Source organism: Chelonoidis abingdonii, chromosome 2 (assembly GCF_003597395.2).
Source record: "Chelonoidis abingdonii isolate Lonesome George chromosome 2, CheloAbing_2.0, whole genome shotgun sequence".
Classification (NCBI taxonomy): Eukaryota; Metazoa; Chordata; order Testudines; family Testudinidae; genus Chelonoidis; species Chelonoidis abingdonii.
In genome coordinates this window covers 229295308-229367396 of record NC_133770.1, presented here as the reverse complement: position 1 = coordinate 229367396, position 72089 = coordinate 229295308, and the positions used below count along the sequence as shown (strand labels likewise).

The window sequence follows — 72089 nt, the reverse complement described above, 5'->3', positions numbered from 1 at the left end:
CCGGTTGCTGCTGGCAGTTGTTCAGCAACTGAACATGGTTGAGCGCCGTTTCTGATCCTGGGAAACAAGCACTGACTGGTGGGATTGCACTGTTATGCAGCTATGGGATGATGAGCAGTGGCTACAGAACTTTCGAATGTGGAAGGCCACTTTCCAGGAACTTTTTGCAGAGCTTTCCCCAGCCCTGAAGTGCAGCAACACTAAAATGAGACCTGCAATGCCAGACCGCTACCATCAGTGGGCAATTTGGAATTGGTAAATCCACTGTGGGAACTGTTGTGATCCAAGTGTGAAAGGCCATTAATCGACTTTTGCTAAGAGGAAAAGCGACTTTGGGCAACGTGCAGGACATAGTGGATGTTTTTGCCGCAATGGGAGTCCCTAACTGCACTGGGAGATAGATGGAACACATATATCCCCATCTTAGCACCAGACCGCCTTCCCAAAGAAAACATAAACCAAAAGAGATAATTTTCAATGGTGTTGCAAGTACCGATGGATCACAGGCGGCATTTCACTGACATCAATTTGGGATGATCAGGAAAGGTACATGACGTGCACATCTTTAGGAACACAGGTCTGTTCAGAAAGCTGCAATCAGAGACTTTCTTTCCAGATTGCAGACTAACCACTGATGATCTTGAAATGCCAGTCGTGATCCTGGGACACCCAGTTTACCCCTTCTCCAATGGAGCATGAAGCCGTACACCATCCAAATGGACAGCAATAAGGAGTAGTTCAACAATAGGCTGAGCAAGTGCAGAATGGTAGAGGAATGTGCCTTTAGATGTTTAAATGGTCACTGGCACAGTTAGCATAGTAGGTTAGGCCACAGTGAAAGCAATATCCCCATTGTTATTGCTGCCTGCTGTGTGTTCCAAAATATTTGTGAAACAAAGGAAGAAAAGTTTCCAGGAGGGTCCTGGGTTGTGACAAATCACTTGGCAGCTAATTTTGAGGGCCGGACGCCAGGACAATAGGATCTCTGCATCTCTGGGAGGCTTTGAAAACCCGTTTCAGTAATGAGCCACAGCAACATGCTCCACTTATCTGCATTGTGCCTTCCCATATCATCCCTTCTGTTGCACCAGTTTCCCGGTACTTCCCCTTCACCCCTCCAAACCCACATGCTTGGAATAATAAAGAGTATTTCATTCTTAAAACATTGACTTTTATTGCACAAACATAAAGAGACTGAAAGAACAGGAAAATAATTTAACCTTGGGCAAATGGTGTGATAAAACTCAGAGTGGAGAAACCAAATCAGCTTGTCTGTGAAAGCACAGAAGTCTTGCCCATCAAAGGTCTTCAAATGGTTGCCTTTTGTTCTTAGTACCCTACCCTGGTGTTGAATGGAAGAGATGCTGCACCTTCCCAATCCCGCCTTGTGGAATGTTTGGGGAAGGGATATTGGGAACAGGTTGATGTTTTCAGGCCGTTGTGCAGGGGTTGCAGAAGGAGCCTAGCTTCAAGTTGTTTTTCTTGACGTGCAATTGCCTCAACATATCTGATTGGTCCTTCATAATCCATAGCATCTCATCCTGCATGGCATGCTCATGCTCCTGGGATGGTTTTCTGCTCTTCACGTCCTCCAGGCTCTGAGGTCCATATCAGTTGTCCCTGAGTCATTTGTTAGCTCGTTGAACATGTCATCATAAGTTCTCTCTTTCTGTCCTCTAATCTAATCTGCTGTAGCCTCTCCGCCGGTGTGGAGGATGTGCTGAAGGCCAAGCTTTCCACTGTAAGGCACTCAAAGCACAAGGCAACCATTGTCAGCACATACCCTGGGTCTGGTACAAGGTTGCTATTTAAAAAACACTCCGCTTATTACTCTCAGGTGAAAGCCAGAACAAAATCAGAATCCCTAGCTATTTAACAAACTGGTTTGCTGTTCCAGCCATTGTGAGTATGCCCTAGCAGCATGGGGTGACATGCCTTATGATGCAACTTGTGGGAAACCCACACTGGGAGCACAAGTGAACAATACCCCTCCCCCTAGCAACACGGATCTTGCCTAGAGACCAGGGACCAGGGTTTACCTACAAAATTGTGGTCTTTGTCTGAGGAAGTTCTGGGGGAAGGTGTGTGTGTGTGCGGCCAGAAGAGAACGTAAGAAGCCTCGCTGCCCTTCCCTTAGTGCTGCTCACAGTTGTCTTGGGCTTGTAGATTCTGAGGTCTGTGTTGATTCCTGCCATCCAAACATGTTAGTGAAACCATGGTTGAGGGACCCAGAAATCACCATGGGTAGGGGATCACATACTCTGTTGTTTGTGGTATGAGTCTAGTAATGAAAACTTCCTTCATCTCCTCTAGGTGACCCTATGTGATAGTCTCCTGAGGGTAACAGAGATGGCAAGGGAGCAGATTCTGCAAACATCTGGGTATAGACCTAGTCCTCAGGTTGCTATGCTGTGTATTGCAGTGATATCGTCAGAGTTATTACTGGAGTGGTGGAAGAAATAAGGCAAAACTTTTGAAAAGGATGAAAGTTTCCTGGAGATCTCCATGGTGGATTCTTGGGCCATCCCTGTTCACATAAACAGTCCGGGGGGCACACTCTGCATAGCATAAGAATTCTTGAAGAGAAAAATGAATTTTCTGTGCAATTTTTGCAATAAGAGATTAGATAAGAATGATCTCTTTCTAAAGCATACCTTTTCAGAGATTTTTGTGTATCCCACTAACTTAATAAGTATGTTTCATAGGCTTCAAATTTCACCCACAGTATCTCAGACATAGACCACAGAGTGGAACTTGAAATAACAAAGTCATTTCTAAAGTTCATCATAATGTAATCTAGATTCACCCACAAAATATGGTAGATATAAAAGTTATGTAAAAACAGACTATAAAGTCAGATGAATATCCCAGAATCTCAACTTTCACTCAAAATAAACAAACAAAACTGTATCTCTGTAATCCTCATGGTTGTGAAGAAAATCTTGAAGACTTTAACCAATTGTAATTGAGGTCTTCTTCTCAACCACGAGTTAAAAATATATATATTCACAAACTCAAAATTTCATTTAATTTTAGTTAAGGTTGCTCTACTCGATAAAATTAGTGACATAAAAAAATTAGAAAATAAAAAATTAGTGATTAAAAAGAATTAAAAGGTTGCAAAGTTGAGCACTAACAAGTTGGAAAATGTTAGAATGAATGTTACTCATGCAACCTAAATTCAGTCCTCTTGTGCATATACATTATGATACAGCCTTTAATTACATGCATAAGTGACTATCTGGGGAAAAAAAACTAATACTAATTTGTCGCTGAAATTTGCTTCAAATTCCCCATGGCATGTTTACAAAACAGGGTTAAAAAGATGAGACACTGAGGTACAGACCCAGTAAAACTGAAAATTCTGATGCAGCCTTAATTATGATCTTGCTATTCTAAAATGATAATGAAGCAGGAAATTGAAAGGTCTACAAAAATAAGGGTTACTGAAACAATTTAGGAGCTGCATACATTAGGCCATATGGAAAATTATTAAATATTTAATTTTGTTGTAGCACAAAAGCAGATCTTAAAAACTATATAAAGCTCATCTGATGCTACTATTTCCACATATTTTGGGCATATCAGGTATTATTTTTTGGTTTTTTATGTCTTTTATTTTTTTTCAAGACTCAATGACTGTTAATGTACAGTTGTGGAACAGGGCTAGGTATTTATGACCTTGTCACATGGAAATCAGGACCTAGGATGAAAACCTTGCCCTATTGAAATCAAGAGCGTTTTGCTATTGACTTCAATAGGGCCAGGATTTTACCTCTAAGCTTCCAGAACTGGAGCATGCTGATGCAGTGGTTAAATAAGGATTCTGGAAGAACAGATCCACTGAAATCAAAGGGAATATTTGTGTTGTTAAGGGCTACTTGCTTAAAAAAGGTTTGCAGAATGGGATCCATACCATGTCCACTGAGATGTCACCCTAGGAAAATGAATGGATCATTGTGTGTATATGAGCATATAGGAAGCTGAGAGTGGTGCAGAATCATATGGTTTTGCACAGCACCTGGTTTAGTGTCCTCTTATTATGGGGTAGCTAGTGAACTCCTTACTCCCATTGGTGAGTAATTATTTGTTCACGTCTGTCAAGGTTAAAACTGTTTCTATTGTTGTAAAAGAATATTTTAATGAAATTGTGGCCTTTTTATCCAAAAGGATTATTGTTTTATTTATTATTAGAAAAACCTCTAGAATGGTATGTTTTGTGTCCTGCTAATGTTAAGTAGATAATTTTGGCATTAATAACTGTATTTATTCTAGGAGTGCTTGTGGCACCTTAGAGGCTAACAAGGTGCCACAAGTACTCCTCATTCCTTTTGCTGATACAGACTAACATGACTACCACTCTGAAACCTGTATTTATTTTGAAGGTCTCAGTCCCTATTATATTATCTCTATACTTGAAACATTAGATTTGGTATTGTTTAAAAAAAAAAGAGAGAGAAGAAGCATTTCACTAACACTATAAGAAGAAATGTGATATTGCTTAGTTTAGTTTGGGCTCATTTCTTGTTTCAGAAAATGTTCTTTAATCCAGTGAGATATAATAAATAAAGTTTTAGAAATTATTCCAAAAAGTCAACAAATTTGTCATATTTTCTCATTGTTGCCTTTCTGTTTACTTGAAAAAATCTTAATAATGCAGTTTGCAAGTTCTTTAGTAACCTAACACATGAAACAATCAGCTGAAATGTTGCTAATGTCAGCATGAAATATGTTTTCATAGGAAATCATAAGGCACAAGTTCATTGCCCATCACATTGCTGGAAAACCTGCCCTCTTACAGGCCATGATTCCGCAAATTACTTAAGTTCATGCTTATCTTTAAGCATTCCAGTGAGACATAAATACTTGTTTAAGTGAGATCAGAAGAGGACCTAGGAGAGTTCTTAGGGACTAGCACAGAAAGCCAGAGGGAAGAGGCTGTGAAGTCTCTGAAAGAGACAATGAGGGTGCAGTCAGAAAGATAAGAAGATAACCAGGAGAGTAATAAATTTTGAAAGCCCAAGGCAAGAAGGCAGTGAAGGAGAAAGGACTAACTAACTTCTCAAAGGTCACAGAAAGGGAAGAAAAGTTAGAACAGTGAAGAGTTGAAATTAGTTAGGAGGTGGGCATTGGTGATGTTAATTAGAGTGGTTTTTATGTGATGAAGGGGAGCAAACATCAGATTGGAGGCTATAACAGGACTCAAGATGCTACCTTGTCCCTGGTGACAGATGGGTAACTTGAGCTCAGCTTCTGCCTTCCCTTGCACAGGTGTCAGGTAAGGGTGCTTGGGAAACAAAGTGGAAAGAGTGTTTTCAGGTTCCACAGCCAGGAGTCATAGACCAGAACTGAACCTTAAACTGAGCAGATTTTCTGCTTTCTGAGTATGTTCATTATTTTGCTTTCTTGTCATGAATAGGAAAAAACTTGGCTGACTGCAGTAGAGGAGTTTTCTCATGAGTCACCCTATCATGTTTCAGAGCTGAAGAGTAGGGCTGACCATAAAAGAAGAAAAATTTTGAGGTTTCAAAATTTGTTTTTATTCCACTTCAGAATAAAACTGAGACCTTTTGAATTTGTGTGTGTGTGTGTAAAAATCACACAAAAGAAAGACACCACTCCCCCAGAATAGCCAATAGACTAGTGTTAGGGTGCTCACCTGAGCTGTCGGAGACTGAGGTTTATCTCTCTGCTCTGCCTGGTTCAGAGCAGGGACCTGAACCTAGATTGCTCACATCCCAGCTGAATGTCCTAACTAATGGCCTTTGTTGGTGGGGAAGAGTTAAATGTTCTCTCTCCATTTTGACCAGAGATTCAGTCCTAGACCTGAAAAGCCTTCCCAGTGAATGTTGGGTTAAAAATTATATATTTCTGCAAAAAGTTCTGGTTTTGACAAATTGGCATTTCCTGACACCTCCCGCTCCCAAAAATATTAACAAATTCCAAAACAACTCTACTAAAGAGAGGAAATCTAAGAGTGAAAACAGAATCTATCAAAATAAGGAGTCTGGCTAATTGAGGTAATGGAACAGTAGAGAGACAACAGGCTTCTGAGATTTTTAGTTTGCTTGTTTGTTTAAGATAAGGGAGGTGGCATGGCCAAGTGGCTAGGGCACTGGAGTAGGGATCAAGAGACCTTACTTTTCTGTGTAACCTTGGGTAAATCATAAAATCTCTCTGTGCCTCTGTTTACCTTCCTACTTGTTGGCTGTATTTCCTATTTATACTGAAAGCTCTTCAGAGCAGGAAATGATGTGTGTTTGTTAGAGCTGGTTAGAAAAAGAATTTTCCTTCCTGTGAATTTTTTTTTGTTTTTGAGAAAAGTTTTGTTCTGAATCAGGAAGTCAAAAACTTATTATTTTTTGTGGGAATGAAAATCCAAAAAAAAAAAAAAATCTGTTTTGGCAGAACTTAGATGGAACTTTTCAGTTTGCTGGGCTGCCTGGTTTCTCAGTCAGCTCCACAGTTCCCCAGCTGCTTAGCTGGCTAAAAGGTCCATTAACAAGCCAGACAGCAGGCAATCAGGGACACAGGGTTTAAAGGTCTCTTGAAGTACATTTTGAAAAGACAATGTAAAAATGAGTGGTGGAGGTATGGTGTTAGTGGTACCAGTGACTTCTGTACTCTCCTTTCTCTCTCCTTCTTTTACAGAAATAATTCTAAGTTTGTGTTCCATTAATTGATTATCAACCCTCAAAACTCTAACACATTAAATAATCAAAATTTTGTTTTATGTTTAAAATAAAATCCTTATAAAGGTTTTGATGGAATCCTTGAAGTTGGCCATCTGGCACTTAGGGAATGCCTGTACTTCAAGCCACTGATTGAGACAGCACACTAAAATTAGAATGTAGCCACAGTGGTGGAGGAGCTAACTTGTGTGTGTGTGTGTGTAAAAATCACACAAGAGGAAGACACCACTCCCCCAAATAGCCAATAGGGAATGCCTGTACTTAGGGAATGCCTGTACTTCAAGCCACTGATTGAGACAGCACACTAAATATACATACACAAATATACATACACATACACAATATACATAGAGTTCCAGTCAGGGCTGTATTGTGGGCAGCTAACCCTTCCTGTTTGTCATGCTGCTGTAGCTACAATCTATTTTTATCATGCTAGTTCCCTCAGAGCTAGCACAGATATGTCTCCTCAAACTGGGAATAACATGCCCAGCTTGAAGTGTAGAAATATCCATATGATGCAATTATTACTTTTGTGCTTTACAGAAACACTGAACACAACACTATGATAATCTTATCTCACTCGGTTGATTTGTTTAAGTTATATTACTCTCCAACTGTCTAGAAAGGCTTAGGCTCATATTAGTTAAATCTGATCAAGTTAGATTTAATAAAAGGCCATATAGCGCAGCCAGTCTGAGGCTCTTAATGAATGCTCTTTGCTTGACCCTGTCAAAGGTTAGCCCTACTCTTATTTTTTTCTCTTGAAATAGATAAATTCCTTTGTCTGGGATGAGAACATCTAGTTATCCCAGACCCATAAGCTTTGGTAATGGATTTTTCACTGGTTCTTATAGCACTTCTAAAGCAGCCTTAGTGGCTCATAGAATGTCCCTCCTTTTAGCTGGGGCGGGGGGCCCTGTTACAGTTTTGTCCCCTGTTTCCTAAAGCTCTGAGTAAAGCTGTTGGTCTGTACAATTAGTCAGTATTGATAGTCAATAATCAAATGTAATCAAAGAATGTATGTTAGTCAAACTAAGAGAGTAAAAAAAAGCAGGGTCAGAATGTATGTGCACATTACTTTCTGATCTATGATCCCTTCTATCTTTTAGAGCTCTCCTAGAATGCTGTGGCTCCGATTTGGGTTTAAGGTTGACGTGACATTGCTGTGTGCTTGGTATTAGAATGGGTGCAGAGTGGGTTCCAAATAATGCACAGAAATGTCCCTGTCCATGATGAAAAGAACATTGTTGAGGAGGATACTTGGTCATGATACAGGAGAGGCATAGAGAGGGCATTGGTGTTTTAAATGCAGCCTGTCAGTGCAATAATGGGACAAGTCTCCTTCCAGCCAGTCAGTACGAATTTTCCCATTGACTTCAGTGAGAGCAGGATGGAGCCTGACATGCAAAGCAGCCATTTTTAGAGATTTCTGGTAACTCCTCTTGCCAGCCAGGCTTACTCAGCTATGCTTAGGAACTGCATTTTAAGGAAGAGAGGAAAAGCAAGGGCAGGCATGAGCATAGGCACTGCCTCTGTGGGTGCTCCAGGGCTGAAGCACCCATGGAAAAAAATAGTGGATGCTCAGCAGGGCGAGGCATTGGAGCAGAGGAGGGATGGAGGACCCCTAGGAAAAACTGAAAGTCAGTGCCTGTGGTCATGAGTCCCAGTTGTGATTAGAAATGCTTCTGAAGGTTCACTTGAAACATTATCTCACAGCCCAGTACTTCAAACACATATTCAGCACAGTGATCTTACAGCATGGCTCTCCCCTCAAATTACTTCACTGTATTAAATTGCAGGTAACAAATCACCATGCTTATTGCTGCTCTCTGAAACCTTCATCCACAACCCATAGCATAAAAGTACACAGCTAAGCCTGAAACACTCCCTCCAATGGAAATATCCCTGGGAAGTAATCTGTAGGGAGAAAATTCTGCAAAGATGCCCTTGAGCAGCAGTTATTGACCCTGTGGATTGTATAATCATCGGACTGGAAGGGACCTCGAGAGGTCATTTAGTCCAGTCCCCTGCACTCGTGGCAGGACTAAGTATTATCTAGACCATCCCTGACAGGTGTTTGTCCAACCTACTCTTAAAAATCTCCAAGGATGGAGATTCCACAACCTCCTTAGGCAATTTATTCCAGTGCTTAACCACCCTGACAGTTAGCAAGTTTTTCCTAATGTCCAACTTTAACCTCTCTTGCTGCAATTTAAGCCCATTGCTTCTTGTCCTGTCCTCAGAAGCTAAGACAAACAATTTTTCTTCCTCCTCCTTATAACAATCTTTTATGTACTTGAAAACTGTTGTCATGTTCAGTCTTCTCTTTTCCAGACTAAACAAACCTAATTTTTTCAATCTTCCCTCATAGGTCATGTTTTCTATATCTTTTTTGTTGCTCTTCTCTGGATTCTCTTTAAATTGTCCACATCCTTCCTGAAGTGTGGTGCCCAGAACTGGACACAATACCCCAGTTAAGGCCTAATCACCACAGAGTAGAGCAGAAGAATTACTTCTCGTGTCTTGCTTACAACGCTCCTGCTAATATATCCCAGAATGATGTTTACTTTTCTTGCAATAGCGTTACATTGTTGACTCATATTTAGCTTGCGATCCACTATGACTCCCATATCCCTTTCCACAGTATTCCCTTCTAGGTAGCCATTTCCCACTTTGTATGTATGCAACTGATTGTTCCTTCCTAAGTGCAATGCTTTGCATTTGTCCTTATTGAATTTCATTCTATTTACTTCAGACCATTTCTCCGCTTTGTCCAGATCATTTTGCACTTTAATCCTATCCTCCAAAGCATTTGCTACCCTCCCAACTTGGTATCATCCTCAAACTTTATAAGTTTACTCTCTATGCCATTATCTAAATCATCGATGAAGATATTGAACAGAACTGGACCCAGAACTGATCCCTGCGGGACTCCACGCATTATGTCCTTCCAGCATGACTGTGAATTACTGGCAACTACTCTCTGGGAATGGTTTTCCAACCAGTTTTGCACCCACCTTACAGTAGCTCCATATAGGTTGCATTTTCCCAGTTTGTTTATCAGAAGGTCATGCGAGTCAGTATCAAAAGCTTTACTAAAGTTAAGATCTACCACATCTACCGCTTCCCTCCATCCACAAGGCTTGTTACCCTGTCAAAGAAACCTATCAGGTTGGTTTGACATGATTTGTTTTTGACAAATCCATGCCATCACTTATCACCTTATTATCTTCTAGATCAGTGGTTCTCAAAGCTGGTCCACTGCTTGTTCAGGGAAAGTATCCAGTGAGCCAGGCCAGTTTGTTTACCTGCCATGTCACAGGTTCGGCTGATTGTGGCTCCCACTGGCTGCAGTTCGCTGCTCCAGGCCAATGGGGTCTGCGGGAAGGGCGGCCAGCACATCCCTCAGACTGCGCAGCTTCCCGAAACCCCCATGGACCTGGAGCGGCAAATCGCAGCCAGTGGGAGTTGCGATCAGCCAAACCTGTGGACTCAGCAGGTAACAAATAGGCCCGACCCACCAGGGGCTTTCCCTGAACAAGCGGCAGACTGGCTTTGAGAACCACTGGTCTAGATATTTTCAAATTGATTGCCTAATTATTTGCTCCATTATTTTTCTGGGTTCAGAAGTTAAGCTGCCTGGTCTGTAATTCCCTGGGTTGTCCTTATTTCTCTTTACATAAATTGGCACTATATTTGCCCTTTTCCGGTCTTCTGGGATCTCTCCAGTCTTCTATGATTTTTCTAAGATAATCGCTAATGATATCTCCTCAGTAAGTTCCTTGAATATTCTAGGATGCATTTCATCAGGCCCTGGTGACTTGAAGACATCTAATTTTCTACATCATTTTAAACTTGTTTTTTCCCTAAGTACTTCTGCCATTTCCACATTTTTTTTTATTATTCTCCCTTCCCCTCATCCCCCCACCGAGTAATGAGCCTACCCTGTCCTTGGTCTTCCTCTTGCTTCTCATGTATTTGTAGAATGTTTTCTTGTTACCCTTTATATGTCTAGCTAGTTTCATCTCATTTTGCAACTTGGCCTTTCTAATTTTGTCCCTACATAATTTTGTTAGTTTATACAGTATTCATCCTTTGTCATTTGACCTATTTTCTACTTTTTGTAGGATTCTTTTTTGATTTTTAGATCATTGAAGATCTCCTGGTTTAGCAAAGGTGGTCTCTTCCCATACTTCCTATCTTTCCTACGCAGTGGGATAGTTTGCTCTTGTGCCCTTAATAATGTCTCTTTGAAGAAGTGCCAGCTTTCTTCAGTTGTTTTTCCTCTTAGACTTTCTTCCCATGGGATCTTACTTACCAAATCCATGAGTTTGCTAAAGTCTGCCTTCTTGAAATCCATTGTCTTTATTTTGCTGTTCTTCCTCCTACCATTCCTTAGAATCAGAACTCTATCATTTCATGATCACTTTCACCCAAGATGCCTTCCACTTTCAAATTCTCAAACAGTTCCTCCCTATTTGCAAAATCAAATCTAGAACAGCCTCTCTCTTAGTAGCTTTCTTCACCTTCTGAAATAAAAAATTGTCTCCAATATATTCCAAGAACTTGTTGGATAATCTGTGCCTTGCTGTGTTATTTTCCCAACAGATGTCTGAGTAGTTGAAATCCCCCATCACCACCAAGTCCTGTGTTTTGGATGATTTTATTAGTTGTTTAAAAAAAGCCTCATCCACTACTTCTTCCTGGCTAGGTAGTCTGTAGTAGACCCAACCATGACGTCACCCTTGTTTTTTACCCTTTTATCCTTACCCAGAGACTTTCAACAAGTCTGTCTCCTGTTTCCATCTCAACCTCAGTCCAAGTGTATACATTTTTAATATATAAGGCATAACCTCTTTCCTTTTTCCCCTGCCTGAGCAAGCTGTACCCTTTTATATCAATATTCCAGTTATGCATATTATCCCACCAGGTCTCTGTAATGCCAACTGTCATAGTTGTGTTTATTTACTAGCATTTCATGTTCTTCCTGCTTATTCCCCATACTTCTCGTATTAGTATACAGACATCTAAGATACTGATTTGATCTTGGGGAACCAAGAGAAGGCTGGGACTATTCATGGGGAAGGCCTGGTGTGTCTATGCTGGGTTTGGGGTCTCTTTCACTCCAGGCCTGGTAGCTCCTTTGGAGACCTTAGCTGCCCACAGAACCCTCTTAAAAAGGAATTCCCAACCAGACTCCACCCAAATGCAGTACAGTCTGGCTTCATGTTATATTTTGTATTGATTCCCTCAGGCTTGAGGGGGGGTGACATACATTCTTTTCAGTTCCACTCTGCCCTTTATGCACCTGGCCAGTCTTTCTCCTTATGTGCAGGTCTATGTTTTCAATGTAGAGCTCTCCATGAGGTGCCAGAAAAAGGAAGACGTTGATGCAGAGATAGTTGCATGACCCATTATTCCATGTGGATGGTACTCTTCAAGTGTGGGTCCCAAGGGTTTTATTGGGCCCAAATTAGATATGCACTTGTTAATTCTTGTACATGGCAAATACCTATAGAGAAAGGAGATGAACAGGTGTGAATTGAGAAATGTACAACTCAGCATAAATTAACCTCCATTTCAGTTAAACTGAGAAAAAGCCTACAACAGAAAAGCTTATAACTCATTCACAGTGATCACTTCCTGATTTTCTCTTATAATTTTTCTTCTTTTCTTCCCTTAATAATACCTATGGAACTAACAAAAATGATAGTGTAACATTACAGTTGCAGGACCATTAAGTTAGGGAATTAAAAATGTTAAGGTTGCCTCAACAATAACTTGGGCACAACTCAGATGCCACAGTGAAGAGCATGATATGACAGATTGCACATATTCAGCATTTTCTCATGTTAAATGTACATCTTAAATATTGCTCTCTGTTATTAAAATATATGGGAGGTACAACATTGAAGCCTTAACTCTTGGAATTTCCCAGTGTTTGATCTTGCAACTGTAGTGTGTGTGTGTGTGTGTTTCTAAATTAAAAGGAAATATAAGGGATGAGAGATTTTTCTGTGAGGGGGTGGATCCATGGATAGATGGAAGGGATGGGTAAGGAAGGACTGAGCAATGGCAGGAAGGACTTAAAGGAGGAAATAGGGGCACCTGGAGTAGAGGCAGAGAGACCATTGCAGAGGATACCATGATAGAAGGCAGGAAGCAGAGGGTGTGAAAAGAGGGAAAATGGCCAGAAAGGTAACAAAACTATAAAGAATTAGTGATTTCATTATATTTAAGCTTTTGAAGATAGGTGTGTAGATGCATCCAATATCATAATACATGAAAAGGGGAAATTAACTGAAAGTGAAATACATTTTTTTTAATTGATAAGAAAAACCCACACTACTAAATAATCCATAATTTGCCTCTGAAACTCTTCACAATAAAATACACTTGGGGCCAAGAGATTCCAAATAGGATATGAAAATTTAATGGTTAATTATCCTCCCTGTTAAAAATTTGCATTGTATTTCTAGTCTATATTTTTCTAGCTTCATCTTCAATGATTGGGTCTTGTTATACTTTGTCTGCTAGACTGAAGAACGCTTTATTATCACATTTCTGTTCCTTTGTAGATACTTATAGATTGTGATCAAGTCACCTCATAACCTTCTTTTTGATAAACTAAATAGATTGAGCTCCTTGACTCTTTCACTATAAGGCATGTTTTCTAATCCTTTAAACATTCTTGTGTGTCTTCTGTAACACCTCTTCAATTTATTAAAATCCTTCTTGAATTGTGGACATCAGAACTTGATACAATATTCCAGTAGTGGTCAAACAGTGCCAAATGAAGTGGTACTATTACCTTTGTACTCCGACTTGTATTGTTTATACTTTCAAAGATAACTTCAGCCCTTTTGGCCACAGCCAGTTATGTTATTCTTCAAGTATGTGTCAGTGTGTAGCCCACTGCAGATGAGCATGTGCCTCGTGTGTGAGACTATAGTTTTTCTGGAGGGTTGTTAATAGCAGCATCTGTCATGACTATTCATAGGCCCTGTGACTCCTCATGTATCCATGATAAAAGCCATCATCAAGGAAGTGACTGAGAATGTTTCCCCCTTTCCACACATTCAAGGGGTCTAGCCACCAAATGACCACTCACCGACTGGACCAAAGCTCGCAACGAGCTGGAGCAGCGGGAGGTGGAGTGGAGGCGAGAGGAGAAAGTTAGGGCCGGAAAGATTCAATGCGTCATTCTCCCTTGTGCATGCCCGTCCCGTGGGCACTGTCCTGCTGGGCACAGACGGATCTGCACACATGCTGCCAGCGTGGCTCACACTGGCCCAGAGAGACAGTAAATTGTCTCTCATACCATCACTCACAGTAGAGTTAATAGGAGCTTTAGTCAGCTCCAGAGCAGCAAGTGGTTACCTGCCAACAGAAAGATTATGATCTCTTCAGTCTGTCAAACGATTCACAGATTAAATAGACTGTGACAGTCCCTATGTGTCTGGAGCTCTTAGGCTACATGTCGGTGTGCACCTTGCCAAACTTCACCTTTGGTCCTTACACCTTTGGCCTCCACAACCAGATGGTTCATGAACTCGGTCCTGCCTGAAGTCCAGTGAGTGGTCATTTGGTGGCTAGACCCCTTGAATGTGTGGAAAGGGGGAAAGATTCTCAGTCACTTCCCTGATGATGGCTTTTATTATGGATGCTTCTGGAACAGGCTGGGGCACCCACCTCAACCACCTGCAAATGTACTGAGTAACATAAAACTGATGATTTTAAGATAAAATTCCCATTGACTTCAAAAGGAGCAGGATTTCACCTTCTGGGTTTTTTTGTGTAGCCGGATTGACATGAAAGACATGCTAACAGATTCACTTTTTCTCAGTCAGGCACCTATCCTTTGAATCTTCACTTTATCTGCTTTCAGTTATATGGATAATTTGAGGTTAAACTTGGGTAGTTTGTGTATTTTAGTACCTAGAAACCTCATCACTAGAGCAACACTGGCAAGTAGGTCACCCACTTGCAATTGAGCATATGTTAACCAAGGATAAAGTGAAAATTCAAAAGAGTGTCTCACTGAGCCCAAATGATTTTGTCGGTATGACTTTAATGTCAGCCCAGCTAAACGCACACTTGTTACTGAGGGATGTCAGAGAAGAAAAAGAAAGTACCACTAATCAATGCAGTAACTAACCAATGGTTTATAGTTCAGAGAGCAAGTAAATCTCTCAAACAATTTATGGCTATTGTGGTCATGTTCTTTACGTATATCCTAAATAAGGGGCCATGTCAACTCTAAATCCTTCAGAATTAAGAATTACTCTCTTTGCTGTTTTCCAAGTACTTTCGCTATAAAAATCACACTGGGATTCTTTCCAAGAATACTGATGTAGGGGCTCTTCATGGCCACTGCTAGATAGCCCTGCTGCAGTCTTGGCCTGAGAATAGGTTTTCAACCTATTAAAATTCCCTGGGATTAGTAAAGCAGTCTTCTCCCCCTAGTTGCTGCCCATGTCTCCTTCTTTGAAATACTTTCTGAAGAGTGCACATTCCCAAACAACATAAGCAGAAGCAAGGCTTTGCGCAATAATAGAAAATAAATCTCTAAAAAAAGAAACATAGTCTCTGAGGTTCTTGCTTACTTTTTTTTAACAAAATAGGAAAAGCTACTTAAAAGTAGAGATTCAGGAATCATGTTGCCCTAATTAGTTTTTATCATTATTTTAGAGCTTGATCCAATTCCCGTTGCAGTCAACGAGAATATTTGCAGTGACTTTAATGGAAGCTAGATCAGCCCTACTATCTGTTATGCTTACTCTCTTACTCCCTTGATTTCTTGTTTACTCTCTTGAAAACAGAGGAGGAATACATTTAAAAAAATGTAAAAGATGGGATAGTGCATTGGGCTTTCACCTTTGGCAACCTGGGTTGTTGTTTTTATATTTATTTATTTAATTGAAAGTCTTTATTGTTTTTTTAGGTGGGAATACCAGTGTATAGTTAATCCAAAAATATTAGAGTGCAGGTCACTGGAAAGAGAGAAAGAACTGGTAGCAGGAATAAAAGAGAAAGGAAGAAGTTGGGTGCTCTACAAGGTATTCAGTGAAGGACAATCAAATAAAATGAAAGTGTAATACAGAGCTTTGCAGTATATAACTATAGATTATTGACCATACATGTCAAGGAATAAGTTATGGCTACGTACAACCAAATTTGCTGCTTTTATACTAATTCCTAGCCAACATCCGCTTCCCAGAACCACCACAGAATTTGGATGGCATGAATAGTAGGTTTTGCTCAAGGGATGCTCAGGCATCCAGATCATGATCCCCAAGATGTTACTAATCAAGATTCAGCTGCATTTGCAGAGCTGGCTAAGGAAGCTTGCAAAATACCTGCTCCTTACTATGGTTTTGAGACCTGAGATTGGGAAGATTACTTTAGCATCACAGTGATTGCCATACCGGGTCACTCCATGTAGCCCAGCATGCTGTCTGACAAGGACCAGTCCTCAATACTTCAAAGGATGATATAAACAACCCCGAGATGGCCAATTATGGGATAATCTGACCAAGGGAAAGTTTCTTCCTAGCTCCCCTATTAGTTAAAGTTTGGTTTGTATGTTGTCTAAGCATGAAGATTTATATCTCCTACAAAACTCTTGCGTAAAAAAACTCCTTACTCTTAGAACTTTGGTTACTCCATATAAATGTCCAATTCTTTTTAAAATCCTGTTAAACTTTGGCCTCAGGTGACTTGTGACAAAGGGCTTGATGGGTTAATTCTGTGCTGTTGTGAAGAAGTATTTCCTCATATCATTTTTAAATGTGCTGCTTTTCAATTTACTACAGCACCTTCTGTGCCTGACTGTTCTTCCAGTGCAGAGGTCCAATTTCCAATGATTTCAAAGCTTCCTTTCCATCTTTATGAATCTTTAAGGCAAATTTACAAACATTTTGGAATTAATGATTTTGCTAACGCAGTGGTAACTATTTTGCCATTTTATTTTTTGTCTCCCATGTTCTGAAATTATTTTTTAAAGAAAAGTACTAACTTGTAATGTGCTTTACTTTATTGGTTCATTAAAAACTTTCTCTCTCTACCTACCCTCAAACCATGACAAACCTGGGTGTGTGCAATTTATACACACTGTTCCTTTCTGATGGCTTCTTTTTTCCAATATGAGAGAAATTAATTTTACTTTCTCCCAATGTATTAATAGCTGTACAAGGGAATTCCACAACGTTCAAAAGTATTCTCCTCTCTCGTATGTGTAGGTTTATTAGCAAGCATTTCCTAATCTACAGAGAAATCTAATTTCACAAATAGATCCGAGCCACTTCAATTGATGGCTTTCAATTGCTATCCACCCGGGGACGAAAAGGGAGGAGGAAGTTTGTCAGAAACACTTTCGCTGAGGCGAAGAATGATTACCAAAGATGTCTTCATTGACTGCCACCCACCTACAGTCGATAGTACTCAAATGAATACGCCGATAGTGAACTATATAAGACAGGCGAATGGCTGCTAAAGGCGCATCCTACTGTTTTGGGTTTAGAACCGATCGCTCCCCATTCACTCTCTAACCAAAGAAGTAAGTCTTCACTGGGAGAAAGAGGAAGAAAAGTCTCTTAGCAACTTAGAAATACCAGAGCTGAGCAAAATTAGACTCTACTTCAAGGTAAGCGCTCCCTCTTGTCCTGTGTAGAGGGAGAGACATTTTGCCGGGCTGCTGCAATTCTCTTTGTAGTCAAGATATGGTGGCTGGGATTTAGAGATTTCTTTAATTATTCCAGGGGTTGTGTCACCACTTCGAATAATCAGGATCCGCTCGCTGCATCAATGAATGAAAGGCTAAATCCATTCCTAATTCATTCCTAGAGCTAGTCATATGCAATAGCTGCCGGCGGAGGGTTGGAAACCTCGAACTATTTTTGGGGCAGTTCGCTTGCTGCGAGATCTTTTTAGCTCTGTTGACAAAAGGGAGTTGCAAGTGATGCAAACATAATTCGGTTTGTAAATAACTGATTTATTCCCCTCTTTCGTAATCCTAATTGTTTGCTATATTTAGAATAGCTTACTTACATGTATTAAGTTCTCAGCTAGGAGTCTCAGCCCGTCATTTTTGTGTTTGCCTTTTAAACCGCCTTTCATATTTGTCTCCGCTCCAAAATAATGAAACACTCCAGCCTCCGTTTTCCTAAAATACTTATGGAAGTATCTTGGCTGTAGTATCTCCACGTGTGTAATGTGCTCGCGTGGATGTAGGAGGGCTTTGAGCTCTCACACTGATACAGTAAAACATACTAAAGGTTTGGACTTTTAAATTTTATTCCTGTCAGAACACGGGCTACATTGAAAAACAAAGCGCCTAAATTCTCTTACCAGTCACCTGGCAAAATCATTAACCCACCCGAAAGCCAGGAGTTCGATCAATGAATGTGCCCAGTAAATTCACAGAGATAAAAGTCAAGCACATAACAAGAACTGGGGGAAATTGTCATTCTAAGTGGAAAGACAGCGAGAGTGTATTTTATATAATGTATATCAGCATGCGAATCTAGGGCAATGCCAGAGTAGTGTGAGGATTTCTGGTTCTATGGCTTAAAAATCCTGGGAACAATTCTCCTTCCTTCCCCATTTAAAAAAAAAGTCTCTGTCTTGGTTATCTGTGTCCAGCTGAAAGTTAAAACTGGTTGTGATTCCGCTGAACGACTAAAGCTTCAGGAGTGATCACTCTGGGAGAAGAAAGCCAGGCAAAGCCCCAATAAAGCCCTGGATTGTAATATGTCCTGCTCGGTTAATACCGTTGTCCTAATCCGTGTCTATAAATGTGTTCTAAAGGGATCTGAGATGAAACTGCAGCGCTTGCCGCGGTGGGCGGGGAAGTGTGGCGGGGCCAGGCCATCCGGAGAGCCCTCCTCCCCCCCCCGCCGCCCCTCCACCCCAGCGCAGCGGGGCTGGCACTAGCAAGGTCCCCAGCCTGGCAGAGCACAGTGTAGGCGCGGGAGAGGAGAGGAGTGTGCTGAGCCCAGCGCCCTTGCGCCACCTGGCTCCCTGCGCGCCCAGCAGCGCTCTTCTCCCCAGCGCCCTGCAGCCGGCCTCAGTCAGCCCCCATTGGCTTCGCTCGCTTTCCCCACCCAGTGGGACAGAAGCCGGCCCCAGCATGAGGAGAGGGCTGGGTCCGGGCATGGCCAGGAGCTAACCGTGCTCTGGTCTCTCTTCTCCCAGGAGCCAGAGAGATGCGAGGGGCAAAGAGATGTCACGCTCTGCCTGCCATCTTCTTCCTGCTGCTCACTTCAGCCCCTGCGCCGCCGGGGGTCGAGGGCAGCAGCAGGGACCTGGAGGCGCCAGGAGGGGACAGGAGGACTCTGCTCGATCTTCTCTTGCAAGCTATCGGGGACAGCGAGAGCCACCAGCCTCACCACCCCCCGAGGGGGGACAGGGTGATCTCCAGGCGCTACAGCGGCAGCGCCCTTTACTCCGCAGCTGTGGACCAAGACCTCCGGGTGACTTCCTCCGCCTCCAGGGAGCGAGCAGCGGGGCAGGTGCCCCGGCTCTTCACCAGCTCCAGGCACGTAGGTAAGAGCAGCGTCCCTTCCCCCCTCCTTTTCCCCTCCGCGCCCCCGATCCCAGCAGGCGGGGGACCGCGCACCTCTCTCCCCATCCCTGGCCTGGCAGAGGAAACTTGTCCTCAGCAGCTGCAGTACTTGTCACACCCAGGCCTGGAGGAAGGGCGCGTCTCCCCAGCTCCCGCGAGGGCAAGCACGCGTGTTTTGTCGTGCTCCGTGGGGATCTGTGTTTCTACCCTGTCCCTCTATCTGCGGGAGAGGGACATGTTGATGCCTTTAGAGCCAGCAGGAGCCAAGCTGACCGTCCTCCTGGCTCGTCTGAGATCTGCTGCTTGCACGTGGATCCCAGCCGCGCATAGGAGCTGGCCTCAGCCTGGTAGAAACACAGAAGCAGAGAGCCAGCTTCTAGAAATCTGCTTCTCCGCTTCCTTCCCCCTCTGCCCTGGTGTCCTTGTCGCTGCTGTTCGGCTCCCGTGGCAGCCACCGCAGCGCGAAAGCTGCAAACTTTCGGTGCATGCAGGAGCGGGAGCAGCGCGCGGATGTTTTGACTGGAGCAGAGCGCGTGGCCCGATGCCCTGGATTGGCTGCTGCTGCCTGTGTGAGCTGCAGAACTTTCCCCATCTTGTCCTTTAAGTTTCTACCTAAGCGATTCCCATTCACTTTCAGGTCCTCGGGTGCCTAGTTAGCCTTTAAGTGCTGCAGGTCTCCCGAGGCTAAGAGCCTGAGTTTACCCGGTGAGCTGCTGTCCCTCTCCCTTACACACCCGCAGGCAGGGCGCAGGAGGTCGGATGATGGGCTGGAGCAGCGGAAAGCGCAGCGCTGGGTAGGGAGAGCCGCTGGGGGCGGGGGCGAGCTGCGGCAGCTCGGGGAGCCTCTTTCAGAACAGGGGCCCGGGGCTGCTCCAGGGGAGCTTTTCTTCTTTATCACTTCGCCGTCGTTTCCAGGCTCTGGGCAGCCCCTGAATTTGTTTCTGTCTTTGCGTCCCTCCCGGGGCAGACGGGAGACTCAGCGCATCGAGACCCAGTGGATCATAGACTAGAATATCAGGCTTAGAAGGGACCTCAGGAGGTCATCTAGTCCAGGGGTTGGCAACCTTTCAGAAGTGCTGTGCCAAGTCTTTCTTTATTAACTTTAAGGTTTCACGCGTGAGTGATATATGTTAACGTTTTTGGAAGGTCTCTTTCTATAAGTTTATAATATATAACTAAACTATTGTTGTATGCAAAGTAAATAAGATTTTTAAAATGTTTAAGAAGCTTCATTTACAATTAAATTAAGATGCAGAGCCCCTCCCACCTAACCAGTGACCAGGCCTTGGGCAGTGTGATTACCACTGAAAATCGGCTTGAGTGCTGCCTTCAGCGCCTGTGCCATAGGTTGCCTATCCCATCTAGTCCAACCTCCTGCTCAAAGCAGGACTAGTCCCCAGGCAGATTTTTTTTCCCCCAGGTCCCTAAATGGCCCCCTCAAGGATTGAACTCTCCTACCCCTTCCACCCACTGCACCCTGAAGGGGACTCCTCTCAGACCGCTGCTTTTTAAACAACTAGCAAGCAAATATAGGAAGCAATTTATTATCCTGCTGCTTCTGCTTTGGCTCCATTCCCCAAACTAAGAGTTCAGCTTGTGTTGGGCTTCTCATTGTGTGTGGGGGGGTGGAGGATAAAGTTACACCAAACCTAATAAATTATGCTGTCCTTATCTGGAGGTGTGAGAGGGGGAATCGAGTTTACTGGTGTCATGTGATTGTCACTTTGGCTGCAAAAGTCGAGCTTCATATTTTTTGGAAAAACAAAACTACTGAGTAGTGGTTTTAAATCAAGCCCCTCCCTTTTCATATTTACATTGGCTTGTTCTCTCCTTGAGTCAGCACAGAAACAATTCTCATGAAAATGAATTCCTGCCCACATTCTGCACTGGCAGTTCTGTTATTCCTAGAATTAAGCACAGAGAAAATAACTGATGTTACATTTAGCTCTGGATTTATTAATTCAAGATGTCTTGTTTTATTGATACTGACAGCACGATTTGGTCCATATGTTAAATAAATGCTAGCAACTTTCATGACTCTGCCTGGGGGAAATGTAGTTTACCTTTTCTTCTTTTTGTGTGAAGAAGGTCAGAGTAGGTCAGAAACATTTGTCCTATTAAACAATAAAGTATGGCAGGGAAATGAATTGTGGGTTTGGGCATAAAAGTCAATTGTGATCAATATAATTGTGCCTAGAACATATCAGGTACTAAGGTCTTATTGTGATAACATCTTGTATCCAGTAATGATGTCAAAACACTGAGTTACAGTGATTAGTTATTTGCAGAATTCTTTAATAGATAAGTGTATAGGTAAGACACACAGTCTTTTGTCTATGTGGTTAGGCTATGTACATTCTACATAACTGGTATTTTTGCATGAAAGTAGCATTATGAGATTTACAAAAAGGAGATTAAGGCGTGAATATATCCCGGCTGTAGCCCACTGGTGTTTTCCATCAGGTTCACTGCCATTTCCTCCTGATGATGCTGAGCAATGAGAAAAGACACATTGGAAAAGTTGAAATGGCAAAAACAAATAAAGTTTGGCCTTTCAGTATTATGCCTCTCCTATACACATTCCTTGACCTTTACATTTCAAAGGTGCAGGAAGATGTAATTAGTGAATACAGTCCCAGGAAGGAGAGTATCTTTAATGAACCTGCCAACATTTCCCCCAGTGTTTAGACCACTAGTTTACTGAAAAGAGAGGTGCCCATGATGCATGATATATCACTATCCTGGCTTGGACTACATGTGAGACAACTGCAGATATGTCTGATTTTTCACAGGTCCCCCTTTCAAGGCAACATGCAGGATGTTTGACCAAGTTCCACCATAAGTAATTTATTCTCATGACTGGATGGTAGAAGGACAGAATAATTGCACTCCCTGGTCTATGTATATAAATCCTCAGGTTGGGGAGTGCTATTTTTTTAAAAAGCATGAGAGATGCAAAAGAAGAACAAACCTCTTAGTGTTGAGAGCCGTCAGACTAACTCTGGGAGTTATAAAAAAAGTCTATTAGAAAACATATTCAGATAATATCGCCACAGATTCATGTGCTGACAAGAAGAGTGATAGCAGGGAACATAGGTATTGACATACCAGAAAAGACTAGTGGGGCATCAAATCCTATATCCTGTCACTAACAGTTGCTAATATTAGGTGATTTAAAGGAAGGCATAATTATAAAATACCTACCATAGAGGAAGTTGCTTATGCACTGAAATATAAAAGTTATAGGCATATAAAATATGTATATAATATCTAATGTAACAATGACACTTCATTACCCATATAAATGTCTATTTTTTAGAATCTTTTCTGATGGACAGAGAAATACTTTTGAGTGCAGTTCACACAGCATGATTTCTTTCTCTTTAAATACTTAGTTTTAGAGAATGTAGTGCTTGTGAAGAATGCAGGACTGATAACCTTGGAAACTGCAGACCTCCAGTTATCCATAGAACAGATACAACATGGTTAAGCACCGAGCAAGCTTCCTCCCTGACCTAGAGAGATCTTCTCTAGAGTTTAGAAATTTTCATGCTTATTCAGCTTCTGGATTTACTGACACAGCAGACAGTGAGGGTTCCAATTACACCTATTTTCATGGCTAAGGTTTTTGAGGTGGCCACCTATCTATTTGAAACTGGATTTAGTTATCAACTCTTTTAATTTATGTCAATGGCATGGTGACAACTTTTGTTTCAGATGGTCACAAAGTGTCTATTGAACTGGATTGATAAAGGGATCTCTCAGTCAGAAGGCTGGTTCACTCAGATCAGGATGCAGATACAGCTCCTTATTTGGCTCATCACTTATGTTCATTTTTTAAAATGATCATTTTGTGTCAAATGACAATTCAGTACCCCTTTCTATTTCTTCTTTCAAAAACAAAAGGTACATGGAGCTATAGTACAGTAGGAGAAACACCTATTTTATGTGTCCTTGCTTTTCCTCTTCTCCTAGGAGCCATTCAAGAGATTTGGAGAAAGAGGTCTTAGATTATACTAATCATCTCATATTGTGCATGGAGACCCTTATTTCCAGATCCAGTGAAGATGACAGCTTCTTCATCACTTTCTCTCTCTCCACTCAGAACCCAAGTCACAGGAACTTCCATCGCCCAGATCCTTCCAAGTTACATTTGTCATTTTGATTAACAAAAGTGAGCATCTATTCCCCAGAGAGGTATTCAGACAAAGTAATATCTAGCAATCAAAACACAGTCTTCTGCTAGGATATCTTCTAGAATGTGACTAGAAATACACAGTGTTCCTTTGAATAGTGTGTTATCCCTAATGGAGTTAAGTTTGCTACTGCAACATCCATACTTTGAGCCTCTATAAACCTGAGAACTAGTCATATTAAGAAGCATATTTTTTGCTTTGAAAAGTTGTTTTGGGTCCCTCCTTTCTGAACCATGACTGATATTTTCTCCCTATTCCCTATATGTAACTGTGGCTTCCTAATCATCATTACTCTGAATACACGAGTTTTCAATTCTGTCTTTTCATCTGGAAATTAAAGTAGTATTTTCCACAAAGATACAGTGGTCCTCATGTTATCTTCTAATTGAATGTTTGGGTAAACATGAATATTTCATTAATTTCATGAGATTTTCTTAGCTGCCTTTTATCCAAAAACTTTCTGCAAAACAGGAACAGCTTTGGTGTACCCTACATGCTAAAGTAGTCCTAAAAATTAAAAGATTGTATATATTCACTATTCTCTCTTTATGTAGAGGAAAGAGTCATCTAAATTCACAACAGCTAGGTGGCTCAAATTTTGTCTTTGTTATGGGAGGATATTATTTGAAAAGATATCAGTTGATTTTTTTCCAGGATTTTAGGCCACAAAGTCAGGTTCTGTTCTCAGTTACACCAGCGTAAATTCAACAGAGAACTTTTAAATTAAACAGGCAAGATTTTAAAGGATGTAATGGAGAATGGAATTGAGGCTGATGAAGAATAGAAACATACTTTTTAATTTCCTATTATTTTTATAATAATTAGCATGTTCTGTCATGATGCACATGGGATATTCCAGGCAGTGCCTATGCCTTCTCCAATCAATTAATTAATATTATTATTTATTTATTTTCAATATTCAGATAACTTTTTCCTACTTATAGTATGAAGGTAAAGATTTCTGGATATTGGGAGAAAAGGAAATAACAGTAATCAAAACTTTCCATTCTCCAGAATAACATGTCCACCAGACAGACAAGCCCCGAAAGATTAGCTAAAGTAACAGATGGAGCCACTTTATAAGTAATTCTATTTTATTAAGTTAAGAAGTCTAATGTTTTTATTTCACTTCCTTAGTTAATCTTGTGGTTCGAAATCTACAATTTATAAGTCAATCATTTTTATTGGAAGATTGGTGAGCAAGTCCTTCTGTGAGCTGCTTCCAGTCACTTAATCCATGATTAAGGATTAGTAGTTTTGCTGTTTTGAAGGAAATGAATTGATAGGTAAGCAAAATTATAATTGTATGTGTATAAACAATCTAGTAGCTAATAGACAGGAAATTAATTTTTATGGAGTAAACAAACCATAGCATGTTTAGTGCTTCTGATTGTCTTCTCGTTGAAATAATTATCAACGGATATTTCAGCAGAATTTCTGGACAGTGTTTGTATCATCAGGTTTCAGTCATTTTACAGTTCGTTATTATTTTGTAATGACTAATGTGTATTTTGTATAGTTATTCTGGAAGGAAGATTATATTTTGCACAGGGTTATACCATGTGCTTTGTAACTCAACTAGCTCTGTGTGTTTTCTTCTGTCTTGAGGGGAATCTAATAATGTTGTGTTTATTATGGTAGTACTTAAGAGCCAATCAAGAACGGAGCCACGTTGTGTTAGGCACTGTACAAACGCAGGATGGAGGATGGTTCTTGCCCCAAAGAGCTAACAAATGAAAAAGGCAAGACAGAGGAAGGGTAGGGGAAGGGGTAGAACATCCAAGCAGATGGCTTGGATGAACAATGTGATGGCAGACCAAATTCAACCAGTATTAGAGTGACCAGATCACAACACTAAAATATCGGGACACATTGGGGTGCCATCAGCCCCACCCACTGTCCATCCCTGCTCCTCCCAGGCTCTGCCCCCACTCTGTCCCAGGTCCTGCCCCCTTGCCCCCCCCTTCCTCATCCCCTGACCCCCTGCTGGCTTGCTGCATCCTTCCTCAGTCCCCCACCCACTGCTCGCCTCCCCACCCCCATCACCCATCCGCCACTTGCTTACCTCTTCACCCTCCCCGCCTGCCACTCACCTCTTTGCCCCCCTGCCTGCCACTCACCCCTATGGTGCTGACTTTCCATCTGCCATATGGGCATTTGCCCACCCCCGCTTCTTCCCACCCAACCATCCGCCCTTGCTCTGCCCCCATTCCATCCCCTTCCCTCAAGTCCCTGCTCCTGCCCTGCCTCTTCTCCTCCTTCTCCCCTGAGCACGAGGTGTCCCCGCTCTTCCCCCCTCCCTTCTGGAAAGCACTAAGTGCCGCCAAACAGCTGTTTGGTGGCTGGAAATGCTAGGAGGGGGGAGGAGCGGGGACACAGCACACTGGGCATGGAGGGAGAAGGAGGAGAGGAAGGGGGAGCTTGGCTGCAATTTTTCCTTATGGGTGCTCCAACCCTGGAGCACCCATGGAGTTGGTGCCTCCCTCCCACGTGCCTCCTTACCTGAATATCGGGACAAATGGGGTCCCGGTATTACATTGATCGGGACGCAGGACAGAGGGTTAAATATCAGGACAGTCCCAATTTTATCAGGACATCTGGTCACACTAACCAGGATCAGTGTTTTTAAAACAGAGCCTTTCAGTTACATTTTTGATTTGTTTGGTGCTATAATTCAGGCCTGATTTGCCCTCTGTTTTATGACAATCTGCATCGCATATTGATTCTTAAGGTTAATTTCCATTTTAAACTTTACAGGTGATGGCAGAGGGTCCAGTCCAGCAAATGAATAATAGGAAGTGTAACACTTACAACCTTGAGTATGCCTATTGAGTTCAATGGGGCTAACAGTCTTATGCATTATCTACACTGGTACAAAGTTTAGCACTGAGCCCTACGTAAACAATAAGAGATGTGAAATAGGTTTCTGTTAATGCTATAGGAGTACATTTTGGGTGGAGAGAAAGGATGACATTTTTATTATTTAATTGTACTATTATTTTGCCCTCAGAAAAAATATATATATATATATATATATATTTCCCTTATAAGCTCTCACAGAGAAGATCCTATTAGTCATCTTTTTTTTTTCTGATCAAGTGTTTAACATTTGTCCCCCTATTGAACATGCATTTTTGTTTTGTTTCATTTTATTCCTTTATCTGATATCCTGTTTCTCTGTCCCCACTCCCCTCCTTGAAATGCACCTCTGTGATCTCAGTCTGTTCCCTCCTCCTGTTCAGGAGCCATTTCAGACCCACCATTTCCTACCAGATGCAATGTTACTTTTGTATTACTGCTGCCATTGAATCATAGAAATGTAGGGCTAGAAGGGACCTTGAGAAGTCATCAAGTCCAGCCCCCCTGTGCTGAGGAAGGATCAAGTAAACCTAGACCATCCATGATAGGTTTTTGTCCAATCTATTCTTAAAATCCTCAACTGATGGAGATTCTACAACCTCCCTTGGAAGCCTATGCTAGAGTTTAACTACCTTTTATAGTTAGAAGGTTTTTCCTAATATGTAACCTAAATCTCCCTTGATGCAGATTAAGCCCATTATGTCTCATCCTACCTTCAATGGACTTCGAGAACAATTTATCCCTACAGTCCTCTTTATAACAATCCTAACATATTTGAAGACTGTTATCAGGTCCCCCTCAAACAAGCCCAGTTTTTTCAACTTTTCATCATAGTTCAGATTTTCTAAACCTTTCATCAATTTTGTTGCTCTCCTCTGGATTCTTTTCAATTTGTCCACATCTTTCTTAAAGTGTGGGACTCAGAACTGGACATAGTACTCCAGATGAGGCCTTACCAGTGCCAAGTAGACTGGGACAATTACCTCGTGTGTGTTACGTACAACACTCCTGTTAATACAGCCCAAAATGATATTATCCTTTCTCGCAATTGCATTATCTCACATTCAATTTGTGTTCCACCATAACCCCTCATCCTTTTCAGTGATACTACAACCAGTTATTCCCCATTTTTTTAGTAGTGCAACAGATTTTTCCTTACTAAGTAAGTACTTTGCACTTGTCTGCATTGAATTCTGACTAATTCTCCAAAATTTGTCAAGATCTTTTGATTTCTAATCCTGCCCTCCAAAGACCCTGCAATCCCTTCCAACTTGGTATCATCTGCAAATTTTATAAGCATTCTCTACACTTCATTATCTAAGTCTTAATGAACATATTGAATATTACCAGGTCCAGGACTAATCCTGACGGGACTCCACTAGATACACCCTCCAAGTCTGACAGAACACCATTGATAACTACTCTTTGAGTATGGCCTTTCAACTAGTTGTACACCCACCTTAAAGTAATTTAGCCTAGACCACATTTCCCTAGTTTGCCTATAAGAATGACATGCGGAACTGTGTCAAACAGTGCCGGCTCCAGGCACCAGCGAAGGAAGCAAGTGCCTGGGGCGGCCAATAGAAAGGGGCAGCAGCCCATCTGGTGCTGGGGCGGCATGTTGGGGTCTTTGGCGGCAATTCAGCAGCAAGTCCTTCAGTCCCTCTGTTCCTCTTCAGTGGCACGTCAGTGGTAGCTTAATTGGGTTTGTCTTTTTTTTTTTCCTTCGCTGCTTGGGGCAGCAAAAAAGCTGGAGCCGACCCTGGTGTCAAAACCCTATGTCTTTATCTGATATGAGTGATTCTCAGTATTGGTCATCTTTATCTTGGCTCTTAATTTAAATAATCCCCCCACACACAGTAGGAATGTGTGTTCCCTGAGTCCCAAGCACAGGGCAAGTGTTAAGGAGTTGGGTTGTCATTTAATTTACTGATGCCTCAGTGAATTAGAATCCTGCTGATACAGTTTCTTGCCTGATGGCTCTGCCCTCAGGACTATTGCGCAAAGTATCACACTTACATTTTGAAATCACCACGTGTGTGTCTGCCAAACATGGTTTGACATCGCTGTAAAGGGATATGGACTCACATATGGACAGCTGTTACAACCTATGATGTGCCAATAGTCCTCAAACGCATTCTGGATGGGGTCAAGCCTACAGGCCACTGGCCCAGCTTCTGTGTGAACAGTTAGAGATACAACTGTATTGCTTTTTAAAATATAATGAACTCTATCAAATAAAAATTATTAGATAAGTTCTAGTGACACGTACATATCTTTTTACAGATGGAAGCCAGACAGGACATATTGTATAGGATGTTGAAAAGCACCTAAGTGATTTAGGAGTACAAATCCCATTGAAATTCAGTAAGAATTGTGTTCCTAAGTCACTTAGGTGTTTTCAACCCCCCAACTTGTGTGTCCTTTAAAACAAGTGGTCCTCAAATTTGGGGCATTCCCCCCCAGGGGGCCACAGAGGAATGTTCAGGGGTGTGTGGTGTGATCCGGGGGCGGGAGGAAGGAGTGCCACCCAACTCCGCTTTGCCCCCACCTCCCATTCAGTCCTGGCCCCAGCTCACGTCCTGGCCTCAGCCCCCGGCCCCGCTCCTGGTCATGGCTCCCAACCACAGCTGTTGGTGGGGAGGTGGGGGGGCACAGACAGATTATATTAGGGGCAAGGGGGGTGTGACTTAAAAAGTTTGGGGACCACTGTTTTAGGCCAAGATTTTTTAAAAAAGGGGCCTAAGGTTAGGTTCCTAAATCCATGCCTCGGGATCTAATTAAGTGATGTGATTTTCAAATATCTTGAGCACTTCAATGAAAACTGTTGGGTGCTCAGCACTTTTGAAAATCAGGTCACTTACCTGGGAACCTAGATAAAGAGTAGATAAAGTTAGAAGCCTAACTTTTACCATCTAGGCTGAGATATTCAGTGCTGCATAAAGGATTAAAATTATTAAAAATTATGCATCCAGACCTCCATAGATGGCTTTGAAAACTTCTCTCCAATCTGTAACCTGGATGGCTGCTCACATATTTTGCATGAGGCAGTGGTTTTGCTGAGTTCATGTCTCTCTCCCTTTTGTTACTGGCTTTATATACCACTCTAGCAGCTCTTCTGATGATTTGTCCCATCCTATAAGTAAATGCTGACAGATATTGGGCTCATACCTTTTCATGGTTATGAAAGCATTATGGGTGTGATTATAGAATGTGTTATGAATACTCATATGGGCATTAGCTACTCCCTGCTATGTGTAGTGGTTTTGTAGCTCAGGACCAATTTTCTTGAAATCCTGTTTTGCTCTTGGTACAATACAGCTGACATTTCAAATTCTTGTGGCTCCCTGTGTACTGGGATTTGGTCCACTGCAAGATGATAGCTGTTAGTATGGGATTCCCGCTTTTCTGTGCTTTCTCATGGACTTGTGTTACTGTATTCCAGTAACATCCAAAGGGTCCAATCAGGGTCTAGGGCCTGTGCTAGGTACTGTACAACCATATAGATTGACAGTGGGCTGGTTTCTCTGCTTTGCTAAGTCCACAAATTGACTTAAAATGGCCAAACAGGGCCAGTGGAGAATCTCCTCTGTGCAGGGGAACTCACCACGGATGGAAACCTGCCAGATGCAGATCAGCCACCTCCTGTAACAGTTGTGCTATCCACTCCCACTGTAGAAGAGGATGAAGGGGGTGGCTGGGTGAAGGAGGAGTGTGGCAGAATAGCACTTTACTAAGCCTGATACCTCTCTGGCATAAGTCTGAGCTATTTCCCACAGCTGAAACGTGAGCTGGGTCTGCGTAGGTGAGGCTCAAAGAGCTGTAAATGGCGCTGTCTCAGCAATTCCCCCCCACTGCCACTGTGCAGAGTTTTGATACAGTCCAGAATCTGTTTCACTATCCATGCCCTGAAGAACCTACAGTTTAATTCAGTGTAAGACCTAAGTAAAGGAAGACAAATAAAAACACCTTACCAGCATGATTTTTTTAACCATAAACATGTGATCTGTAATCAATTCACAGTGAACTGGAATCCTGGGTTCACACAACATGCTCTAAGGATCCACCATAAAATATGTTACTTTTAACTGTACACTAATCAGCCATGTTGTCTTCTGAGGTTATATTTTAAATTTGTAAAAATATATTTTAAAAAATTGCTCATTACAGTATTTTTATCTTATGCAAATTTAGAATCAGCATAATAAATATATAATATTCATGTAGTTGTTTAAAGCAATTTGTATACAGCTTAATGCTTTAGATGTTCAAGTTTTGAGAGGCGAGTAACTTTAAAAAAAATCTTATTAATATTAGTAGGGGCCTGACCCAGTAAGGTGCTCAGCAGCAGTGCCCATTGAGGGCCCTAAGCCGCAATATTTTTGGAGGCCCTCGCACACAACACATACTAATAATTATTTGGGGACCCCCTTGAGCTGCTCAGGGCTCTAAGCAATTCCTTAGTCATCTTATGCCTAGTGCAGCCTCTGCTCAGCACTTCAGGCCTGGATCCACAAAAGCACTTAGGCATTGTGACTCTGAGAGTCACAGCACCTAACTTTTAGGTGCCTAGAAAATCATAGGAGCACATTACAATTCACCAAGCCGAATTAGGTGCCTAGGCTCCCTGTAGAATGAACAAGAAGAGAGAGATGCTGGACTGTGATTCACAAAAGTGAGCACGCTAGTCAGGAAGCTGCCAAAGCTAGCCAATGGGATTGCCAACCAGAGGGGTATATGCTAAGCTCCACTCCTTTCTCAGAGCTAAACACTTACTTCTGGACTGCAGGGAGGTCCCTGCCTCTGCTAGTGATTTACAGCCAGGAACCCTCTTTGGATGCTGGGTATTAGGAAAGGTTAAAAACAAACAAACAAACAAACAAAAACAGTGATGTCTCCCTTACTAAACAAGGGAAAATCTTCTGATGCATTCTGGAATCCTGTTTTTATTGTATAACTGTATTTAGCATGACAAATGAGCCCCAGTAAATAATGGGTTAAATTTTGGCTCCATTGAAATCAATGGCAAAATTCCCATGGACTTTAATAGGGCCAAGATTTTACCCAATACAGAAGGAAGCAAATAACAGGTAAAATAAATTAGCTTCAAAATAATCTGTGGCGAGGACTGGATGGTTCACAGGATCAAAAATGGGATGTGAATTTTTACCTCTATGCCAGCTATGTGACTCAGCTTAGCTTGGTAGTGAGTCTGTGACCAAACTGTTGAATGACATTAATCAGTAAGCTATTTATTTTATTCTGTACTATTATTCAATTACTTGTTAACCCAGCAGGGGCATAGCAATCAGCCAAAGGTGGTGGGTGATGGTCTGGATGAACAAGAGTTACAATAGGATAAGATTTTGGGATATCTTTATTGTTACATAGGCATCTATTCAGCAGCATATAGTGTACATGTAGCTACAGACAGCAGTGTGGATGCTGTGAAAGACTCTGGCAGAGGCGAGGCAGTGGGAAAAGGCTTCAGCAGCTCCCTGAAAAGGCTCTGGTGGGAGAGAGGTAGCAGGTGAGGCCGAGCCTTTCCGCACTGCTCAAGTCTTCCTCTAGATTGAGCTCTTTGAATCTTTCACTATAAGGCATGTTTTCCAATCTTTTAATCATCCTTGTGGCTCTTCTCTGAACCCTCTCTAATTTATCAACATGCTTCTTGAATTGTGGATACCAGAATGAACACAGATTTCCAGCAGTGGTTGTACCAGTGCCAGATACAGAGGAAACATACTCTTTCTACCCCTAGTTGATATTCCCCTGCTTATATATCCAAGGATCACAGTAGCCCTTTTGGCCACAGAATCACAGTTGGAGCTCATTTTCAGCTGATTATTCACCACGACCTTCAAGTTTTTTTTCAGAGTCACTGCTTCTCAGGATAGAGTCCTCCATCCTTTCTTTATGGCCAGCATTCTTTGTATGAAAAGGTGTGACTTTACCATACTGACACACATATTGTCTTCTTGCAGTCAGCTTACCCAAGATATCCACATTGCTGTTTATCAGTGACCTGTCCATTTCAATATTTACCAGGTCCCCCTGAATCTTTGCATTATCTGAAAATTGTATCTCTGATTATTTTATGTTTTTTTCCTTCCAAATCATTGATAAAGATGCCAGGAACATATTCTGCTGAGACCCCTTTAAAAACACATCCCATTGACAATGAGTCCCTCATAATTACATTTTGAGACCTAACATTTCACTAATTTTTAATTAATTTAATGTATGCCATGTTAAATTTGTATCATTCTAGTTTATTAATCAAGATGTCGGGTGGTACTAAGTCAAATGCATTTACAGAAGTCCAAGTATATTATATCAGCGCTATAACCTTTATTAACCAAACTTGTAATCTCATCAAAAATTGATACGAAATTAGTTTGACAAGATCTATTTTCCAGAAACATATATTGATTGGCATTATTATGTTGCTCTCCTTTAATTCTTAATTAATCAAGTCCCTTATCAGCCATTACATGATTTTTCCTTGAATCGATGTCACACTACCAGGTTTGTAGTTACCTGGGTCATCCCATTTACCTTTTAAAATATTGGAACATCATTAACTTTCTTTCAGTTCTCTGGAACTTCCCCTTTACTACAAAACTTACTGAAAATCAGTATGAACAGTCCAAAGAGATCCTTGATCAGATCTTATAAGCTCTTGGATGCAAGTTATCTAGACCTGCTAATTAAAAATGTTTAACTTTAGTAGCTCCTGTTTGATAATATCCTTAGTTTCTGTTGGAATGGAAAGTATTTCATCATCAACATCATCATCGTATGATATGAATACAGTTTTTTTCTCCAAATATAGAATTCTACTCATTGCCATTGTTAGGATTCCTTTCATTCTTGATATATGTAAAAAAAAATATCTTTCTGTGGGCCTAAACTTATTATTCTTTGGATTTAGTTTTAAATTAATTTTAAATGTTTGGGACTATGTCTGGAATGAGAGTCAGGGTGGAGGAAAATGGGGAAAATCTTTCTGAAAGAAGTGGGTTTTCTAGAGGGTTTTTCAAGCAGAGAATGAAGTTGTGTGATATCATGGTTTTGGAGTACTACAGTAATAGTTGAATTAGATATACTGTGTGGGATTCTCAAAAGTGCGTAAGTGGCAGAATATAGGGCACATGCAGCAGAGTAGAAAAGAAATGATATATAGGCAGGGTGCAAAAGGTGAGGATAAGGAGTTTGAATATGATATTGGGGTAAACTGGAAGCCAGTGCAAACATTCAGGAAGACTGACATGTTCAAGAGCAGCAGGCAAAGAAGATGCAGATAAGTTTGAAGAGTATACTGTGAAATTTGGGGAGGCCAGTGAGAGGAGGTTTCAGGAGTCAACTGGACCAGAGTAGCAGGAACGTAGAGGAAGGGATGAATTTTAGAGAAACTCTAAGTGGAGAACAGATAGGATTTAACAATGGCCTAGGGACTTGTCTACACCAACAATTTGTTTCCAGCAGGCTGGGGTGTGAATCTACCTCACACTAGCCTACCATAGATTAACTGTCTGTATGGACCCTGTTAATGTACCTTAACAGTTTATTAATATGTTTTGACCTAGTCCTCTTTGAAAGGGGACGAGTCAAAGTGCATTAATAAACTGTTAATGCAGCAGAGTTCATGTGAACAATTAATATGAGGTGCTAGTCCAGGGTAGATTCACACTCTAGTTTGCCACAAACTAATTGTTCATGTAGACAAGCCCTGTATGTGGTGGAGGAAAGGAAAAAGGGTGTCTTTAGATTACTCTACGGCTGTGAACCTTGGTGTCATTAGAGATGAAGTTGTTGACAAATCTCTAAAAATGACTAATGTTTACTAGGATTTAGTCGGGAATTGATCCTGCTTTGAGCAGGGGGTTGGACTGGATGACCTCCTGAGGTCCCTTCCCACCCTAATATTCTATGATTCTATGATTCTAGAGAAAAATGCCTAGCTGGACACTCTGTGGAGGAGCCCACTGAAGAGAATGGAAGAACTTCCATTGACTTCAGCGGGCTTTGTGTCTAGCCCACTTACAAGATCTGTCTGATACATGACACAGAACTACCTGGAAGTGAGTTTTACTTTCTAAAGTGACCATGACAGTAGCTAATAAGTTGATTGTTGGAGTTCCAGGAAAAGGTGTGCTTAAGTATGGGGAAATCTTGAGGGGTCAGTACTGGGCCTGGTGGCCACAGATAGCAGAATTGCTCATTTCTGTAAAGGGATAACAGAGAGAACACTTGGTTGAAAATGTCATAGAGAGGCCACAGAAATGTCTGGAGTCTGCTCAGCTAAAGGGAAGCTTAAAGCACACGGGTCCAGTGAATTAGGACTCAGAATTGCAGCCTGATGCCAGAGAGATCTTGATTATGGTTGTGTATGACACAGAGGTTATTACTGGTTGTTGCTTCAATGACCTTTTTATAGGCTATTTATTCATATTTAGGACATGTTTAATATCAGTTGGTTGAAACATGGTTGTTCTAGTGAAAATATTGGTTTGCTATCGTGTGATTGTTCATTTGTACAGCATGCACAAAACTGATAACAGCTGAATCAGATACATTAAGAATACACCATTTGCCAGGCTACTGACATTTTTATATCATTTTATTCATACTATATTTTATTATGCCTAATGGGTAAAATTCAGTGCTGTGTAAGTGGGTTTAACCCTACCGATTTCCATAAACCTATGCTTACTCTTACAAAAGGTGAATTGTCTCATCTAAGGAAGAAAAGTGTGTATAATGCAAACATTAGAGCTGACTGAAAATGAGACCCTATTATGAAAAAAAATGAAAATCTGAATTTTTTTGTTTTGAAGTGTTTTGAAATATGTGATTTTTTGTCTTAAATTTTTGTTTTTGAAAATGTTAATAAAATGGTTAAGTTCAATATTTTTTTCAATGTTTTAAAAATAATGGGGGAAATGGCACAATTTGTCTCACAAATGAAACATTTAAACAATGTCAACAATTGTTTGTGAAACATTTCATTTGAGAAAAAAACCAGTTTTTGTTCCAAAATTGAAATCAGCTGTAGCAATTGTAGTCTTAGTTCTTTTCTTGGTGTGTTCAGCTATAGTAGTTAAAATTCATTTTAGCAAATATTCCATTATGACACAGTTTTGGAAGTGTCTGGGGATGGTGAATGAAAAAAAAATGTTAAACTGCACCACCACTTACTGCAGCTATTGTCAGCTTTAAGATTTACTACAAGATTAGGGATACTATGACACAAGCACAATGATAAATTTGCCTTATAAAGCACAGCGCTCCTTCAAAATAAAAATGACTAATACAAGGCTCCTGAAATGTGGCTCATAACCCTATTAAATCCTTAAGTGCACCGTTTCTCACCCCTTCACTATTTATGGACCAGGGTTGGGTATTTCAGTGGAAAATACCTTTAAAGAAATAGTGTTAGTAAGTACTGCATACTTAACAGTGCATGTGGCAGCAGCAATGGATAAATGTGGCAGCACTAGATAAGAACAGTAGATCGGCAAACCTATTAAATCCTGTGGGATTAAAATAGCCAAAGAGTTAGCTGTGATGTTGTTAGAATAGCTTTGATAAAGTAGTTACTCCTTCTTTGTCTGTTAATGACATAGCATAACTAATGTACGGCAGTGTATCATAGTGGACAGAGTATTGGGTCTCTTCTCAGAAGACCTGGGCTGTATTAGTGACTCTGCCACTGGTCTGCTGGGTGACCTTGGGCAAGTTATGTTGCTGCTCTGTGCCTTAGTTTCCCCATCTATAAAATAGAGATAATGATATTGATCTCCTTTGTAAAGTGCTATGAGATCCACTGCTGAAAAGTATTATTTACAACAATAGACATCTAGTTTGTCAAACAAGTTTTAATAATTTCCTAGGGATTTTTGTCTTCTATTGTATATATATGGTTTGTTTATATCTATTTACATCTTCTTAAAATTATTTGATATGGCTTCAACTACATCACCAGATTGTAATAACCATGAAACCACAGAATATTCTTTCTTGCATATAATGCTAGTGAAAGGTTTCAGAAAAATGGCCTCTGGTCCTTTTTCCACCACACCCCTTCTAATATACCCAGTGTAATTCATAATCCTTGCCTGCTTTGACAAGATGTTAGTAAGCCCTGTGTGACAATAACAGCATGATACCTTTTCAGTGCAGCGAAACTCCTGACCACCCTACTGCTAATCATTCACTGAACTTTGTATGACTGGAAAACTGATGTGGGTATGAGCTTATGTTGGTTTCCAACTGGTTTCCTGTCATCAGTGACTATTCCACAACCCCCATAGAAGGATTACTTGATGGCTTAGAAATGTAATTATCTACTTGAGCCTCCAGCTGCTTGTGCCACAATCAAGCAAATTAAATAATTACAAATCCAGTATATCTTACTGTACTCATTCTAGTAAATTGCAGAGAACCTACATCAGGCATTGTACAATCTTCTCCTCATCTTAAGTGGCCCCTCAGTATTCCCTGGACAAATTGCAATAGATTTCATTGTAGCAACAACTCTATTCACTATTATTACTAAATTCAATGCCCTTGTGCTCATGGGATCTAAGGTGCTGTGGCTATTCCTGCACTGAATAATGTAATTTAGTAGACCAGAAAAAGTCACAGTTCAATGTTTGGTAGAAAAAAAATTGCTGTGAAAACTCCTTCCTACGGATTCAGAAGCAAAGCATAACTCCTTCATTTGGTAATGCTTCCAAGTGCCATTTCCAAATGAACACCATAATTAGCCTTGTCAAGCTTTTTATAGTAAGTAATAGATCTTAATATTCAGGGCCAAATATTGGAAAACCCACAGCAGAATTGAGATACTCTGCAAATTAAATCTTGCAGTTACTTTCACATCATGCCACGGAGAGGTGAGCTTTATAGATAGCCATACTAACATGAGGATGTCCTGAGATCTGCAGGGAAAGCTCACGGATCACAGGAGAATCTGCAGAAGGTTGGCACATCTACATTGAGACCCAGGGACTCTGCTGCTCACTAACTTCACGCTAACCTTGTTCCCACTGGCTCCTCACTTCTGCCTAAAACAGCTCTTCATTCCTTTAGGGGCAGAGAGTGGTGTCACGAACAGTACTGAGCATAAGATAATATTACCAAGGTCAGATTTATCTTGCCTAGAAAAATCTTCCTGGGTTTTGTGGATAATGATATCATTGCTGGCCCGGTTCCCTTTCTCCCCAGCTGTGTATGTATGCACACATACACACACTTAAATTACAGAATTACAGTGGTGATAGGCATGGCATAAAAGAAACCAAACATGGAAAAAACAGGGACAGAGTATATGGAGATTATTTGTAGGAGATTAGATGGGCTCTATTTAAGGTCAACACTCTTTGTCTCCCAAACTTTGGCCCATTTAAATGTGAGATTTTCACATTTTTCCCTTTGGTTTATCTTTCCATGATTCATATATGGTTCCCATTACCATTGTGTATGAACACCTCATAATCTTTAATGTATTTATCCTCACAGCACCCCCCCAAAGTTAGGGAAAATTATCCCCATTTTACACATAGGGATACAAGACAAAGATAAAAAGTGACTTGCCAGGATGACAGAGAAGATGTGGAACAGAGTAGTGCTATGGTTTTCTTATGTCCCAGACTAGACCTTAACCACTGAAAAATCATGACCACCACTGTTTGTAAAACAAATGTTTTCAATAATTGCTATTTAAAAAAGTGTAATATCTTTCAATGGAAAACCTACAAGGCCAGGGGAAAGCATTTGAAAACCATTTTGCTCTCAGGGGAGACATCTACAGCGTCATGGTACAACTCCCAAATGCCAGAGTCCATGGGGAAACTCGCTTCAACCTTGCAGATTATGGAGGTTTGCACCTTTTTGGGTTGCTCCCCTACCTGGCCTTAGTAGCAACACTCCCTGAGAAGCCATGCAGTAATTTGTTCTGTTTTCCTAGATCCCCAAAGCTTGGAGGAGGAGTTTAATGCTGATGGGAGTAGCATTAACTCTCACATGGATTTGTCTGCAAATCCAATCTTTTATTTATCATGTTTGGAGGAGAACATGCTATACAGAGCTGCTGCTCCTAAACCTAATCCTCACTCCAGCATGCCACCTTTCTCCCTAAAATGCAATTTTGGCACTTCAACTATGTGGTGTTTGGTAGAGGGTTGAATTTCTAGTCAAATGCCTCATACCATGAAGCCATAGTTCTCTATTTCTTTACCTTTAGAATATATCAAACTGAAGCTTTAAAACACATTATAAATAAAATCATTTAATAATAATATTTAATAATAATCATAGTATTCAAAGCATCTGATGTTGGAAGTTACAGTGTGTACCTAAACCCTTGCACCTTGAGGTGAGATTAATGGTCCTGATCTTTAACTTGGGCCAAGAACTGCATAGTGCAGCTGGTACTATGCTAGCTGCCGGCTGGAATGTTGCTTGTGTACTGTGACTGCCAAAGGCTCTAAAGGGGTGATTGAGCAGCCAGGATCAAAAAAGTTTAAGGAATCCCCGGCCCTGCTGCCTTTTCTCAGCATGCCTCTACTCCAGTAGCATAGGTTATGGGTGGCATTTGATCTACTGGGGTGATCCATCTGTGGCTGACCCTGCAGACTTTAGAGCTGTTGCCCAGTGATCCAGGAAAAAAAGCGACTGAACCAGAAGCAGGATCTGGACCATTTTTATTGGTCAAGTACAATAAAGTAGATAATAGTCATGGCTGTTACTATTTCTTTTGGACTTAACACACTGGATAAGCAAATACTTTGAGTCTAATTATTTTATACCACTCTGGCAGTGAAAATTGTCCTTAATATGGGTGCAAATGTAATTTGTGTTCACTTTGAAGTACTTTTAGGCTAACAGAGCAGTCTAAAGGTGCAAATGAGAATCTGGCCCTAAGCTGTAAGTGTAAGAATTCCTTATAGACTGGTATGTCCTTTATTTAGATATTCAGTCTGGATTACTAATTACTCTATCTGCACCATTACTGTTCTAATTCAAAGGAGAAATAGAAACATTTCTAAAATAAGCATAGGAAATGTCAAGTACACTAAAACATTACCATCTACACTGCAAGTAAACTGAAGCCTAATATGTCTCATTACTTTAAATAACTTGTCCTTTTAAAGCTTTATAAGCAGTTAATGTTTATAGTAAATCAGGGTTTGTTCAAAATGTAATAAATAATTTTTGTTCCACAGTCAGGTGTGCCTGCTACTTTTTCTCATAAACAGCTAGGGTAGTATCCTATCCATTTTTTTTACTGCAGTCTCTCACTAATGCTCTCAGATTGTGCTCAGATTAATATAGCATCTAATAGATTAACATAATATAATTCTTTCACTCAATTTAATTTGTGTGTTGTATATATAATTGTCTTAATGCCTTTTTTAAATGTAAAAACCAGGCATATACTTGATAAGAGGGCTTTTTAAGCACATATCTGCATTTGCAACTCTGACACAGGAGAAAGAGGAATAGTTTATGAGGGAGTTTTAGATTGGCATCCAAATGATGCTTAAATTCAAATTCATTGTTTGGTATAAGTACAATCATGATAAAAACTATGGTCACTAAAATATTTTTTTCTTCATTTTGTTTAATATAAAACCTGCAAAACTACATACATCTAAATTTACTTCCATTGGAATGTTTTTAAACAGCTTGTTGGGAAGGCCAATCTAGTATAAAGTGGGGAAAAAGTGTGTGTGTATATGTGTATGTATGTGTGTATATATATATATATAGTAAGTTTGGTTTATTTAACTCTCCTGCAAAACTGATGGATTGAAGCAGAAGCTTATAATGGAAAAGAAAGAGAAGTCATGTTTCTTAATGGTTTTTTGTTAAGTGAAACCTCGAAATTGCTACATGCTAGGGTTAACTCACACAAATATGCTTTATGAGAGAGAGACCACAGAAGAATCACTAATAAGCATTGCTATAGCTGTTTTTTGTGCTCAAAGACAATTAGCCTTGTAAATGTATCCTGATAATTTCATTGTGGTTGAGGCTGAAGAAGAAGCTGACATTTCCGACTCTCTAAGTCAAGTATTAATGAATGATTAAAAAGCAGCTGATTAGAACACATTGGCTTAGAAGAGACCATTGTATTTTGAACATTATTCTTTAATGATTTTTATTTATCTGCTAAGTTAACTCATTCACTGGCAAAGGAATCAAAAGTCCTTGGCAAGTGAGAGTTCATGGCCCATGTAGTTATGGGCTTCATTTGCTGGTCCACTACATGGAGCAGCAGTGCATGTCCCAGAGAATAGAATTGGTTGGTATATATAGAAATAAATATACAAATTCAATCAGCCTGAGGTGGGCAATGATCCCGCCTCTGTAATGATGCATATGGGGATCACAAAGGAGGATAGGAGTCCAAGTATGGGGCCAAGTAGGCAGTCACGAGTGGCTAGGTAAAGATGGTGGCCAAGTAAGGGACCCAGGATCAGGTTCTCCTGCCTTCAGAAGGTCATTAAAGGCTAGGTGAAACTCACTGTCCCCTCCTTGCTCCACCGTTCTGTTTGTCTGACTAGTGTTCTTAGTGTCATTCCCCCCTCAGATATTTGATTGGGGCCTGGTTTCTTTCAGTTGTGTCTGAACTGAATAGCTCTTGAATTATTAAGAAAACAAAAAAGACTGATTATCTTTCTGAAGTGACTGGTGCTTAGCACAATTCACATGGTTTCAGAAGCTTAATAAGTGAGTTTCTCTGCAAATTTCATTCCATGCTCTACACTAGCATTTCACAGCAGGGATACTCAAGTCTACATGTCATTTGTCAAAGCTAAAATTATAGAAAAGGCAGCAATGGAGCAGATTGCGGGCCCCTTTTGTTTCCTTTACACCACTCTCTTTGTAGATCTTTCTGTTAGGAGTGGCTCCCAAACTGATGTATGGAGAACAGTTAACCACAAGACCTGCCCCAAGGCATGGTCAGTGAGTAATCATTTGGATCCATTTGAATGTTCTGAGATATGCCAGAGCTAAAAAGTAGAAGTGTAGATTCCTTTGGTTGCACTCTTATTATATATCTTCTTATTTGCTGGGCATAGGGATATGCAGATATAATTTTTAGATTCTCAGTGGTACCTCGTATCTTGCTGGGCAGAGCTGCAGTGTTGCACCAAAACAGCCAATTGCAGTTCCCTGATCATATCTGGCCTTATCTTAGTTTAAAACAGTCTCAAAGCTACTCTAAAGTCTCAAGAGACCCATACACAAGCTGAGACTAACTAGAGTACAGTAGTGAACTAGTCATGCCCCTTTCTATGCCAAGGACTGAAGGGGCCAGAGGGAGGGAATATAACATAGAAGATGACTATACAAACCTGGAAACTCACTCATTCCAGGGGAATCTTCAACTGGGAAAATCTACTGGTATTATGTCCTTTGTGCCACCAGAGCAGAGGAAAAAAAGGCTGGACTGAAGAAGAGAATCTGGCTCAACGAACTTAAAATAAATATCAGCTGTTAGAGCTCTGACTTAATTGTTTTGCTAAGTAGATCATTTGAACTACACACAGATTAGGGACCTGTTCTTGTTTCCACTGAAGTCAAAGGGAGCAGGATCAATCCCTAAATCTGCTACTACACTACTGTCTTTCAGCAGCCACAACTGTGTCACATCTGAATATTACATGTTTAGGAAATATACCTATCAGGCACCCTACACAACTGCAATTGATCCTTTGCAGGTATCTAAAACAGTGTATTTTTTTTGTCCGTCTTTGTTTGTTTGTGATTTTATAGTTTTATAGCCTTTTTATAGTTTGATGATATGAGATTTCTAATAATGACATGAATGATTCTAAGTATCATAATATGAACCTCAATTTCAATTTCCAGTTTTATGATCATAGATAATCAATAATATTTAGAAAATATCCATTGTGATATTAGCAACATTTTCCTTTTCTCAACACATTCTTATCTTAAAACTCTGATGGAATAAAAATGACACTTGTGTCCTGAATGAAAGAGTTTAGTGTTTTATAGATAACTTGAGTAATTCTCTTGATCTGCTTTTCTTTGATTACATTTCAGTAAAAATGTTTGATCTTTTCCCCTTTAATATATTTATCAGAAATAGTATTTTCTCTTGAAAACGAAAGATTTAAAGCAAATTTCCTTTTATAAAATTAGCCACTGTTGTTACGTGTTTCTTTTGGCATTTTAACATCTTATATTAAATAAAAACATTTAATCATGGAGTTTCTGCTGCAATAAGTTAACAATCAGGAGAAAGAGAGTAGTAACTGGAAACTTGAAAAGATCATTTAGGCATAACTAGAATTACATTTACTCTAGATTTGTTTGATAGTCTTGCCTTAAGGAGGCAAAGATAGTGGGTGAAGCTTTCACATGTGTAATTGAAAATATTTTTCTGCTGCATAGCTAACAGCCTAGACAAGGCATTACTGACTCAGAGTGAAATGCAAGCTGACAGATGACAGGAGGAAAGTATTTGAGAAGATCTATAGGCAATTTGTAGATTAACATGTATTGGTATAAATTCTGACTGAAAGGTAAATGTATATTGATTTGTATGTAATTGTTCATAATGTAAAAGAGCTGAATATTTAGAATTGACTTAATACAGTGGCAAGTTTCTAGAGGTGTTTGGAGAACAGTGGGGGGAATATCCAAAATAGTTAGAGAAATTCATAGGTGCTGTCTTCAGACAGCTTTTATTTTCCTTTGTACTGTTCGTCAGTATAATGGGAGAGCTGGCCTTTAAATGAAATTGGGCTCAGTGCTTCTGTTCTAGTCCAGGTGCACCCTACTTTCATGTAATGAGGAGGGTAGGGTTGCCCCTGGGAAATTATAAATGAGAGTTCAGAAAGCTGAGAGGGGAGGGTAGAATCCTGAGAAAGTTTAGAGAGTGAGTTTAAAATCCAGAGGCTAGAAAGAGAGAGAGTCCAATGTCCTGAAGGTAAAGAGAGCTCAAAGGAAGAGCAGAGCAGAGCTGGACTGAGAGCTTGAGCATGGGGATGCCCCTGAAGAAAGGAAAGGTGAGAATTTTCTGGCTGAGCAGAGGAGCCAGATCAGGCTGGTGAAAGTGGAAGGCAGTCAGAGGTTCACCTACAAACTTTTCCAGGCCATAGAGCCATGACCTGAGAAGGCTGAGGACTGATGGATACCAAGGGGGACCTTGGTCTGTAAAGACTTCAGGTCTCCCCTTTCTCTTTATGGCAAGAAGTCCACCAGCCATATCCTAGTGCCCATTTACCTCAGAGAGCTGGTCCTTTTAGTCTTTATGCTCACTGGACACCAGCCACAAGTTGCAACAAACTAAACATTCCTTTATTACCGCCTAACATTTGAATTCCTATCCTTATTCCTTTTTACCTGAAGTGGGCCTCCATAATGCTGCCAGGAAGGGAAAAAACCCTCCAGATGCTTGCCATTTTGGGCCAACAAATGTAAATTCCTTCCTGATCCCCAAACAAGAAGTGATTGGTCAGATCTGCAGCATCCTGGAAGCACAGCTGCAGGATACTTCAACTATAGGGAAGGAGATCAGGCCTGCAACAGTGTTAAGATGGCCACCAGACACCTAGCAGGGCTTTAAATGGATGGAGGGGGGTGCATGAGAGCCAATAAGCTTCCCTCAACACCCCCTGACTAACCAAAGGCAAAGAATCCCCTCCTCCCAGGCACATCCCCAAGTGCAATTTAAGGCACAAATTTCTCTCCAGTCCCCTTCCCAGGAGTTGGCCATTCGACCTCTGGTCCAACCAAAATTTCTTCTTGCTGAGAAGGAGGGAGGGACATTTTGGTTGTCTCATAATTTTTGAAGAATTCATCTAGAGATTATTGAAATGCTACTCTAGACATTATTCAATTTTGCCTTTCACCTTATGTAGTTATTTGCACTAGTGCAAAGTGAGTGTAGAATTCTACCATTCTGATTTGAAATGAGTAACTGTGGAACACAAAAAATGCAGTCAAAAAAGTATGCACAGGCATACTTAAGTAACTCCTCAGATCAGATTCACTTTAATGCTGTGTACATCTGTTGGTCTCACAGAGTGACATAATGGGTCAAATTCATCTCTGGTGTAACTCCATTGATTTCAGCAGATTTACCTCAGGGATGAATCTGGCGTATTAGTTTGCGACTAAGTGTACTCACTCAATATAATACATTGTCCTACAATTAAACCTCTACACTTGTAATGTTAACCTGTTTAGAATTCCTGATTTTTTTTTCAGCTGAACAGTGAGTGAAATGTGATATGAGATAGCCACACTAGTGTACTTATTTGTACATTATGCTTATTTAAAAAGCACTTTAATTTGGGGAAAATACTTTCACATTTATTTTGATATTACATTCCTTTGTTTAGTGTTGGCTTTTTTTTTTAAACTTAGCATATGACTATTGCTAATAACCAATAACATTTTTGTTTCAAGAAAAGTTTATCATACAAACATCCTATGTTATTTTTCTTGGCTGATTCCTCAGGGAAGTTATATGTGCTGAAATTTGGACAGGACTCGCTGTTATCATGTCACAAAGACAGGATTACAACTTTTGCTTCATGGACACCAAGTCAGAAAACTGGGTTATAAATTATCCACACAGGTAGCAGTAATAGAAAATGGAAAAGAGAAATGCAGGTAAAGCCAGTTTGCATTTTCCTTGTCTGTTCTCTTCTAGTTTTCCTGACTGTGAAAGCGACTGTTGAGGGACTAATTTCTCTACGAATGTCAACAGACCTTGTGTGTCCCCTGCTTGCATGAGAGAGGGGAACTAAACATTGGAAATCTGGGCTTGAGAAGGCACAGAAATAGCTAGAGCATTGGTAGGCAGCAGACCTTAAGTATGCTCTTAAAGGGAACTGATTCGAGAATAGCAATGCAGAGGTAAGGGGCCTCCTAACGGAAGCAAGTTAAAGGGACTGAAGTCCCTGCCTCTTGGACAGGAGGGGAAATCCAGCTTTCTCACACACCCCTCCAACAGAAGAACAAAGAGGAAACTCCACAAATCAGAACTCTAGGACTTGGAACTCCACTATGTGGGAACAACTGGCATAGTAGAATATGGGGCATCTGTCATAGTATACTTTCCTCAGTCTGAACCTTAGAGTCCAAAAATGAGGTACTATCATGAAATCCTCTAAGCTTAATTACCAGCTTAGATCTGATACGCTGCCACCAATCAGGATTCTGAGTACCTGATAAACTCTGGTCTCTCCAAAACCTTCCCTGGGGACCCCCAAGAACCAGACCCCCTGGATCTTGATACAAGGAAAGTAAACTCTTTCCCTTACTAGTGCCTCTCCTAGGCTTCCTCTCCCTGGGTTACCCTAGAAGATACTGTGATCCAAACTGCTTGAATCTTAAAACAGAGGCAATACAGATTCAAGCTCCATGACTCTAAACAAAGGGATTCCCCCTTTTCTCTCTGTCTCCCCACCACTTCCCTGGTAAGTATAGACTCATTTCCCTTGAGCCTCAACTGGGGAAAAAATCAAACAGGTCTTAAAAAGCAAAACTTTTAATAAAAAGAAAGAGAAAAAAAAGTATAAGTTATCTCTGTAATCTAGATGATAAATATTACAGGGTCTTTCAGCTTATAGACAATAGAGAAAAAGCTTTCTCTAGCAGAAATACAATTTAAAATACTTTCAGCCAAATACACATTAAAACTCTACTAGCCAGATACACAGTTGCAAGTACAGAAATAATCAAAAGACTATAACCGCCTTTTTACTCAATACTCACTATTCTGAAGAATATATCATAGAGACTGTAAGCAGGGGATTGAGATTGCAAGAAACCCTGGTTGGCAACCTCCTAGTCCCTTCCCAGGACTCAGAGAGAACAAAGCAGCCAAAACCAGAAATAAGGTCTTCCCTCCACGTGGAGTAATTTGAAAAGTACTTGTTTCCTGATTTTCCTGATTGGTCCTCTGGTCAGGTGTTGTTTGTTAACCCTTTCCAGGTGAAAGAGACATTAACCCTTAGCTATCTGTTTATGACAGCACCATGTTAAGTGTAATTTCTCACACAAATAGTTGCATGTACATGTATAAGCAGCACTCGTGTGCTCCTCTCTCCTGTAGGAAACTGAAGAAAGTCTTCTTCTACAAACGTATTTAATGTTAGAGAGGGAAGAATTCTATGTGCCTGGGGCTAATGGCTTGCTATGTTAATAACTATCAATCATTTGGAGTTGTAAAACATATCCACAAAGAACATCCTAAAAAACAGATGATTTAGCCGGGTGCTGCTTATGAAACAAACATGGGCTATGGCACATTGGGAGGAAGTGTTACTTGGGACATTTCAAATTTAATCTCATGTGATTATTATGCAGCTCTAGTCAACTATTTTTTTATTGCATCTTAACACATTAGCAACAAATAACACTCATTAATTCAGAAAATATCCCTAGTTAGGTAACTGAAAAAAATGATAAGTAACTCTTTTAAGAACAATGGGTATAGTGTCCCCTTCTGCATAAAGATCGTGGGAGGAGGAAATTAATTCCATAAACTCAGAACTAGTTCCCCATGTGAAGATTCTAAGGGATCAAACCCTGTCGGGGAAGAATTTGGAGCTGTACAGTGGGAATCAGGATATGGCCTCATGTCCAAGAGGAAACTGGAGATATCCCTGCAGAGAGAGTGGCCCTCTGTTCTTTATCCCATCTCAATCCTCTCTAAACAGCATCACTCGTCTACAAGTGGCTTTGCTCCTTATGGGGCTCCTGCTAATTAAGAGTGAATGCTGCTCTGAATGGCAATAACATTCAGTGGGAAATTTGCTGGAAGTAGTGTGAATTTCTCTATAGATCAGGATATGCCTCATCTGAACCCTCCTCTCCTTCCCCCACATCCAGAACCTTGCAGAACCCTCATTTTACCACCTAGTATTCAGGTGGAAAGGGGAAAAAAAGAAAAACTGTGACAATACCTCCACTACTTTCTTCTGCCATTTTTGGGGCCTTTGCAGAACCTAGCATTGGTGCAAATGGCTGGAACCCTGTGCTGCAGGGGTGCGTGTGATGGAAGTTCAGGTGATGGAAGTTAAGGATGAAGATTGAAGAAACTGGTGCTCCCTCTGTGCCCTCTTGCACTGCCTCTAAAAATATACAAGGATGGTATTTATATATAAATAGGGTGACCAGACGTCCTGATTTTATAGGGACAGTCCTGGTTTTTGGGGTTTTTTTTATATAGGCTCCTATAATCCCTCACCCTCTGTCCCAATTTTTCACATTTGCTGTCTGGTTGCCCTATATATATATATAGTGCTCATGTCAGCGAGTGATTGATATTACTAGCATGAATCAGCCATAGTGCAGGAAAGCATTGTCAGGCTTTGCATACACTATTACACTCCAATCCTGATTCACATCATGCCCCTACTTTTCTAGTCTTTGGCTTTTTAATGACTTGTTACTGAATAAAGACATTCTGGTACTGTGTGTGTGTGTGTGTGTGTACATGTGTGTGTTCATGTAATAGTGCTCCTAACTAGAGCTGGGAGAATAGTGTATAAAATGTCCTTCCTTCAACATTATTAGAATTTTCTTGGCCATGTTCATATGCCCTTTGATGCTCACTTTCTATGAACATCAGAAAATTCTACTCAGAAAAAAATCACAAAAACTGAATTCACTAGCTTGAGTATATGCAGAAGCAAAATGTGGATAAACAAATAGGCAGGACATAAATGCATTCATCTAATAAGGGAACAACAACGCTATGTGGCTTGGCTGACAAATCACAACCCATTATCACAGTTTACATTTTGAATATTCTCTATACCTGGAGTAAATATACTGAATACAGATTTCTTATACAGCAAATAAACCCACCAGGTTGGTGCTGTGTTCAAAGACATTACGTAAGTAGAAGAGGAAAATAAATTAGTCAAATGCTTCATTGTGAATTAGTCACTACGCTTGACTCACAGCTTTCATCCCCCCAAACAGACTTTTATTTGGAAAGCTATAGGAGTGGCCTTTACTTGGTGAATTAAATTAACAGCTCAGTTAGCTCAAAGAGCAGAGAGGAATGACATGCATGAGCATGACTGGTATATTCCATTCAGTAGAGGGCAGTGGAATATAAATTCATGAAATTCTATTGAGCAGACAGTGCTTTTTGTTTTGTTTTGTTTTATTATTGATTTATTCTGAGTCATGTACTAAGATGAAATCAGCCAATCCATTTTCACTTGTAGTGTCACCAGTAATAGACCACCCTTAGAAAATGATAAAACAGTAATTAACTTCCTTAAATCTTCATTACGCTACAATCCAGTGCATTGTCATTTTGAATTTCAAACAGATTTGTACTACTCATGGGAAGGAGATCTTCTCTGGGTGTAACATGATCCCTGCTGAGTGTTGAATCATTTCCCATTTATCCTCCATAAAACATAATACACATACCAAACCTTCAAAATAACCCTTCAGTCAATGAGAGTTGTGCACGTTTCTTAACATGAGATATACACAGTGCCTCCTCTTAAACAAAAATAGATATTTCACTTAGGCTGATGGAAACAATGATGTATATACTAGGGTGTGTGTGTGTGTGTGTACACGTTGTAGGGGAGAGGCAGGAAATCTACTAAGTTAACTATGCATTTATTAGTTGCACCAAAGTTTTAGATTGTGAGTATCTAGAGAAAGAAAGAGAGAAGCTCAAAAATAGAACAAAGACTGAAATAGATCTGGGAGGCAACAGGGATGGATTGATTTACAAGTATTGAACTAGACAGTTGAGATGAATATTTCCTCATTTAGCAGCCATCATATTTCAGGGAGTTCTATGCCTTCACGTACACTTGCTCCAGGAAGAGGATTTCAGGCCATTTACAAATGTGGGACCCTGGGCAACATGATTCCCCAGAGTGAACAAGATCCAGAAACTGTCATTAAGGAAAGTGAACACTATGATATTGTCAGAGGTGAAAGTAAGCCGGTCTGTTCCAGTCCGACCTACTGGCAAGAGCCAGTACGCCGTGCTGGACCGCATGAGCTTCCACGGCGGAGACTGAAAGGACTCTGGGCTGTGGGCAGCCCAGAGCCCTTTGAATCCTGGCTGCAGCTCCGGCAGCCGGGCAGGGGCCAAGGGCTCAAAGCTCCCCGCGGCTGCAGGCAGCCTAGAGCCCTTTGAATCCCAGCCGTGGCTGAGATTTAAAGGGCTCAGAGCTCCCCGCGGCTGTGGGCAGCCCAGAGTCCTTTGAATCCCGGCCGCGGCTGAGATTTAAAGGGCTCAGAGCTCCCCACGGGTGAAGGCATCCCAGAGCCCTTTAAATCCCGGCCCCAGCTCTGGGGACCGGGCTGGGGCCAGGATTTAAAGGGCTTGGGGCTCCCCTCAGCAGCAGGAGCTCTAGGCCCTTTAAATTCCTGCCCCAGCCCCGCAAAGCTCGGGGTTCCCCCCAGTAGCAGAAGCCCTGGGGCCTTTAATTTGCCCCTGAGCCCTGAGGGGCTCCCAGCCACCTCTTCAGCTGGGAGCCTGTGGTTGATTTAAAGGCCCTGGGTCTCCCTGCCACAGCTGGTGCCCCAGGGCCTTTAAATCTTGAGAGGCTACGCCTCTACCGGATGAGTCCACACCCCCCTCAGGACTCCAACAGTACCAGTAAGTCCTGTAAGTTACTTTCACTCCCGGATATTGTACAATGAGTGCACAATGCACCTCGTATGTAAATATAATTTCTCAGTAACAAACTCAAAATACAATCCTAGCAACAGTCTGCAAGGAATGCAAGAATATGCAAAGAGTGTATCCTAGAGTTGCAAGATACCAATACTGCCTGAATAAGCTATGCATTAATCTGTCGGGCAAACTAAGGCCCTCCATAGCCATTGTGTCAGGAACTGAAAAGGTGACGGTTCCCACAATGTATGATATCCTGCCTGAACTTTCCAGGCTAAATATGATGTCAGAACTGGCTTTTGGCACACAGGGCTGAATAGAGTCCAGCTAGAACTGGACTATGCATTTCCCTTTGGTCACCACATAAGAGAGTCTGCAGCATTTCCAAAATAATGAATGAGGAAATAGTCCTCTAAATTGTCACAGTGAATGATTTGACTAATTAACTTGCATTGGCAATATTTCGTAATTGCTTTTAGCATTGTAATACTTTCTGTTTACATAAATTTGTTTAAACTTTGTGTAGCAAGATCTAGACAATCTTACAATAACTTTGTTTCATTTTGACATTGTAATGTCTTAATTGGCTATCTATGGGCTTTCTAGATATTATGGGATGGTTTTGCTGAAGAAAAGTCCCATACAAATGAATGGTGAATTTCTGTTGTGACAAAGAAGGCTGCTGAATTTTACTATTGAGCATGTTATAGTATGTTTCAAATCAGAATATCTTCTTGGCAATTTTAAAGTTTTAAACCAACAAACAAGCTCAGTCCACATTAAGGATAAGCGCTTTGCAAAATCTTTTTTACACCCCCCTCTTTATAGTTAGACAATAACAACAAATACAACATAATAAACAGTATCATGAATTGAAATAATCTTTTGGAGAAAATGTTGCTTGGATTTATGGCCTACATGCCAAAATGTGATTTGAGATGTCTGAGCATCAAGATTTATAGCGGAAGAGACAGATTCTCATTCTCTAGCTGCAATACTGGTGCCAGGAAAATACACACAAAAAAGGCTTATATAGAGCTTAAAATACCATAGTTGTAAAAGACTTTGAAGTCCAAATATGTGGAAATAAATCCAGAGCTTGTAAACATTTTGTTATTTGTTAAGGCAGATATTCTTAAATTTATATTTTTGTAAGATTACCATTCACAGAGGAGTAAACAGAGACAATGCTAAATATTTCAATGGACGGATTCAAAGGTAGAAGTGATGATTCTGGAAATTTGTGTAAAGTCCATAAAAATATGTTCCTATAAGCAAGGTAGGTGTATTCATTGGGCTCATGACAAGTTGTCATTGCCTCAGTCGGTTATACAAAGTCTAGGTGCCTCTAAACTAGATTAATAGAAAAAATACTCCTGAAACACTAGTGCAGGATTTGTTCCAAACTATTCTCTAGTAATAGAATTAATTTGGCTTCAATAGAGCCACAAAATAAAAACCACCTTCTCAGGCATTTCTCCTGAGAAATAGGATGAAACAAAACAGCTTTACATGAAAATGTTTGGTTATATAACCAGAGTGAAATACCCCTTGCTTTCTGTTTGAATAATAATTTATTTAAGACTTCTTACACAGTATTTGCAAAAGTAAATGCTCTAGTAATGATCACTAGAGGCTTGCACCAGACCTTGGAATGCAGAAAGTGAACATGGAGTCACTCGTTTTGTTGTAGGAAGAGAATAATGGAGTACAGTATAATACAAAAGGAAAAATATGTGCTGGAAAGCTTAAAGAATCTTGTGTCCTACTGTAGATATTCTGAAATGTTGGAGGTTCTTATACTTTGGATATAATTCCAAATTTAAAGAACTATCAGATAAGTGCTGAATATAGTTAAGATGGCAAAACCATTTCCATTCTGAGTTCCTGTTTAATATGCTTATATGTTTTTGGGGATTCAGCCAGTGTGCAGTAATTTTCCTTGCATATATAAAATGGATTTTTTCCATTGGCTTTTTTTTTTTTTTTTTTAGTTTGAGGAAAATCTCTTCATTTAGTTACTAATGTGGCTCATTGTTATAGTAGGTATCTGGGTATCTCAAAACCATTAAACAATTTATTCTCACAAAAGGAAAGTACCTGTTTTAATTTTACAGATAAGAAACTAAGGCACATGAAGATTAAATAACTTGTCCAAGTCACACAGGAAGTCTGTGGTAGAGCTAGGAATTGGACTCTAATGTCTGGAATCTTAGTTCAATGCCTTAACCATGGTTATTACTGTTATTTATTATCTATATTAAAGTAGTACGGAGAAGCCCAACCAAGGCCCAGGGCACCATTATGCTAAGTACAGTTCAAACGGAGTAGAAAACAATTCATGACCTCCTGAGCTCACAAGACAACAAATGAGAAGGGAGACAGAGGCAAAGTTATGCACAAAATCTGTGGGGTAGAGCTGAAGAAAAGTCAAGCTCTCAATTCCCGTCTGGTACTTTAACCACAAAATCATCATTCCTGCCCCAGGCATCAGAGCAATTGTAGAACAGTTCTAGCACCACAACTCCAGCCTTAGTAATTTTCATGACAATCCCCTCCTGTGGAGGGGGAAAGAGGGGCAGGATTTTCCCCTGTCATGATTAATTATCTAAAGGAGACTAGACATCCAAGATGAGAGATCCCACTAGAACCAAGAAAGAAATCCCTAAGTAAAGAAGATTCTTATGATTATTAATTGAGATTATACTAGGGATGGAACTCTTGCTATATAATACAAGTACATGTCATTATAATTCATTTGTAACTGTCTATCAATATAAAAGAGAAATGCAAGATTATAAATCTATGCACAAAATGTTGCATCTATATCTGAACATAAATGGCTTAGTATCCTATACCCATATATATGTGATGTTTAAATAGTACTTCGATTGTATTTGACCTCCCTATGCCACATTCTCTTCATATTCAAAGAGTAAAATATATATGCCGCTTACCCATATACAATTTTCATTTGCATCTTCTACCCATAGGATACTATTCTGCTATAGCTGAGCCCAGTGCAGCTCCATAGTGAGCATAATTTAAGCAAAACTTTGCAAATACAGATCATTTCTACTACACAATGCTGTTTCCCCTTTATGAAATGAATATGCATCTAAGGTGTTTATCTTGCTACATGAGCAACCTTTAAAAGGTGATGCATATCATGTGAAATGTTACTAAAACTGTTAAAATTCCTGGTTGCAAGCCTGGCTAAACTAGCTCAGAGATCTTGTCTTGGGAATTTCACACCTTGTCAGGATTCTGCTTCTGGCATTTGTTGTTGGGTCCATCGTATACAGTCTATCAAGCAAGGGCTTAATTTAATTTAATTTAAAGTCCTTTGGGAATATGGTAGGGTTTTTGTTTGTTTGTTTTTTGGTCCTTTAAATCCTGGTGGAATTTGTTGATCTTTGGTGTTGGGAATTTTGAAAACATGCCTGCTTTTAAAACTGAGAAGACTTGACTAAAAAGATGGGAATTAACTCTCTTAACAATAGTACCATCGTGCTGACTCTCATTGTTAGCCTCATAGTCTGGCCATGCTGCCTTAAAATTGAGAACTGCTGCAGAGTATAAGTTACTGTTGCTCCTCTAGTGCTACCAATTAGTTTCAGGTAGAGTTGCTGATGTTAGCAGATGCAGTTGGGAAAATGCTACCAAAAAACCCCGAGACTATTCATATTTTTAATACAAATTAATTCCAGCTGTGCTTGTGGCATGTATATGTGTGTGTGTGTGTGTGTGTTCACTTTCTGTGAATATTTTACTGCAGGGGTAGGCAAACTATGGCACGGGTGCCAAAGGCGGCACGCAAGCTGATTTTCCATGGTACTCACACTGCCCAGGTCCTGGCCACCAGTCCGGGGGGCTCTGCATTTTAATTTAATTTTAAATGAAGCTTCTTAAACATTTTAAAAGCTTTATTTACTTTACATGCAACATTAGTTTAGTTATATATTATAGACTTATAGAGAGAGACCTTCTAAAAAAGTTAAAATGTATTACTGGCACGCGAAACCTTAAATTAGAGTGAATAAATGAAGATTCGGCACACCACTTCTGAAAGGCCTTTTTCACATTTCACTCAGAGTAATTTTAACCCCCCTGAAATTTCATGAAAATAACCTCAGTGCACTGAGGGACAAATGAATTGGCCAACCAATGAAATCCATGTCAGATCAGGCTGGGATTTTACAAGGCACCTATGGCAGTTAGACGCCTAAGTCTCATCAAAATTCAGTAGGATTAAGGGACATAAATTCCTTTGAAAATCACAACCTAAAATAGAGTCCCTCCTCACCTCTGCTCCCCTTCGCCAAAACACCCATAAAACCAAAATCCCTGCCCAGAGTCACTAACAATTTATTTTGGCAGATTGCTGCCACCTTCCAATCTATGAAAGAGAACTTGCTTTCTGTCATTAGTTTAATGGGAGTTAATTCAGACCAGATCTGGATTCATTGTTGATAATATAACAAAACTCAGGTAGAGCCATTTCCTATTGTTTGTCTGTGGGAACTGGGTAGAGAGTAGCATTTAATGCTATATAAACAAGAAAGAAACAGCTTATAGTGCCTAGACATGTTTGGTGACAAGTCCATAATGTTAACTCCTAATTTGTCTACTTCTTAGCATGCATTTTGTGATCCAGGTATTTTCTATCTGATACAATGATATTTAAAATGTAAATTGAGTGATGTAGAGGTATAAGGAATGCACGATGGAGAAGGGGCAAGATCTAACCCCTACTGACATCAGGGAGAAAGCTCCTTTTACTTTGATGGGAATTTAATCATGTTCTAGGTGCATTATGGAGTGTTTTCCCCTTCCTCCAAAGCTGCAAGTTCTAGGTATCTGAAGAACAAGATACTGTATTTGGCTTGTATCTATCTAGTTTTTTATATGGCCCCAGTCACTATGGTACCTGACTACTTATGGTGTAGCACAGCATTCCTGTGTTTAGATTGTGGCCTTTCTAAAAAAGTATGGTTTAACTCTACCAAAAGATATGGATATAATTAATACAGGAATTCGCTCAGTGGTCTGAGCATTGACTTGCTAAACCCAGGGTTGTGAGCTCAATCCTTGAGGAAGCCACTTAGGGATCCGGGGCGAAAATCAGTACTTGGTCCTGCTAGTGAAGGCAGGGGGCTGGACTCCATGACCTTCCAGTTCTAGGAGATAGGTATATCTCCAATTATTATACTGGGTGAAATTCTATGGCCTGTTTTATGCAGGAGGTCATACTAGAAGATTGTAATGGTCTCTTAATCTATCAACCTATGAATTATTTGGAAAAAATATTGAAGCTAATTTAATAAACTATATGATATCTATGAAACTGAGAATGCTTACTAATATGGGAGGTTATTGTGTGCATGTACAGCATATTTGTGTGCACATTATTCTCAGTTCATTATAATAAAAGTATCGTGTATAATTTTTTTTCTTCAGAACTATTTCCAAGAGATTCCAGTTTAAAAGACAAGTTCATAAAACACTTTACAGGTAAGGACAACTCTTTGCTTTAATTTGTGTACATGAGTATATTCTAAACAGGCATGAAAAACTAGTTACATAGCTAATATTCTTCATGTCTGGTTCTGAATTTAACACCTGTGAAACTAAATTGAGGCTGGAATTTTCAAAAGAGAAAGTTCAGTCCCCATATTTCACTGGATTTAAATGAACAGCTTGCCAGTGCTATTGATGAACTGAATATATCCATATACTGCAATATAAAAAAAAAATTCCCCTCTCACCCTTATGGGTGGTATGTGTCTTCCTCAACCTCGGGTCCTCTACCAGAGGCCTGGGAGTTTGAGGGTTCTGCGCAGTATCTTAGCTGTTCCTAGCACTGACCACCGCTGTCTTCTGCTCCTTGTCTATTACCACGATGTCTGGTTGATTGGCCAGTACCTGCCTGTCCGTCTGGATCTGGAAGTCCCACAGAATCTTAGCCCTGCTATTCTCCACAACCTTCTGTGGAATCTCCCATCTGGTCTTGGGAGGGTCTAGCCCATACGCTGTGCAGATGTTCCTGTACACAATGCCAGCCACTTGGTTGTGCCGTTCAGTGTATGCTGTTCCTGCCTGCATCTTACATCCTGCCACTATGTGTTGGACTGTCTCTGAGGCCTCTCTGCACAGTCTGCACCTTGGGTCCTCTCTAGTGTGGTAGACCCCTGCTTCAATGGATCTGGTGCTCAGTGCCTGTTCCTGTGCTGCTATGATCAGTGCCTCAGTGCTGTCTTTTAGTCCAGCCCTTTCCAGCCACTGGTAGGATTTCCCAATGTCAGCCACCTCAGCTATCTGTCGATGGTACATCCCATGCAGGGTCTTGTCTTGCCATGGCACTTCTTCTGCTTGGTCTTCCTCCCATGTCTGCTGCTGCCTCAGGCATTCTCTCAGCAGCTCATCTTTGGGGGCCATCTTACTGATGTACTCCTGGATGTTCCGGGTTTCGTCCAGGACAGTGGCTTTGACGCTCACCAAGCCCCGCCCGCCTTCTTTCCGGCTGGTATACAGTCTCTGGGTGTTGGACTTGGGGTGGAAACCTCCGTGCATTGTGAGGAGCTTCCGGGTCTTCACATCGGCAGCTTCCATGTCCTCCTTTGGCCAGCTCACTATACCGGCAGGGTATCTGATGACCGGCAGGGCGTATCTGTTGATGGCGTGGATCTTGTTCTTCCCACTGAGCTGGCTCTTCAGGACCTGTCTTATCCTTTGGTGATACTTGGATGTTGCTGTCTTCCTTGCCTCCTCATCGTGGTTTCCATGTGACTGTGGGACGCCAAGGTACTTGTAGCTGGTCTGTATGTCTGCTATGTGGCCCGCTGGTAGTTCCACCCCATCAGTCTTGACTACCTTCCCTCTCTTCACTACCATCCGGCCACACTTCTCCAGTCCGAATGACATCCCGATATCCTCACTGTAGATCCGCGTCAGGTGGATTAGCGAGTCGATGTCTCGTTCATTCTTAGCATACAGCTTGATGTCATCCATGTAGAGGAGGTGGCTGATGGTAGTTCCACTCCTGAACCTGTACCCGTATCCAGTCCTTGTGATTATCTGGCTGAGGGGGTTTAAGCCTATGCAGAACAGCAGCGGGGACAGTGCATCACCTTGGTATATGCCGCACTTGATGGCCACTTGTGCAAGCTGCCTTGAGTTGACTTCCAGTGTTGTCTTCCATAGTCCCATTGAGTTCTTGAGGAAGGTCCTTAGTGTCCTGTTGACTTTGTATAGCGCCAGACATTCACAGATCCACGTGTGCGGCATTGAGTCATAGGCTTTCCTGTAGTCAATCCAGGCTGTGCTCAGATTGGTCTGTCTAGACCTTGAGTCTTGGGCGACTGCTCTATCTATGAGCAACTGGTGTTTTGAGCCTCTGGTGTTGTTCCCAATGCCCTTCTGAGCTGTGCTCATGTACTGGCCCATATGGTCCTGTAGCTTGGCGGCTATGATGCCTGATAGGACTTTCCATGTTGTGGGGAGGCAGGTTATTGGCCGGTAGTTGGACGGTTCTGTTCCCTTGCAGGGGTCTTTCATGATCAGCACTGTCCTTCCTTGTGTTAGCCAGTTTGGGTGGGAGCCTGCTGCTAGCAGCTGGTTCATCTGTGCTGCTAGGCGTTCATGCACTGCTGTTAGTTTCTTTAGCCAGTAGGTGTGGATCATGTCTGGTCCAGGTGCTGTCCAGCTCTTCATGTTCTTGACCCGCTGCTGGATGTCTTCTACTGTGATGGTGACTGGTTTCTGTTCTGGGAGATTGCTGTGCTCTGTTCTCAGGTCCTGCAGCCACTTTGCACTGGTGTTATGAGTCTTCTCTTTCTCCCATATGTTCTTCCAGTACTGTTCAGTTTCTGCTGCTGGTGGCTCTGCTGTTATTGTGTTGTGTTGCACTGCAGTTGGGAGTACACCTTGGATGGTTCTTTGGAGAACAGGGCATTTACTTTTTTGGCCTCTGCTTCTCTAGTGTATCTCCTTAGCCTTGGTAGCCAGTGCTGTGAGCCTTTGTTTAGCAGTCTCTAGGGCTTCAGGATGAGCTCAGGCCTGGAGTCAGGCCCTTGTATTTTTTCAGTAGCCGAGTCTTATCCTTAATCTCTACACCCTTCTGTAGTTCCACCAGCTGACTAACTTCTCTCCGAGTCGCCTTGATCTTATCCTCCAACCTCATTTTCCAGGGTGGGTACATACTGTTGTTCTTCTTGATCGTGTAGCCAAGCATCTCCAGGATTACAGAGGCTGTAGCGTATACCAGTTCATTGGTTTGAGTTATGGTGGTAGTAGGGATTGTCATGAGGGCTCTATTGGGCATCTTCTAACATACTATCTGATGGTACTTCTCCACTGAGCCTTGGTAATCGGTCTCGAGGATTGACTGTAGCTAGTTTCTCCATGATCTTATGCCTCATATCAAAGCTGCTGTGCTCTGCAATGGAGGGGGTGGCAGTGAAGTTTCAGCTTCAGGTGTGGGCTGCACATCCACTTGTTCTTCCAGGTCTTCTTGAGTCTGGGATGTAATGTGGAGTTGGTCTATCTCAAGCTGTGAGAGCAGCTTCCTCTTTACTATGTTGAAGCGTTGGGTAACTAGCTGTTTCTCAGTAAGTGTGGATGTAGGTCTTTGTCCATCCATAGTCCCCTCATACGTTTCATATATCCCTCTCATTAGGTCTACTGTTGTAGTAGCATTCCATCAATTCCAGGTTCTCTTGTCTCGTCCATGAATGGTTTGTTCCAGTAGCCCACTTATCGTCAGATTGTCCTGGTTCCTCAACATCTGGCGCGGACCTTGTTAATCCGGGCGACGTCCGAGCCGGCATGACTCTCCTAGTTCGTGTCACTCTTTGAGGTAGGCAGCTGAAGCGTTAGGGGGTCTTTTGCCCAAGGACCCCTACTGGAAAGTTGGGTACCAACCGGGATTTGAACCCCGGTCTCTCGTATCAAAGGGCGGTCTCCCGTATCAAAGAGCGGCGCTCTTAACCACTACGCTATCCAGTCGCTATATATATATATATTTGCAATCTGATGTGAGGAAAATGAGGTATACATGAATGTAAATCATATCTGCTTTCTCTTGATAATATTTTGGAAAGTCACCTTGAGTTCATCTCTAATTTTACCCTATTCTGTCTTTGACCAGTTATGTCAGAGCTATCTTACTGTTCTTATTTTCAACTTCATTAGTATTATGGCTGTTTCTGGGCTATGTTTATTATTGATAGGTAGGCTCAGAAAGCTTTATTTTTTATTGATTAAATGTTAGTAAACATCAATTTCACTATACACACAAACCGATGACAAAATATTTCCGTCAATGATAACTGAATTGCAAATAGGCAAAATAGGGAAAATGCTACCTGAGAACTTATTAGAGTCAAAATGCAGTGATTTAAACTTTTGAATTAGGTTTATTACAAAAGAACTAGCAAATGAGTAGTAAAAACAGGTATGATTTGTTGATTTAAAGATTTAAGTATGTAAATTTTGACATGTAATGTTGACAATTTGTGTTTTAACAGATTATAAAGCTTAAATGTTTTGAATTTCAGTCATTACATAATTGTGACCACATCATAATTTTATGTAACTGAACATTTAATCAATATAAATCTAAAAAAATGCTTAAAATAAATATCAATATTATCTGTCAAAATTTAAAAAATTGAATTCTGTCAAGTTTATTTATAGGCAATTCTATGTCACGTATCAGCCTAAAAGTTAAGTGCCTCTTATCTCTGTTCTTCTTGTGTTCAGTCACACACATGACCATGATTGATGTGTAAATATCAAAGTTTATTTCGAAGAGCAAAAATAAGTACTATAGAATGCAATTTCTTTTGAGGTTTTTAAGGTCAGGCTTGACAAAACCCTGGCAGGGATGATTTAGTTGGGAACTGGTCCTACTTTGAGCAGGTGGTTGGACTAGATGACCTCCTGAGGTCCCTTCCAACCCTGATATTCTATGATTCTATGATAAGTGAGTTGCCTTGGTGTATCATGGGTGGTGTTTGCAAAGATAAGAACAAATAAAAAAAAAGGAAGGGTGGCCTGAATGTCTTAAAATGCATATACTCAAAACACAGTTACATACAAATCAAGTTATTTTTTATTTGTAAATAAAACAATAACTCTGAGAAGCAGAAAGCTCTTTCTTTCTCTCCTTCTCTTCCTCTTCTCTTTAACCCTTTAAGCTTTCAGTCATTTCAAGCCTCCTTAATCACCTTCAGAGTTAGTTTAATAAAATGACTTTGTTTTATCTTATTCTGTTCCTCTATGCCAAAGTCCACTCTTTTTCACTGGAAATCCATTTCCATCTGTTAAAATGTCTTCAGATTCTGAAGTTCTTCTACCAATGGATTAACAGCAAAATTCAGCACAATCTTCCCTAACCATTCAGCCTTTCCTTCTAACTCTTTCATATGCCTCTGTAAATTCACCTCTGACTTTTTTCTACATCATTGCGAGATTTCTTTAAAAATAAAAATTGGTTTTGAACATATTTTTATTGGATATTTCATACCGATATTTAGGGGCAAAAGGCAATGCTTTACAGAGCTTGCTACCTCAGTACTGTCTCCTTCGCTCAGGGACAAATGTTCACAAATCTTCAAGCTAAGCATAGTTTAAGGGTGATTCTAGAGTTTTTGATGATTGTGGATTTTTGCAAAATTGCATCTGCACAGAATATGCTCTATCACCTGAGGCCTTAGAAACCAATAAAGACATGGCTTTGATCATACACACTGTTATTACTTCCTAACTGGTTTATTGCAAGACTGTGTACCTGGGCTTGAAAACATGAGCCCTGATAAAATTACAAATGGTGTGGAATGTAGTAGCACATCTCAGAAATACAGATTGGAACCAGCACACGATCCTGTACTTCACTAGTTTCTATAGAACAATGGGTCAAATCGAAGGTCTTGGTCCATATTTTTAAGGCTCTAAATGATGGGGCTCAGGTTACATAAAGTATTGTCTCACCCTGTGGAATCTCCTTCACTTTTCACTCTTCTCAGGAATGGTAGAATTGTCTACTTTGAGTAAAGCATGTGTGAGAGGATAGAAGGATTTTCTAGTACCCAGTTTTGGAATTCACTGTTGAATGAACTAAGAGTGAATGCAAACCTTACCGCTGTCCAGTACACATTAAAAAACAAAAAACAAACACACATAAAACCACAACCAGCAAAAGTCTTCGACTTTGCTTTCCTGTGTAGCAGTGCCTAACACACCCTTTTTATTTAATTTAAAACAATAAGAACTAAAAATAGTCATAAGATTTCTTTTTGGGGGAGGGGAAAAAGAAAAATGTCACTTGACTGATGTTAGTCATATTGTTTAACATTAACTGCTCAAATACTGAAGTGGGTACAGTATAAGAACTTAGATGAAATAGAAATCATACCTAAAACAGAGTACATTGGTCAAAAATGGTAGTGAAAAATATCCATGAATACTACAGAACATATGACCAGAATACAGAAGTTAGTGATGGATAAAGACCTAAATAAGGCCTGATCCCGAAGCCCTTAATCATTTGAGTCCATTTCTATATGAGTAGTCCCATTGAAATTAGTGAGACTACTTACCTCAGTAAGAATTCCTTGCATGAATAGGGAAAGATGGGTTAGCCATAGAACACGTAGTCTATCCACGTAGTCCAGGATTATCCTCTATGGTATATTTTGTAATGTTCCCAATTTACATTTTAAAGGTCTCAAGTAATGGGGCCACTTCCCTTGAAAGACCATTCCACAACTTTAGTAGATCTCATCATCAGTAAATTTGTCTTGAAATTAAGTCTAAATTTTCAATATCTTAATGTCATCCTATTATTCCAAATTATAATCCTGTTTGCATCACCATAAATAACATGAGCCATTGTACAGACATATTCATTGTTAGTTTTAGGGCATGCAGAAAAATAATCAACATTTTTTTCATAGTCCATATGCTTCCAAATTAAGAAAAATATTCTACACATCAAATATGCCAGGAGATTATGCTCAGTTTAAATGTCGAATAAGTACTGTAAGTAAAATTCATAAACACATTAAATAAAATAAGGGTTTAATTTAAAACCCCAGATGTTCCCTAATATAACAATCAATTTTAAAGACTTGACTTTTGTTTCATCTCACGTGTGTGTGTGTGGGGGGTGGTAGATAACCATTTTTTCAGGTATTCCTACCACCCTCTTCTGACTTCCTTGCCTATTAGTTACTTTGGGGCTATTTTGATTCATTTTCGCTAACTCTTGAGCCAAGTGCTGAAGTCCTCCTCAGTTTCAGCGTATTTGTGCCTTGCAAACAGAAGACACTGACTGTATGCCCAGACTAGGAAGCACAGCTAGGAAGATATCATGGATCCAAAATAGCAGAGGCAAACCAGTTACTTTCCTTTGGGCCTAACTCTGAAACATAGTGGGCGGTTGAGGATGCATAATACTTTGCAGGAGGCACTTAGTGGCCAATCCAGCAAGTTGCTATCTTATTAAAATAGTTTAATAAAACAAATCCTTAAATAAAATCAAAAAGTCTCCATGCAGCATCTAGAGCAAATTGAAGTTGTAGACTAATTACTTTAGCTTTGCTGGACTTGGGAACTTTATTTGTTTAAAATGCAGCTTCTTTAGAGAGAAAAATTATTGCAGCCAAACAATAAACTACATCATATGTATTTCTTTTGCATTAGACTACTGTATATTGAGCTAAGTGGGCACTGTGGTAGCTACACAATTTGATTTTTTACTTCATTGGAAATTTTACTCCTGGCTTTGGACTTATTTTCTGGGACTTCAAGACAAAGAGTTTTACTTTCAAGGAACTGCATTCCAGACACATAGAACATGATCATATCAGTGAAAGAACATATGATAGCACTTCATTATAGCAACTAAAGAGATAGTGTGTTAAACAGAAAAAAAAAGGAAATAAGGGAAAAAGAAATGATAAAAATATATTGACTTGGGAATTTAAAATTTCTCACCATCTCCACACCAATTTATAGGTAGCTCTCTTTCTGTTATCTTGTGGCATTATAATCAGATTACAATGTAATTGTTTAAATTGTATTAACAGATTAAGCATAATTATATTAAGGCTGTAAAACATTAGCAGTTGTGGGATGGCTCAGACTTACTTTTTTCTACCTGTAATGTCTCAGACATACACAGATCTGTTTCTGAAGATTGTGTTTCATCCAGAAGAATGTTGGAGCAGGGGGATTTATATACACGTGAACCAGCTATCAAACAGGCTTTGAAATACTCAAACATTTTCTTTTGTCGCTAACTTCTGTTTGTTATCAAACAGGGCCAGTCTCATTCTCAGCTGAGTGTAGCAAGCATTTCCATCGACTCTATCACAACACAAGGGACTGTTCGACACCAGCATGTAAGTAACAGATGAAATGATTTTTAGCTCTAACAGCAATTTTATTCCATTTATAAATATGCTTGTTTTGCCTTCTAAGGGCATGTCTTCACTATGTAGAATATACCACCATATCTCTGTAGTGTAGATGCAGCTGACACCAACAGAAATGTGTGTTCTGTTGGTGCAGGAACACCACCTCCCCAAATGAAGTTAGCTGTATTGATGGATGGCCTCTTCTGTTAACATAGTTGTGTCTACACTGGGGGTTATGTCGGCATAGCTACATTAATTGGGATGTGTTTTTTTCAACTCCCTGACCAGTGTAGCTATGCTGATATAACTGACATAACCAGGCCTAAATGTGTGCCATTCTAGGCCTGATCGTGACCTTTCCTTATACTCAGTCCTCACTCCATGGAAAATACACTGGGTCTGATTTGTCTCTCTCTTTCATTGGTTTTAAACTTATGAAATTCCATTAACTTCTGTGGAGATGCTCCTAAATAAGACTAATGTAAGTGAGAAGAGAACCAGGCCTCTGGAGAATGGATACATCGTAGCAATAAAATGCCAATTTTTTAGAATAATTTTCTGTAATTACATACACATCTTAAAGAATGAAAGCCAATCAACTGCCAATTTTCAATGGTTTTTACAAATAAAAATAATTCCAGCAAGAAGAGAACCATTGTTTTTACTGTTGACAGATTATAGGTCCAGTCCTACAGTCCTTACGGAGCTAAAATTCCCATTTCAAGTCAATGGGTCTTTTAACTGAATAAGGACTTCAAGGCCAGCTGCTAAATCTGTCCAAAAGCTTTGTTTAAGAATTTTTTTATATAAATAATGTACTAAAAGGGGCAAAAAATGGAAGCTGACTGGCAATCAATAGCACTGTTTGTCTACAACATTTAAATCTATTAGTCATGCAAAACCTCTCACATCCAGACATATGACATCATTCTGCAAAGTAGAGAACACTTCTTGTGAGGTGTTGACAGCTCAAGTCCCATCAAACATTAGCACCTCACAGAATCTGACCTTCAAACAGGACAGAGCAGCCAAGTCTCAACTTGATTGAGTAATACTAGGCCCTAGTTCTCCAATGCTTATGCTGAGTTGAAGTGGGAACATAGAAATCCAGGCCTGATCCTGTAAAGAATAAATAATAAGTTTGTTTGTTGTAATAGAATTACTTCCTCTTTCCTGTAGTGTATAGGAATTGAATAATATCCCTTTAATTGGTATGTGACCTCACTATCTGTCTCATAAGACACCGAAACCCTGCCAAAACAGGAGTTTATATATGGCGTTGCACGTTATGTATATTTATTATATAAAAGTATTTGGATTCACAGAGCCATATGATCCTGCTGATACATGAAATGATTTGTGCTGGTTGCAAAATTAGACCAGTAGCTTATTACAATTTTACTTTTCATCACACACCTATGATACATGATTGTATTAAAGAAGAGGAAAGATTTTGTCTTTTGCTCCTTACAAATTATATAGATTTTGTAAGGAGCAAAAGACAAAATCTTTCCTCTTCTTTAATACAATCATGTATCATACGTGTGTGATGAAAAGTAAAATTGTAATAAGCTACTGGTTTAATTTTGCAACCAGCACAAATCATTTCATGTATTTCTAACAGAAAATTTTTCATTGTGTAGTTCATATAAACCTGGTTCCCACTCTGAATATTAATGTTGTTCACCCAGAATACATGGCAATTCCAATTATTTACTGTTATTGTGAATGATTTTATTTTATAGATTACAAAAGGTGTGCAAGATTACTAACAAGATTGGCAATGAGCCCTTTGTGTACACAACCCTAGAAAATTTGCTGTGTAAGTATCCTTTTTCTTCATCTGATCCTTGCTTACTTTATGACCTAGTAATTTGCTTGATACCTTTCACTTGTTATCTAGAAAACAAACAGAAATGTGGTGGTGTTTATAACCTGCTGCTTTGTTATTAATGTACTCTATTTTTGTGCCACACTTTGAAATTTTCACCTACTGGAGGTGGCACATTAATGTACAGACTTGTCCTGCATCTGTTAGCTTGTGGCTCCACATGATGTTTCTGGCACTAAAGAATTATGGCTGAGATGACCCACTTCCATAAAAATATCTATGAAGGAATCTGGAAAGGTGGGAGAGGGCAGGGAATCTATGAAGTTCCCTCATAGTATTTCCTCTAGATTCTTCCTTCAATGTGGCAGGGATTGCTCCTCCATGGAAAAAACAAACAAAGTCTGGTTTCCAACTCACAATTGCCCTGATGTCTGTGAAGATCTCAGGTGGGATAGAATCCCTTAAAGGTACAGTGCAAAATGTCCTATGCCTTAGCACCAGATCCAGGGCCATCTATACCCCCAAAATCTGCCCCTGGGAACAGGCATGAAGGAGGTGGAATTTGTGGAAGTGGAGGTGTTAGGGGAGCATAGAAAACATAATACGCTATTCTCGGAGCTGAAGTTAAGTATCTTAGATCGATCCCTCTCCCCCATTGTACCAGGCCTAAAGACTCTCAGAAGGATGTTTAGAATGTTCAGACTTTTCATGCTGATTGTTGAAAACACTCTAGAGTTATCATAGCTAATAAATATCAAAAGTTGGGATATTTGTTTATTTAAATATCTTCTTCTGGTGTTAACGTCTGACTACACCCAAATAATGCTTGCAAAGAAGTTAACACAGGGTAGCATGATTTCCGAAAACATTTTCCCTTAAAACTGTAGTGATAGCCTTAAGAGTTAAGAAACGGTGTCTTTTTTTGGTATCAAGACCTCAGTTCAAATGGAAAAGGAACAAGGAAAGAAGAGCAGGATAAAAAACAGCTGATTTGCTGATTTGATTCCCAAGTGAAGATGGGAAGATCCAAGGTGCCCAGCAGCGAGGGGGGGAAAGCTTAGAAAAATATAGCAATATTCTAGTGAAGAAATGAGACAACTCTTTCTTTTATCCCTGTATTTTTTATTTTCTTCATTTAAACCAGAGCCATCACTGTCTCGAGATTCTTTGCACCACTGCCACAGCACACCACTAATTCTAGCCCATTGTCTCCTCACTGTGACTTGAAGCAGGTGTCTTTCCTAACATCTCTCTTCTGTGTATCTCTATTTTTTATTTTCTTCTGTGTGTTTCTACAATATTTATCTTCCCCTCTTCGCAATTCTATTTTTCTTTTGTTTCCTGCTCCTTGTCTCACTCTTACACTATGTCTCACTGGTCTATTTTCCTCCCTCTCTCTTCTTCCTCTTCTCTGCCTCATCTTCCCTCCTCCACATCATTTTTTACCCCTCCAGCTCACTCTGTAGCATTCCCACAGACAGTTCTATGTTCCCATTTTTCTCTTCACATGCTCTTCCAACTGGAAGAGCTGAAGACATTTGCTGTAGCCTCAGTGAAGTTCTATTCCCCAGAAAGTTTACTGCCTTCTGCTTTATCCTAAAAATCAGGATAAGGAGATCAGAAATGGCTCCTGATTTATGGACCCAGCTGTTCTAATTCACTTGCCAAATGGATAGAAAATGAAGAGCTGATTTGGAGGTTGGAAGGGCAGGCAATGTGAGCAGCTTCCCACTCATCATGTTCTCTTTAACATGCATTTGGGCTTTCTTTAAAAAAAAAAACAAAGTAAAGGTTAGAGAAAAAAGTAATACAGGAAGGGAGTAGAAACATGGTCTGAGTCCTCCTTGCCTCCCTCTCCTCTCCCATGTTCTGTCCTCCTGCAGGGGAGATAAGAGCCTGAGTGCCTGCTCTGTGTGCCCCCTTTTTCAACCCTAGTATCTTACAGCAGCTGAGGCTTTTCTCTTGGAGGGGGCAAGAGATATGTTTGACCCACCTTTCTCTACCCTACTTGCTACCCATTATGCAATGGGCAGAGTCTTTGTTTGCTCCCTCGCCATCTGTCTTGGCAGCAGTGGGCAGGACTGGTGCTTCTCCTTACCCCATTAGTTGAGGATTTAATTGGCATGATTGATTCTCCCCTCCTGTTGGCTCAATAAGATCAGAGGTAGTGCTCCCTGGAGCAGCAGACAGAGCACCAAAATTATTATTGTGCCTGTCTCCCTTGTAGGACCTGCTCCTTGTGTTACATCCGAGAGAGCCCTGTTGGGTTCCTTCATGGCATCAACAGCAGGACCCAGAGGGTCCAAACCTCACCTAGATATTTAAGTACCTTTCCACCTCCTAATATAAAAATAGGCCCATTTTAGGATGTAAGTGACCTTGATAATTTTGTTTAATCAAAAACAGCAACTGTGATACAGGGGAGCACAAGCTTGTTCTTCCCCCTCCTTTACGTGCCCTGGGAGAAAAGGGTGGAATGGTATTTGTACATTATGGTTCAAGTTTTCCTTTGGAAATCCCAAGCTTTCTTTCCAAAGGTGTATTACACCGACTGTTCCAGGAAGGGATGTACAAAGGTTTCCTCTGCTTCCATTTCAGGACCATGGAGAAGTCTACTGATGTGATACAATATGTGTAGATTGCCTGCTAGGTGACCTGCTAGCATGGTTAGAAAAATAACAACACTGTAAGACATTTAGGAACATAGTTTATATGAAGGATGCTCACGTGGTTGCAATTACAATCTTTATAGTTTTGTCTAATTAAAGTTACTGTGGTTTGTTGAAGAATGGGTAATACACAATGGTACTTGGGAGTGGCAATAATAAAGATTTTAATGGAAGCCAATGTATAGAAATGCATTTGTACTATATGCATGGGAAACTTTCTTGAAAGGTCCAGCATGCCCCACTAACTTTTAAACCTCCTCACACCATTAGTCAGGATTTGCAGATGCAAAACTCATTAGTGCACACAGCAGGGGGGCAAGATCCACTGGCACTACAGAGTTAATCTAAAGGTTTCTTCAATTCTAGAGGTTTCTTTAGTTTACACAAAATTTGTAATTTGTAAACAGATTTGTATTAAGTGGACTGCATCAGTGTTGCACAGCTCTAAAACTAGGTATGCTTCTTCTTCTTGCAGTCCTTTCTACTACAAGAGAACTCTGATTTGCCGAGAAAGTGCCTTGAAATCTTCCCCAAGATAATAGAAAAGACATCTTGTGTCTTTTTGATTTACAAGCATTGTTTTGTTACTAGATGCATTTTATTTTCATATGTTGGACATTCCATATTTGTGTGAAGAAAACATTATTTTATTTTAATTTGTAAATTTGTTGCCTATAGCTTAAATAAGCCAATTATTTAAATATATTGTATATAAAGAATAATAATATACTAATTAAATGTTATCATATGCAGAGAGTTGGCTAGTTTTTGCCGTTGGTTATCTTGTTTAATTGTATTTACACCATTTTGCTCAGGCTCTTACTTTCATTATTTGCACTAACTTGAAATGCAAAAGTCTATGTAACTGAAATCTGAATAAGCTGTAAGTGGGATGTTCTACTTTCAATGGAAGATATTGTATATTCTGAAGTTTTGTTAATATATACACATTATATATTATTGCGCATAAGAAAATAATTCCCAGAAATGCACCTTGCTTTCAGGAACATTTGTATAGCTATTCTGGATGATCATCAGTTACATTTGTACTGGCACTTATGGAAAGAGTTGCAAATAATGTAAATACTATAAAAGACTGGAAGACTGCAATGCAGTTTTGGTGGAATAAAGAATATAAAAATAACCTGTCTCTAAGTTGTTTTTACTGACACCTTGAATGGAGTTGGAACTTACATCTAAAGTATTAAGTTATCTCTGTAGTAACAGAACACTAATGTAATGCTGGAGAACTTGAAATAACATTCTGTTAAGAGATCTAACCCTTGATTTTACATAGCATAGGACTTTCACAGAGTTTGCTTCCTAAGAGCTAAATTTTGCCCACGCATTCAGTTTGCAGCTGATTAAAGATGTGAATGTGAGTACAGAATGCATCTGTAGTGCACACTGAACACAGCACCTAGTAGAGGGCTAAAGAGATACGGTCCACAACAGTAGAAACATTTTCACAAAAGTAATGTTAGAGATCAATAGGCATGTGCTACAAGGGACATGCTTAGGAGGTACAAACCCAGCTGGCAGCCATCCAAAACAAGTGCAATGCACCACAGCAAGCTGCAGTAAGGACAGTGCACTAGGCCAGTTCAATATGCCATCCTGCCCTAGAAAAGCACGATTTGTATTACACAGAGTATACCACACTGCATATATATGTTTCTGCTGCTGCTTTGAAGCCTCTTGTACATAGTGTAAGAACTTGGACAATAATATGACAAGTTCAGAGATTTTTTTTCTAAAATATTTGAACTACCACATCTTTCTTTGATGATTGAGCAGCTCCAGCAATTAAGTAACATTTGCTCTTCCTTTATAAATTCATGTTATTGTTGCTTCTCAAACTTTTTACCATCACATCCCACTTTTCTCAAAGTGAAGAAGAGATCAGACCCTGACCTGTTGTATAATGGAGCCAATATTCTTATTAACGAAGTACTGAACTATAAAATTCTAGGAGCTTTTCCCTGAGACATTTCAGTGAGACAGATGGGCTTCCTTCTGTGCACATACCTTCTCTAGTAGTAGAAAGACTACTACTGAAATTGGACCATGCTTTCCTAGTTTTCCAAGGAGCAATGAGGCAGGATGGGAGGGAAACTGGGTGATCCGAGGAGTTCTGGGGTCAAAGAATAAGGGAGGATCAGAGGCTCATGGGGGATATCTTTCCCCACTCCAGTCAGTTCTCAGAGAGCTTCCATGCATCCATATTGTTCTGTTTACCTGCCTACCAGCAAGGCCCATAGGTTGCCTTTTTCTCCTTTTCAGTGGCTCCATATGACTGAAAGCTGTGAGAGCAAAAGAGAAAAGACATGAGTTTCTGCATCATAGCCACGAGTAGGAAGAGTCACTGCAGGAAAACCTTGCCGAACCCCTGCTGGATGCATAATATCCAAGGTCATTTCAAACATGTGGACACACAAACAATTTAAAAGAAAATCCCATGCAGTTTCTTATTTTCAAACTGAAGAAGCCTGATCTGGGCTATTTAATGTCATTCTTGGCTAATCTATAATAATATAGTAATTTGAAGGTCTGTAACTAAATCATAAGCTTTGTCGCCCCATGATAGGAGGTAAAGACCCTGGTCCTTGACTGTCAGGGAAATGCTTAATTGCCTTTCCATAGGAAAGGGCACAGCTATCTTCTCTCAGTGCAGAGATAGTCAAGAGAGGATGGAAACATATGTGGAGAAGCGAAGTCCCTCCTTCTCACCCTCAAATGCTGGGGCTGAGAGAAAAAGGATGTGAGTGAACTGAACGAGGGAAGAAACATAAGCTTGTGAGCCCTCAGGACTGAGATCAGGAAGAAACTAAACTTAAGAATCAGCCTTTCAGCTTTCTTCAGGTGCCTTGGCTGAGGTAAGTCATGTTTTGCTGGGAACCTTGGGTTGGGAGAGGTTTACTTTTTCTGGTTAACCTTTGAAAGGCCAGGACACTTAGAGCCTGCTATATTGTGATGAGCTGGAGTTAAAACCAGCCTTTCCCAGGCTGTGAATCACACACCTACTGTTTGACTTCCCCATGTGGCCACATTCCTTCAGCCCAATTGTCAGATACAAACCTAAGCCAGGAGCAGCACCAGGGTTTTTGGTGCCCTAGGTGGGGGTCCTTCCGCGTTTCCAGTCATTGGCGGCAATTCTGCGGCGGGGGCGGGGTCCTTCCGTGCTCCCGGTCTTCAGGGCACTTCGGCGGCGTGTCCCGGAGCGAGTGAAGGACCCGCTGCAGAATTGCCAATGACGACCCAGAGTGCGGAAGGACCCCCCACTGCTAAATAGCTGCCTCAGGTGGCAAAATGCCGCCCTCCCAAATCCTGGTGCCTTAGGTGACCGCGTAGGTCGCCTAAATGGAAGCACTGGCCCTGTAAACAGCTCAGAGTAGAAATCTGAACTCATTTTCTGCTACATGAAGGGCACCCCAGAAGTATTTATATGCATCATTTTTCAATCTTGATATAGTAAAATTTGTTCCTGGGTCACACTTTCAAGACCACAGGAGTCTCGGTTGTGCCTGCATATACAAACAACTAACCACATGCATATATTTTATAGATACTATTTAGACACCATTCCTTTTTAAGTTTGGCCCTTAACTGCTACAGTCTTTCTGGGATTCACGTGGTTCCATCAACTACCTGGAGCTGGGACTTTCAACAGTGGGGCATCCAGACATTAGCCCTCCTTTTTGCTTTGGTCTCTTGTGTGGAGGCTCCCTCTATGGCCTGGAGCTTGATACCACCCACTTTTAATCCCTGCCTTGAGTGTATCGAGGAGCCAACATTTGGTGGAGCAGTCAGCTTTCATGGTGATGGCACAGATAACTGTTATGAGGCAGAGCGAGCAAGAAAAAATTACCAGAGGCTGAAATGGAGATCAGGCATTTATTTGCCAAGAGAACTGCTGAAACAAAGCACTGGAATGTTCAGAGGATAGCGTTTGTACCCTGCAGGGTATAATATCAATATCCATTAGTGGACATGGCTAGTGCTCTTTCTCCACTACCGTGGCCCCAGAGGTCAACAGTCTATAAGAGCACTTGGTACCAATAGAGATTTTTTTTGTCTTTTTAACTTCCTCGTTTCTTTAGAATGCAGAAAGAAAAACCTGCAGTTCAAGTATGGATGGGACTATAACCCAAAAGTTACAGTAATGTGTGTTGGCTGCTTAATAACAAGTAA

General features: G+C 40.5%; 1 protein-coding gene across 2 annotated transcripts; it reads left to right on the top strand.

The window, feature by feature from the left end:
- The first annotated feature begins 17175 nt into the window (after positions 1-17175).
- On the top strand, positions 17176-68992 carry ALKAL1 (ALK and LTK ligand 1). 2 transcript variants are annotated; one of them, XM_032785279.2, is made up of 6 exons: positions 17176-17337; positions 18888-19238; positions 55438-55491; positions 63303-63383; positions 65144-65220; positions 68374-68992. In XM_032785279.2, exons 2-5 carry the CDS (start codon positions 18899-18901, stop codon positions 65206-65208), a joined length of 540 nt encoding a protein of 179 aa, XP_032641170.1. In that variant the 5' UTR covers positions 17176-17337; positions 18888-18898; the 3' UTR covers positions 65209-65220; positions 68374-68992. The 2 variants fall into 2 exon arrangements, with proteins under 2 accessions (XP_032641170.1, XP_074918069.1); XM_075061968.1 differs by lacking the exon at positions 17176-17337 and having other exon boundaries at positions 18776-19238.
- The last annotated feature ends 3097 nt before the right edge of the window (positions 68993-72089 follow it).

Excerpts from the sequence above, each read along its gene's own strand:
- ALKAL1 (XM_032785279.2), top strand. The coding sequence starts at position 18,899 with ATGCGAGGGGCAAAGAGATGTCACGCTCTGCCTGCCATCTTCTTCCTG. Across the intron at positions 19,239-55,437 it reads CACCAGCTCCAGGCACGTAG|AACTATTTCCAAGAGATTCC; the intron begins GTAAGAGCAGCG and ends TTTTTTCTTCAG. Across the intron at positions 63,384-65,143 it reads GGACTGTTCGACACCAGCAT|ATTACAAAAGGTGTGCAAGA; the intron begins GTAAGTAACAGA and ends TTTATTTTATAG.